This window comes from Sceloporus occidentalis, unplaced genomic scaffold (assembly GCF_023333645.1).
Source record: "Sceloporus occidentalis isolate IW3139 unplaced genomic scaffold, rSceOcc1.0.p SCAF_43, whole genome shotgun sequence".
NCBI lineage: Eukaryota > Metazoa > Chordata > Lepidosauria > Squamata > Phrynosomatidae > Sceloporus > Sceloporus occidentalis.
This window is the reverse complement of record NW_028317023.1, coordinates 4093601-4165689: the sequence shown is the minus strand read 5'-3', so window position 1 is coordinate 4165689 and position 72089 is coordinate 4093601. Positions and strand designations below refer to the sequence as shown.

The following is a 72089-nucleotide window of genomic DNA, read 5'->3' as shown; positions in this document are numbered from 1 at the left end:
AAAACCAAAAGCATTCCCAATTTGTCCTGAATTCACACCTGTAACATTTGGTTATGCAGGAATCCTTGCTAAACTAAGAGTGCACATATTCAAGATTATAAGCATGCGAGCAGGGCTCTCTCCACCTAATCTATCTGTTTGTCTCAGTCTGTCAGTTCTCGACTTGTCATACCCCTTGAATATATGTATTGTATTAAGTGCTGCGTAAATTGTTGGCGCTATATAAATAAAAGATAATAATATATTCAATATGTTCTTCACCCTGTTTGGGCAGTTCCACTGTATTGTACAATCTGAAGTCCTCTGCTTGATCATTGATGCCCAACAAGTATTAAAATCTAATACACAGATGCACATTGAATCTCTAGCTCGGTTACAGAGAAAGATAATGATTACCTTCAACATACTATTTCTAAAGAGAACTAGGTTGGTAGTCTACTGAGAGTCAATCGTGTGTTCCTCTTAAGGAAAGGTGAATGATTGGCGGGAGAACTGCTGGCTGGCATCCTGACCACAGCAATCAGCCAATTATTGTCATGAAACTGCTTATGTATGGTTATCATTGAATTTTTCTATGCAAAACCATATATATATCTGTGTGTGTTTGTTTGCCGTTCAGAGTTGGACATTCAGTTATCTAGCCATCACTGGGCTATGGCCAAAGTAGACTGCCATAAGTATTATTTGGGTTTTTGAATGCCAGGCTGGGCTGGACTTTGAGAGGGTAGTGAATATGTCACAATGCAGGCTCTGTTAGCAGTGACTCACTCCAGGTGCAAATTGTTAATGTGATTCTTTTCTTATCACTGTATTTATATATAAGAGGTACCCAGCACAATGCCCACTTTCTTTATCTTGAAGACTAGATGATAACGAGAAGGCATGACCCGAATAGGAGGTGATTCAGTCAAAGAACACTATCTAAACTGCAAAGTTTACTTATCATAAGACGTTACCATGGATTGTGAATTTACAAACGCTTCTCTTCCTGAAATCATATACACAGTTATAGATATTTTTCAGAGCTACAAATTATGCTTAAATGGAACCGCTGCCTTACCTGCATCTTAACAAGTACTGGTCATGGTGTAGAACCGTTTCCCCCCACCTCAAATGAAAGGTGACATCCATTTATTATGTACGTTTGTTAAAAAGCAAATATTTCAGCATCATTATCTTATCTCTACCAACCAAGCTGGCTTCCACTCCGGGAATGTTTATGTGGATGAATGTAGGGGTTGGTGTGTGGATGATCCATCTGGCAAGGATGTAGACCAGCTGGTTGCTCTTAATTTACATGTACTGGGCAAAGGCCCAACACAACTAACCAGGGCCTACTAGTCTGGCAGTGAAAAATCACTGGAATGTGGCCACCTGCTGGATACAAGTGGCCACACACTAGAGGAGTGCAATGACTTGAGTTTGAGGCTCTGTCAGGCACCAGCCCATGGGGCTAATGCTCGGTGTACGAAGGCATGGCTCAAAATGTCCTGTAACTGATGTACTTTTCCATTTTTTATTTATCTAAGTGTTGCTGAACAAACACATACTGTAGAAATCCAGGCATCAGTCATATTAACTGAGCCTTTGCCCAGCCATGCTGTCTGATTTTACGAAGCACCAGCAAGTTTGACAGATGTTCAAGATCCTTCAGCAACTACACTTTACTGTGTTCTGGGCTTACGTCAACATATGGTCATCTGGCTGAAATTATTAAATCCATTAAAAACACAGTGTGCAATAAGTGAATGTCAGTGAATCTAAAACAAATATAGAAAATATAGTATAACTGCATGCTATCTGTTATTGACGGTGTGGAAATATTATGTTTATGCATTTTATTAGATATTTGCAACACATACCTGAAGTAGAAGCTACAGCTGTGCAGATGCCCTCATCCTCCACTGGAGTCCCCTTATTGACTCTCAGTGCTGGAGCTGACTGGCACCATGCAAGAAGATGTGTTCCTGCATAGAAAAGTCTTCAGAATCCCTCTAACCATTTGCAAATGGGACACAATGGGAATTTAAAGGGGCCTGAAAAACAACTCCGCCAAAAAGAGACCAAAGAGCACAGAATTATTAAGTTATAGGTAGCTAGTCACCAACCTGTGGAAGTTTTTGAAGAATTCAAAGGGTCTCGCTAGGAGTATAAAAGCTAGCCCAGGCACGGGCTTCATTGTTCACCGTGTGGATAAGGCTACTTTACTGAAAAGGTCCATGGTGACCAAAATGAACATCTGGGGTTCATGATTCCACTGTAAGGGGTTTGTTTTTTAAATTTATTTAAAAAAAAATATCAGATGTGTCTGATATGCAGATATTATGTAATGGTTAAAGTGAGCAAAAGATGAATGCACTCTCAAACATTAACTCACTATAACTATGTTTAAAATTATAAATACAATGATCAGACATACAACAAATATGGACAATATTTTTTAAAGTTTATGTCACCAGAGGGCACTGGTTCGCATTCTATACTATGCACAGAACATACACTTTATGGACTAAAGTATTGGAATACCAACTTTTATGACATCACATTCTAAATACATATTGGGGACAATGCTATGCTTCCAACTTTGTGGGAACACTTTGGGGAATGCCTTTTTTCTATTCCAGGATGACTGTGCCCCAGCACACAAAGCAAAGTCCATAAAGACATGTTTGGATGAGTTTGGTGTGGAAGAACTTGACCGGTCCACACAGAGGCCTGATCTCAACCCCATCAAACACCTTTGTGATGAACTGGAACGGAGATTGTGAACCAGGCCTTCTTGTCCTACATCCAGTGGCGTCGCTACAGGGGGGCAATTGCCCCCCCAGGATATTCCTTGCCCCCCCGCCGAATTTGGAGCCACCCAGGACAGTCCCCTTGACTGCTAACAACGGCATGGTGCCGTCGCTAGCAGTCCAAGTCGGGTGCTAACGACGGCACCATGCCGTCGCTAGCACTATCTTACCTGAAGGGCATCACCGGGGCCGGCCGGTGACGGCACGCGCAATGACGCGATGACGTCACCGCGCAACTTTATTAATAACAATTGTCAGTTAAAGCGGTATGGGGGCATGCTGCTTAGATGCCTGTATCTCAGCTACAGACCTCCAACATATACCGTTGGAAAGGTAATTATCTCACCTTTCCAACGGTATATAGCTTGTAAAAAAATTTAAAAAAATTACGTTAAAAAAAATGTAAAAAAAATGATTTAAACATAAAGTAGTTAAACCTTAAAAAAAATAAAAAAGTTTAAGTATTCTAGCTAAATGATCACCGTGGTAGCCAATGTTACCACAGCGATCATATAGCTATAAAAAGTCACATTCCCTTTTTAAAAATGGCCGATACTAATTTTTAATCCCATGATCCCTTTGATCATGGAGTTAAATTAAGCCAACGGTAGAGGGAGGCAATTTTTGAAATCCTGAGGAACTGCAAATATTATTAAAATCAGCCATTTAGCCCGTGCGGTACGTGAGTAACCATCTCATCCCTGGAGCGCCTTGCATTTTTACTGCAAAACTTATTTTTGCTGTTAAAGGTATTTTTTTATTTTTTTTTTCTCCCTTTACCATCATTTCTTTGGGATTGTAAGGGGAAAGAATGGTGTGTGTGCTTCTGTGAGTGAATGTATGGAAAGTATGGTGTGTGCTTCTGCGAGTGAATGGAGATATGAAAGGCGTGTGAATGATCAGTAATTAGGGTTGAAGCCTTGACGTGGCATTACTGCTCATGTAGGAAGTTAAATTATGGCACAAATTATGGCACAATGTTTATTGTGTATTGTGTATGTGTTTCTAGTACAAACCTGGAGTGCGCTAGACACAAATGAACATGTCGCTATGGATAGAAAAAACATATTTTCTAGCCAAAGCGACATATTCCATCATTATTTGTGCACTCAACTTTTGTCCTAGAAATACATGTAGCCCCTCATTTGAAGCTCCAAGGGGCGTAGTTTCTTAAAATGGGTGAATTGTCTGAATGAGGTAGAGCATGAGTTAATATGTGGATGAATTGTCTGAATGAGGGAGAGCATGAGTTAATATGTGGATGAATTGTCTGAATGAGGGAGAGCATGAGTTAATATGTGGATGAATTGTCTGAATGAGGGAGAGCATGAGTTAATGTGTTTGTGTGTATCATAGATGTATAATTGTGGAAGGGCAAAGATGGCACTAGCAGGATGTTTGAGCCTTGGGGACCGAGATGGCACAGGCCGGGTGTATATGGGACAAAAATGGCAAATCGTATGTGTGTTATCTGGGTGCTGGCCAGGTTCTATGTGGACAGTGTGGCTGCCAGGGCTTGCTTTCGGGTGTGCAACCTGTGATCTATCCCTGTAATTTAGGGGGTTTTAAATATACCTTTAATGCCGTGTTTTTATGTGAATTCCAATTGATCTGTACCTGCAAAGCTGGGTTTTTGTGTTATTCTGTAGATCCATATCTGCTATGCTATGTTTCCATACATTATTTATGTATACCTGCAAATACAGGGTTTGTATGTCTTGTTCAGTTGATTAATACCTGCAGTGCTGTTTCAATGTATTTATTTGATCTATACCTGCGATGCTATGTTTCATATATTATTATTGTATACCTGCAAATACAGGATTTGTATGTCTGATTCTGTTTATTTGATATATACCTTCAGTGCTGAGATCACAAGTGAATTTAAATTGATCTATACATGCAAAGCTGGGTTTGTGTGTTAATGTGTTGATCTATACCTGCTATCGACAGCAGGGTCTAATATTTATATATATATATATTTATATATATATATATCGTCAGCAGGGACTAATATTAATATATATCGGCAACTGGGGCTAATATTAATATATATGGGCAGCAGGGGCTAATATATATATATATATCAGCAGCAGGATCTAATATTAGGCCCTGAAATCATTTAGTGCAAAAGTTAAGGTATTGTGTTGTTTAAAGGATTTCAAGGATTAGTCGTACTAAATTGTGGCTTCAGGCTTCCCATGTTGAATGTACAAGTATTGTATTGGCCAATAACAAAAGTATCATTCCATAGCACATTACTTTTGGCAATATATATATATATATATATATATATATATATATATATATATATATAATGTGTGTGTGTTTTCAGTGGTATGATTTAATGGTGGAAATTATTAATGCCCCCCCAGTTTGACTGTGGTATCTTGTGTGCCCCCCCTATATATTGTTTCTAGAGTCGCCACTGCCTATATCAGTGCCGGATCTCACAAATGCTCTACTAGAAGAGTGGAAGCTGTTATAGCTGCAAAGGGGGACCAACTGCATATTACTGCCTATGTAGTAAGAATGCGATGTCATACAAGTCCCTGTTGGTGTAATGGTTAGAGGTACATCAATAGGCAGAATACCAACATCCAGACATAGGAAATTACTACACATTTTCCTGGTATATGGAAGAACATCTGCGGAAACTTACTAATAAACTAGTGTTTTCATATGCAGTACTTTAACAAACAGGATCAGTGCCAAAAACTCAGACAGGGCATACGTTTACCACTAAACCCAGATGCAATGGGGAGAAACAGCTGGGTAATTTGGTTTCACATCAAAACAGGAAGGCAAACATGAAGCATCTTTTGCTGTTCACTTTCGTAGGCCTCTGTTATCGTTTTCACAGGAATCTGTCTGCTTTGTCTCTATTTTGCAATTATCATTTACAGGAGGCTCGTTCCTTACTATTCCCATAACAGCAAGAAACAGTAAAGTAAATTATGTGCAAACAGGGCCGGCCCAATGCAAAATGCCGCCTGGGGCGAATTTTAAAATGCTGCCCCCCCCCTATCTACCCTTCCTCTCCCTCCGTCCCTGCCGCCCCCCCCCCATTATCTACCCTTCCTCTCCCTCCATCCCCCCCCCCCTTGTACTTACCTTTCAGCAGTCCTGCGGCGAGTCTCCCTGTTCGGCACTCAGCATTACAAGCCGGCACCGAGACCGCAGAGGAGAGAGAGAGGGGCGCCGAGTGGGTACTGACAGCTTGGTAAGCGAAAACCACTTGGCGCCCCTTTCTCTCTTTCGCTTTTTTTCGCTTCAAAAGTGCCGCCTGGAGCGGTTGCCCCACTTGGCTCCATTGTCGGGCCGGCCCTGTGTGCAAAGATCATATAGTACCCTGATGAAAAGTGAATCAAGACTTTCTTTGAAAATATCTGTTGTTCATAGTTCAACCACAAGATTTCTGAGCAAAATAACAACAGATTAAATTATTCAACAACTCCTATCATAGTTGGGTTATCATTAACATACCTGGGAACTCCAGGTCTATGTTGTTGGGTCACGCCCCACTCCCCGCCCACTTTCCTTCCAAAAATGGTATGTGTCCCGTGGCGCCAGCGTGTTCACCCCCCAATGTTGATCGACGTCAGTGAGACCTCCTACGCGCATCCCGCAATGTGGCTCTGGGAAGCCGGAGCAGTGGGTTACAGTGGGTTACAATCATTAAAGATGTCTGGAACCAAGGAGCGCTACAAAAATGTCATTTTAATTGCCCCCCCCCACATGTATGCACTCACTTATTTGGGAGTGCTTTCCTGGCTGTTCAAAATACTTTTATATGCATTATTAGTTGATGGGGGTGCTTTGTTGGACAACGCGCGCAAAAACAGAACTAAATAGATTCTGAGAAATGAGAAAAAATGTAAGATCTGAGAAAAATGATCTATACATTTTAATATAAGGTTTATTTGTGATGGGGTTTTACCATCTCTTTAAATGCTCTTCCTCTACAAAGTTCACAGCGCAACCGAAAGGTATCATTACTAACGACAAGCAATGATTTCTTCTGCAATGAATCATACCTCAACCAGTACTTTGCACTACATAGTAATTATGTTGTATTAACTATAAAGCAATGTTTGTACTTGGTAGAAATCAAATATAACATTTATGTTTACAAAAATTAGGCATGACTGGAAATGAAGAAAACATTTCAAGAAAAGTAATTAGATTATAGGCAATGTCTGACCTATGTTTATGTTTTGAATGTTTGGTGTCTCGTAGCTTCAAATGGATACGGGGACTTCCATACCTGGGAACTTCCCAGTGCTGACTGCAAGAACTCTCCTGCTCCATTTAGAGGGCAGGAAAGGGGTGACTATGGCACGAGACAAGAGCAAGCCACACGTGGAAACATGGGGAGTGGGAGAACCTTCACAAAGTGGGGACACATGGGTAGTGCGCATGAACAAACACTGCTTCCCACCCAAGAGACTGAAGAGATTGGGAATTTGTAATCTGTATCCAGAAGAGGATCCAACTTGAATTCCAGAGGGCAAATACCCTCTTAAATGTCCCAGTAATACAGACACCCGTTGAAGCAGACACTATACTCTTCATATAGAAGGTCGATTTAGTGACATCAAAGGATAGGGTTATAGGTGAGGATAGCCATGGGACAGAGGTGGACTGACATCTAAAGCCCACTTCCCAGGCCCTGTCCTCACTAGGCACCATGCCCACTATCTAAAGAATGTCCACAATAAACATAAATATTGCCTCTCAGTGATGTTGGTCTCTAGTGATGTCCAGATGACCTTCAACGCTTGGCTAAGTCAGACCCATCATTGGCCCAACTATTCAAGAAAATTGGCATGATATGGTGCAGTCACTGTGTTGATCCTGATTGGTAGTTTATGTAATAAGACCACTTGTTAATTTACAACGTACTTTAATATGCATTCACTGTTCGGGAGGCTGCCTGGTACACCGGAGCGTCCATTTAAACTTTGCACCACAATCACTTTTTATAGATAACACCCATAGTTCTGAGTTTGAGATTAGCCAATGTCACACGTGGCCTAGGCCTTACTTTAAACACTCCGCAAAGCTACATGTGCTCAAGAAACATCAGTTAAACCATAATCTCCGGTTTAAAGTCCCAAGCTAAAACAAGATAAGGACAGCTAATTGTAGAAGATTGTGCGTGATGATAAGGGACCAAACACGTTTCTGAGGAGTAATACAAAAAAAAAGGAAATGAAAGTTCAACTAGAGCTGTACCTGCAACAGCAAGATAATTTAATGAGACATATCGGTAAGAATAGTAATAAAAATAAAAGGTGGTAGAAGTCTGAATGCAAACGGAAATATCACCAGCTACGTATTTATACCACTGCCCTAACGCTGACCTAGGGCAGCGTCCACAGCCACCCACTCCTTGGTCGGTGTCTAAACCACATTAACAGCCGTGCCTTTAAGACGCTCTGTGTTTTAAAGGCTGCACACCTTCTAATCCAGTCTATGGTGGCTGTGCTACCTCCATAGGGTAAATGGGCAGGTGGAGGAAATTAAATCGCCTCTGTAACTGGCCCATTGAGCGGCAGGACACCAGGGGTCATGATCTCCTAAAAGGGCCATCTGCCCCTCGGTTTTGCAGCAACAGAACTGTATACATCACTGATTACCATAGCAAGTATTTTAGACACATTTTTTGGAATTCAAGCTGTGAATTGTAGGCTTGAGTTGTGATTTGATTTGGATGTTAGTCACAGAGCCCACAGCGTCAGAAAAAAGCAATTTTTGTATGAAACATGTTCAAGCCAACGCACAAATCTCTTGGTCCTTTGCTATACATCAATATGACTGTTTATTGTGGCTTTATTGGAGGGCACAGTGAAAAATATGGAATTCCCAACTAATCTATCTTTGCCTTTATTATGGTTTTTTTTATTTCATAGTTTCCTTTGTACCGCTATAAAATCCAGGGCATCACGCCTGCACTGAGATGCTCGTTCATAAATTGCCAAGCCACATTAACAAGGTAGCCTGAAACCAGTCTGGATCCTAAACTCATTAAGCAAAATAAAAAATAAAAAAACTTCTGCCAATATGGGCATGACTGAGATTGACATGGACACAAAAGCACAAGGTATTTCACAGATTTGGAGCTCTGCATGTGGTTGGACATGCATGAGCTGGAGTGTTTCACCTACATTTTTTAGGCTTTTTATTAAATATATTGATTTCAAAAATAAAATAACACCACCAGTACATTCTGTTTGTGAAGTCAGACGTAGATTAGTAAGTACAGGCCAATTTTTGTACAAATCCCAAACATTGTAAAATAAAGTTACAGTTGCCATTGTATTCCCAGACAAATAACTTAATGCCTGGTTGGTACACTGGGTCCAAGGTATTCCTAAAGATTGACAGCACTGTTTCACCCATACTTTCCTAGTACTGCCTGAGCTCTTCCTAAAAATAATTCTTTAATCATCTAAAATTTTGCCTCATTCATAATCTTTTCCAGGCAGATTTAATTATCATGTGACACACAAACCGGCAGTGATAGGTTGTTGCCATATAGACTGAAAAAAAGCTTCACAAGAGCCTCCCTTTCCTTTCTTTTTTTGTGAGTTATCCTTTTTGTGAAGGAATAAAATGGCGGAACTGGTAAAGTTTTGTAAGCTTGATATACTATAGCGTTCTCAAACTGTTTTGTCTTGGTCGCCACGATCTGCTTATCTGGATTTCAGTTCAGGAAGGCTTTTATTGCAGATCACTCGGAAATGTGGAACAGGACGTGAATGAAATACTCCTTTACTTCCCGTTAGGTGAATGATGAAACGGGACAACCTTAAGATGCACAATGCTCAAGCATTAGCTAGTATGTTCGTAACGTCTCCAACTATTGATGTTCATGTCCGCTGTTTCAATCGTCCGATATTAATAAATATAAGGGTAGTAAAAGTAAGGTAAAACAGACATTTTGCTTTCAAAGCAGATAACAGCTACAATGGCATAACAGCTATTAGAAAAAGCAAATAAACCGACTAATCTCTTTGGTGATAACATTGTTTGTAATACATTGTTAAGTGATATAAATTACTTTCCAATTTATGGATCACTTTGCAATCATTGATGCCTATTTTTTTTACTACAAAGTGACTGTTCCTGGAGAGTAACAACATTTTGGTATTTTTTGCCAGACAAATAAGGTGTTGTTGGCAGAATCATAGAATTTGACAGCAGATAAGCTCATCTAGTCGTTCCGTTTATCCAGATGTAAGGACTCAGAGCTTAATCAATCCCATGCATGTTTAAATTCTTATGACAGTTGAATAATAACATAATCAAAAATGGGTTGTAAAACACATGAAATGCATATTGCAATGAGAAAAAATATATGGATCTCTTTGAAGCCATGTATGATTTTTGACCCTCTCGGAGATTAAACTGGACACGATCTATAAATCTGTATACAAATCTATATATCTTGGAAGCCATGAAAGATCTTTGCCCCTTCTGGAGAAAAAACTGAAAATGGTGTCAATATATGTTTTTTTTTATTTTAAGCCTCCTTACCCTAAATAACTATAGGTAAATTAATAAATAAAAAAAAAATACATGACCACCGGCCTAATATTGTGTAGTTGCTTCTTTTGCCACCAAAACAGCCCTGACCCGTTGAAGCATGGACTCCGCTAGACCTCTGAAGGTGTGCTGTGGTACCTGACACCAAGACATTAGCAGCTGATACTTTAAGTTTTGTAAGTTGCAAGGTGGGGCCACCATGGAAGCCTCCTGGAGCCGTGTGTTCTCCAGGTAAGCAATGGACACGCACACAGACACCCACAAAGAAAATGTGATTCATCAGACCAGGCCACCTTCTTCCATTCCTCTGTGGTCCAGTGGACAGGGGTCAGCATGGGCACCCTGACTGGTCTGCGGCTACAGTGCCTCATACGCAACAAACTACGATGCACTGTGTTTTCTGAGACTTTTCTATCAGAACCAGCATTAACTTTTCCAGCAATTTGATCTACAGTAGCCCATCAGTTGGATTTGACCACATGGGCCAGCCTTCACCCCCCACATGCATCAACGAGCCTTGGCCGCTCATAACCTGGTCGACAGCTCACCCCTTTTTCTTCCTTGGACCACTCTTGACAGGTACTGACCACTTCAGACTGGATACACCCCACAACAGCGGCAGTTTTATAGATGTTTTGACCCAGTCATCTAGCCATCACAATTTGGCCCTTGTCAAAGTCACTCAGATCCTTACGCTTGCCCGTTTTTCCACATTGAGGAAGAAATGTTCCTTTTCTGCCTAATATATCCCTCCCACTGACAGGCGCCATGATAACACGATTATCTATGGTTTTCACTTTACCTGTCAGGGGTCACAATGTTATGGCTGATGTGGTGGGCTCATCTTATGCCATCTCACCCCCTCTAATTGAGTGCTGTTTCTAGGATCTTTTGCTGAGATCAAGTGTTGTGTCTGGATGGCCATAGTACTATATCAGCTTGATGCAAGGTGCCACCTAAGCTCCCTAGTGGTTCAACTAGGTAGGTTGAATTGGGTGTCCATAGTTTGGGTTCATGATTTCACCTGGGTGATCTACACAACATATCTGCATGGATGCACTATATACCCTTTAAATACTACATTTTGTACCTGCCCTGACCTTTTTCTTAATAGGCGGTACCTAATGTGTATGCACATTAAGAATGTTTCCCTACGCACTAAAACTTCTAAAGTTGTCACATATTTTGGATTATTTTAATCAATACAAGCTTGCTTGTTTTGTATGGATCCACTCAAAAAAAAGCAGTAGATATTACATTGTAATTTAGGTGGAAAAAGACCAACAAGTTCATCCCTACTGTTGTGGTTTATTTGGAGAAAGACAGAGGTGAAGAAGGGTGCTCATATTGGAATGGTCATCTTCTCTTGAAGTTTGCACAATAACAAGCAGAAAAGAGGAAGGTAGTAGTTTTGTATTCCTACAGGAAGAAGCACTTCTTATCTCCATCTTATGCTGTCACGTTACAAGGCATCAAGGTTTTAACTTCCTTCTTTTAAAAATAAAAACTTAGTGACTCTATAACCCTAACAATATCAACCAAATTACGCTTAAATTCAAAATACTCTTAACAAAAAAAACTGAAACAATGTAACTGGTAGACAGATCCAAATGCATCTGTTTTTTAATCAAATAGTGATGTAGAACCCCCAAATAATTTGATCAACTTAAAAAAAAAAGAAAAGAAAGCAATAAAAATGTTTTAAAATCTCTTGACATGGGTTATGGGAAAAAGTCCATCAATGTATGGGTGAAACAGGGTTTAATATACACTTAAAACTGTTTCTCCTTACATTCTATGTATTTATGCCTTGAAGCCCAGTGTATGTTTGTAAAACATATTACATACAACCAGAGATTTATCACTGAAGCAATACAGAAAACAATCATTTTGTAGGATTTAGGTTGGAGACCACATAGAACACACCTTTTAAAAATGGGAGAGGTTTAAAAAGCAAAACTGATCATCAAATACCACCCTGTATGTCTACCATAAGCTTCTCAAAGTTATTTTACTTATGCCTACTCTCCTTCTTAAAGGGGAGCTTCTACCTTTTTCTTTTTTATTTTTAATATCAGATAAAAAAATTTTTTTCAAAAATATTGTTTTCTAAAAATCTCCTAGTTTTTGCATATTGTTTTCAAACAGCTGCATATTAGTCATTGTTTTTGTTCTAGCGCTATTAGCCAAATCAAGACAAAAAATCTTCACCAAAAAGGGTGCAAACACATAAAAAAACAAAGTGTATATTTTGTTCTATGCACTCACAAAAGTCCAGAAAATCCACCATTTAATATCTTGTTTCTAAAAACAAATAAAAGAACTCCAATGACACGGTATCACATTTAATATGATAATCTCTAGAGAGATTCACCCTCAAATAGAGATGGACTGTAATCCTCAACGCGTTTCACTGGACTTGCGTCCTCAAATAGCGAATAGTCAAAGAAGATGAGGATTTTATGAGTGGAAAAAAATCCTCTTTAAACATTCAATAGATCTTGTGAGGCTCATTATAGAGTTCCAACAGTCGAGAAGATGAAAGAAATCTACTAGACACTCTGACCCTTTATCACACTGCCTACGTTAAACAACGGAATGGCTCAGCTTTAATCACACTGTCAGATTTTCTGACTAATAGAAGTCCGTGGAGAAACGGACTTCATAAGCATTGCTAGAAATAGCGTGGTCACATTGCTGAAAAGCCACCCTCCAGGTCTGCAGATGGGGGAATTTGTTGGAACAAAATTAGATAAAACTGAGATTTTGTGAATGTTATCCTACGGCACTGGATGTCATGCCCAATGAAAAACATTTTGAATGAAGTGCTCTCCTAGACCCAGAGCAATCTGTTGCTACACGTTCTCAGTTGAAGCTGGCCCTTACAAAAGGTGTTACACTTTCTTCACACAGCAAAATCCAGAGGGGCTTTTCTCTTCTCTCAAGCGTCTTGATCTGCATTTGACCATGCCCTTCTCTCCCAGGTTTTACATTCTCTCAGCATCCACGGTCTGGCTCACTCATGGTCTCTCTCCTCCCTTTCACAGCTATTCTTCTGTATGCCAGCACCTCAACTGCATCTCACTTTTCAATTCATGCTCTTTCCCTGGTCAATTTTTTTTAAATGATTTTGCTTTATCTGCCACATCTAAGTAAATGACACTCAATCTATCAACACCCTCACTTTCAGAAGGCTACAGCTTGCCTAAGAGCCGCATCTTCATGGATAGCCCAATAACGATTAAAACTTACTGCGTCAAAGACTGAGCTACTTAGCTTTCCACCTAAATCCATCCCAGCACCTCACTTCAATCTTATCGTGGACCGTTTCTGTTTATGATGTAACTTCATTTATTTCTTTAGTGGCTCACATTAAAGAACTAAAATTTGACACTTTTTCTGGGAAATGTCACTAAAATCCAAACCTCTACAACCAAAACACTTATTCGTGCATTCATGTCTCCATCTAGACTGCTGTAACTCCTAGCTTACTGATCAGGCTTCACATATTTCACACCTCTATAATCCGTTCTCAACTCAGAATAATCATAAATGCTCTGGAGAAAAGAAAGAGTAAGCGTGAAGCTGTATTTGTATATGATGCTTTGAACTTTCCAATAAACTTTATTACCCCCTGGGCATGCATTGCCATGATCTTTTTTCTGTTCATGTGTTCATTCCCTACAGCCCCCATTCTCCATTATATTGTGCAGTTTAGTGGTGAGCAACCATATATTTTTACACACTTTTGAAAGTGTTACCATGGGTTTTTGTTATGTTTATATCAAATCGAGGAAAAAAACACTAACCAAACATTACATTCTACTATTGCCTATATGTTTAAAAGAAAAGAATATAAATGGGAATATCAATATTTCTCTATTGAGAAACAGATACAATATGACTATAGAATCTCAAAATAACCACCGTGTGTTTCGATAAATAATCAACAAGACTCAAATCCATAGGAAAATTGATTTCATTGGTTCTTCAACGAACAGCAAAAATATAAATATAATACTTTTACAAATATACAAAAGTTTTTTTTTTTTCTTTCTTTACAAAGTTATGTACAAGGCAGAATTGAGGCACAAGAGCATACAATCAAATTTTAGTATGTGAGGCACAGGAAGATAAAGTGAAGTTTTGTAGTCTCAAACACATGACTTGGATTCACATGCCACGACTGACAGCACCAGCGTATGGTAGAGGCTTCTAATGTATAGCCACAATGGCACCAGAAAAGGTTCAGATTTTTTGACATATTCATATTTTCATTTTTGTGGTACCTCTGACAACCCTTAGTCTGACCATTGGCACCTGATCATAGGGTCATTGTTATAAAACATAGGCAACGAGTGTTGAACCTGTCTAAACATGTAATAGCATGTCAAAAATAAGACATTTGGTCAGTAAGGTGTGCATTATTTTTTTAAAACTAATCCAACTACATGTATTGCAGCTACATAAATATAAAGGGTGGTTATACATTCGGAGAGGAGATGCAGGTGTGGTTGAGGGGTAGGTGGAGCAACTGCTTATTTTGAACTTGCAGTTCTACCTTTGGCCACAGGTGGCATCGGAAAACAGTACTCTAACATGTAAAGGATTGGGCCTTTATAGTAAAGTCTGGGTGAGCCCAATAATTATTATATATTTTTTTTTTTTTTTAAGGCTACCTCACCAGGTTACCTTGCTAAGTGAGATCAATATTTAGCACAGGGCTCATTAGGTTTCTTGGCAATTTAGGTTAGTCCTGCATAAAATGTAATATCTTGTCAGTCACTTGAGTCCACCACTGTTGCAGTGGGGATACCTATGGAATGTTTCACAGAAGGGTTATTAACACCTTCACAAATCAGAGTTCTCCACAGGGCTGAAGTTTTCATGAAAACAAGTCTTCTACGGCTACATGACAAAATGTCTTCTGACTGATGTTTCTATGGATGGTTCAGGGGGTCAGTGGATAGATGCCGGCAGGTATTCCACTGGATTTCAGATGATGCAGCCGATGAGACGTTACTTGGTTCAGACAGAATGTGCTGAAGCATTAGGTCCAATTGCAAAAAGGCATCCTGAGGACAAGCAGAGAACTGGTCAGAGTGTAAAACATTTAACTTAAATATACTTAGGCAAGGTGTATGACAAGACTAGAATTGACAGACTAAGACAAACCAATACATTAGGTGGAGAGAACACTGCCTACAAGCTTACAATCTTCAGGGAATATGGTGTAGAAAGACAAAAGGTATAGAGAACAGTAGTGTGATGGTTGTATCAGTGACCTGGAAGTTCTAGCTACAGACATTGTGCGGCTTCTCTGAACAAGTGGGATATGAGATGTTTCTTGAATGTTGGGAGTGGGTGAAAGCTGGAGGTTGGCTGGAAGTAGGTTTCAGAGATATGAGGCAGCATGAGGTATGGGGTAGATGGGGAAAAAGAAGAGGTGATAAGTGTGGAGGAGAGCCTTAGCCCAAGAAGGTAAAGACCGAGCAGGAGAGAATTTTTTTTTTTTTTATAAAGGCAGAAATGTATGTAGGAGCAGCGTTATGGAGGGCCTTATATGTCAGTACAAGGATTTGAAATTGAATTCTGCTATTAGGCAAACCAATATATTCATATTAATAGGTCTCTGATGATACATATTTCTAAGCGTCTCTGACTTTATCTAACAACTATGTTCTAACGCCAGACTTACATGCCAGAGCTTTGCACAGATGTTCTGGGCCTTTTAGCAGCTGCACAGTCTCTGCCTGGGAATGGACTGGGTGTAACATGACCTCAGGGGCTAAAGAAGGAGCTGAAAGTTTGGGAAAAAGGCGAAATATGCAGGCGGGATTCAAAGCCCCGGTTACTACAGCCTGTAACTGTTCGGTGATGCCAAATGCGTTCACATTTCCTGCAGTTACACGGCATGCTCACACACGGCTTCAATCTCATCAGCATTACCTGCAACATGACACAGGACAGGGTGTTAAACCGCAAAACGATTTTAGACAATATCAAGAACAAAAAGACATTTAAAAGCAACAACATTGACCTTTCACAGAAATTAATGACAATCTTATAAGCAGTACATCTTAAAACCACATTGTACAAAACAATGATGTTCAGCTGGTAGCCCGAGTACCAGGGACTTCTTGGTCATCTCTGCTAGGAGGCCAGGTATTCAGCTGCTAACAATGTGCCCACATAGCATACTCACCAGAAAGATCCAATTAATTTCAATATGAGCATTTCCTGCCAGTGATTGGCTGCATTATGAAGAATGCATAGGAAAGTACTCACATATTACTTTATTATCAAATAGCATGAACACTAGATTTGCCAGACTGACAAACTGATATATGAAGTAAGGAGCTTGCAAGCTTACTTTGATAAACATTCTTTGTCAGTGAGGTTAAATGGGACACTAAAGTGCTTTAAAGAACTGGTGTTAAGTTGCTGTTTCACACTCAGAAATCATTTGCCATCAACTACAATGTTATGTGAAGCTGAAGGCTGTAGATCTGAACTTCTAGCAGTTCTCACAGAAACATGACCTTAACCGAGTCGTTGTCGTCATCACTACCATGTCCTCACAATAATATTACAGAATTGGAAGGCTCTAGCATAATGTAGTTGGGTGAACAGAAGAATATTTTATACCAGCAATGGAAAACTAATGAAAACTATTGTAACAGCCACCTTATTTTGACCGTTGTACTGTCAAACTGTATTCAAAAGCTTAATTGAACAGTCTGTGAGACTTATCTGGTTTCTTTAAGAATGAGTTATTACATACCCTGGTTGTGATGTGGTGGGTGATATAGGTGTATCATTGCTGTGTTTTCACGATGAGTGTTGACCCTTGGATGTACAAGTCTGACCTCATCTGCCAAACCTGGCTGCGATCTTTCACACAACTGGACACCAGGGGTTGGGCAACACTGGCGTGGATGATATAATGGAGGAAGCTGCCCAGGTGCAGCAGACCTTTTCTTTCGATGACTCCTGATTGGAGGTTCAGTCCTAGGTCCCCTTAATGGACAGGATCCTTCAGGCTCATTTGGATCCTGTACTGATGGAGATAATGGTGTGGGCTGGCTGTGCCTTACTTCCTCTCTATTTGTCCGGTGATCAAGAGATGTTCTTGAATATGGAGTCCTGGGATCTCTGTGAGTCAGAAGTGCCCTTGATTCTCCAGCATTTCTTAACATAACTCGGTGCTCCCTGTTATATCCTGGATCAGGCCTAGACTCCCCCCTAGGAGGCCTTGGCCTCTGCTTGGCTCGGTGAGGGTTACTGCGGGAAACATTGGGATGAGGCCGTTTGTAGTAATGATGACGGTGTTGGTGAAAGTGAATATGGCTGGCATAAGAACTTTGGGACAGGGCAGGGTTAAAACCTGGCAGATCTGTCTGAGGTAGAAAAAGTGAGGGAAGTGCTGGCGAGGATGACTCCCCCTGGTTGCTCTGGGAGCTGTGGCAAGAAGACGAGGAAGAACCCTGCAAACAGCGCAGACTAATGTCTGTACAGTTCTCACTGGAGGAGCATTGTCCTGAGCTACTGTCACTGCCAGTGTCATCTGGCAAGTACCCGCTGGATATCTGGCACTGTGGAGTAATGCCCACATCTCTCACTGCTTCAGGGGCACGCCGGTTAGAGCGAGGTATTGGCAATTCCCATGGATTTCCTGGGCCCAAATAATAAGGAGATCGAGAGAAGAATATACCATTGTTCTGGTGAGGGTATATGAGTGGCGTTCCAAGAGGAGGAGGAGGATGCTGGAAGTGTGCTCTGCCTGGGTAACGGCCCCACAAATGTGGCTGTGTACTGGGTGTGATGGCTGAGGGACGAGATTGGGTGTCATTCTCTACAATAAATAAAAAGAAAAGGTCAGAAAGATAGATCCATGTCTCTTTCAATCTTTTCGAACTATTATTTCGAAAAGGTCTTTAGGATTCTATAGGTGGGTATTATTACCCTCCAAGTATACGGGCCTCTCCACAATGATGTATGGGTGAGCTATGTGAATCCTGCTTAACTCAAACACCATCTGGCTACTTAAGGAGAGAAATAACATACATGGCTGCAGAACTGCCCACAAGGTACGTCATACCGCCAATGTTTTAGCCTAAGATATAACACCCTGCATCAGGTTAAGGTCCAAAAATGCATCATATGCCTAAGCTAAGCACTTTCACTTAGTATTATTCCCATTACTCTTCCATCTCTTCTATTAATTGAGGTTTGTTCACCAAAAGTGTCCCCCCCAAAAAAAAAATCTGTCCTCACACTACTGTAAATCCAGTTTTAGTCTTTAAGCATATATGAACATGTGAGTGAAAGTCATACTCTGATGCACATACAAACCGAAATCATCATTGACAGCCGATTTATATGTAGAACATCCTGAACAATGTCCTTCATGTGTAAGTTGCTCTCTTGACATCTTACTTTAGGACATATCATACATTTTCAAAACTTTCACTGCCTAACCCTGAACAAAACATTAGCTCACTTACCTAGGATATCGTACATGCAGAGTGGGCAGGTGCGATTCTGCCTCAGCCAAGGATCTACACAAGCCAGATGATACTCGTGGCAGCAAGGCAAAATCCGCAAGTCCTAAACACAGCAAAGAGCGAACGCCAAAGAAATATCAGTATAAAGTAGCATACAGATTGCATAACAAGCCATGTGTGAATGCTGACTGTAGAAACCTGGACTACCCATCAGAAGAATACTGGGTATTCACAGCTCATGCACAAGGATACTGCTACTCATTACTTGCTAGCAACCAACTTTGGGGTCTCATTTCAGCGGAGACACTGTACAAGAGCTCCATACTAATTTGGTGTTTACCTGGCCCTCGGAAAATTCTTCCAGACACACAGCACACACAGGCACTGAACTACTGGTGCTGGCCGTTTCCAGTTTGCCACCTCTTGCAGTCTTCACTCGACGTTCCCTTGATACCCGTGACTGGTACTTTCTAGTACCTAAACGGCTAATGGCCAATAGAGTCTGTTGCTGCACGGAGTCCTGTACAGAGATAGATAAGAGGTGAGTAATAAAGTAAATGTCTGTCCGTCTGTTGCAATACGATTTATAGCGATTGTCGGGGTAAACCACTCTAAGCTTGATTGAACAGGTGGACACTACCATACTTAAGTAAAGTTTGCTCACTACAACAGGAGTTTGCATGTGAGGTACAGGTTTAACATCTTGAGTTCACTTTGCATTCTGCAAGTCAAAACCCCAGTGAGCTTTATGTAGCTCAGTCTGATCGGTGACTTTGCGCTCCTAATTATGCATTATACTGGGGTAACCAAGCTAAGAAGCTCACTAGGATTGTCCTCTTGCAAAGACTTGTTACATTGAAGTAACAGTTGAGACTACAAGTGTACACTCCAACTTTAGGGAATAGCCTCCAATAATTTTGATTCAATGCATTAGCCTGTTGACTCTTCCTTTGCTTAGCTGGCATTAATAGAAGGTCTACTGTGGAGAACACAAAGAAGGTCTACTGTGGAGAACACAAAGAAGGTCTACTGTGGAGAACACACACAGTATGAGACATCCCTTAATCCTTGAAGGATTTCCACTACATTTTTTTCCAGTAATTTGGCAAAACTGGCAGATAACGGCACAAAACAAGGGTTTTGTAATAAAACATTAAAATATCCTAGTTTATAATACTGTAGTATTATATAGTTTATGATACTGGTACTTTTTAGCTTTTTTTTCTTGGTTGGAATGTAATATTTTCCATAAAAGGTTGACACTGTGACAAATAAATTTTCAACAGGTGACAGCTACCTGTGGGGGGCTCGGTTTGCAGCGCAGTCGTATCACTGAACACAAGACGATGATCGACACAGTGCCCACCATGGTCAGCAGAATCCAGATGTCTTGATCTGGCTGTATAGGAGAAAGGAAAGAAGGGCATCAGTTTTCGGTCTCAAATGATGGAAGCTAAACAGAAATGTCTAGCACAATCACTGCCCGGTGGCAGACATTGCATTTACACGCTTAACCCACAGCTCCCCGCTCCCTCCAGCAGATGTACAAGATGCAAACCCTGCCTCACCCACTTGGGCTGCTCCTGCACCTCAATCTTCACAAGTGCCTCCCTGTTTTTGTTCACAACATCCATCAGCCTCTCTGCGTCTGGTCCCCAGATCAGTACAACAGGTTGATTCAAGCCAGCTGGCTGCTTTAACTGGAATAGAGAGAAGGACATCTGATTTAATATGTCTGCCTACCATGAGCAGTGAACAATACCAATAAGGTCAGAGCAATCTATCGATTAAAGAGGGAAAGCTTGTAGTGATACCAGTAATAATCTCACGTAAAATCTAAGAACACAAATACATTAAGCTAGGTTAAGGATTCATTTTGACAAAAGTCACACAAGACAACAAGGGGACAATTTATACGGCTTTCAAACACTTGAAAATCCATGCAGTCCTCACTTTGGTGACCTTGGCGCTAAAGAAACCCAGATGGGTACATTTAGTGGGGAAAGGGCAAAACATAGAAAAAAAATAAAGCTTCTAAATTTATTTATACATTACCAAAGGGCAGAAAAAAGAATAATTGTATTGCAGTCAAGCAATAATGCTTGCGCAAGTAAGTTTTCAGGAAGTATATTGAACAGCTTGGGGTCTCAATGGACAATACTATTCGGAAACTAAATTCCTTTATCTGGAAACGTTCTAGAACTGTGTATTATTTGGTTAGAAGACTTCTGGATATTAATACCCGATTCGCTGCTTCCTGATCATTACTAATATCAAACAGTATCGCACGAGCACCTCTCTCCCCTGCCAATCGAGCCTAAAAACAAAACAAAAAAAAACAACACATTAAAGCAACAATCAACACTATGAGGGTACAAACATCACAACATTTTATATGGAAATCCCAAACGGCAATTGCTTACATTTTAGACTTTTGTCTATAACTTATTATAAAAAATGTTTTTGCATTTCTTTGGCAGCAACCAAGTCACCTATTTCACCCAAGTATTCATTTTTCTGGATCAAAAAGGTCATTTCAATTGGCACGGCTACTCCTCAATAGAGGAACAGAATCTTCAGAGAATCTTCAGCTCAATCAACAATGTTCCACATAAAATGTATTAAATACAGGAGTTCTGTTATCTTTGTTTTCATAATCATTGTCTATATACAAGATAAAATGCCGTGTCCTCTTAGAGGAAGCCTGGTTGGACAGTTGGACTACATGAGCTTTGGTAAAAGGGAAGACGCCAAAGAGGCTTTCAGAGAAGACAAAGAAGGTTATTAAACCGTACAAGGCAACGGCATAAGTAATACAGAAGAGTTTTTAAACGCCTTCTATGAAGTCGATCATGTTATCAAATACGCACTCAATACATTCACTGGATAAGATGAAAGGTAACGTGGGAGGTAAGGCTGAGAATCTCCCACTGTAATATTTACATGTTACACTATACATGGTTTTCACTTTACATATATTAATATTTATAGGCGACAGACGCACAGCTGACAGAAGGGGAAACAGATGGCTTCCACTGCCACCCCTCAATCACATTCCAATGCTTCAGGTGCAAGGTCAGAGGTCAGCTGCCAGCTGCGAGATTAAAGCAACATGGAGAGCATCCACTAAAGTCACAGAGAGCCAAGAACAAAGACAATAATATCGCAGAGCAGATAATTAGCATATAATGGTTGGGTATATTTTACAAGCTGAAAGAAACAAGCCAATTTGTGTTTCTCTTGCACGGCTGTCTCATCCAGACACAGATCCGTGTGTTTTTCTTTTTTTGTAGGTTTTGGCACATGCTCAGACACAACATAGAGTGGGAAAAAAGGCAAATCTAATTAAAGCCACTGGTTTGTTTATAATAATTCCATTAGGTAATTAGCAGCACTGCTGGGCCTGATTTTACCTTATTGGCCAGGGATAAGCATGGTTGGGGGTCACGTTCCGGTGCTTCCAGTTTGACAATTGAGATGAAACCAGGTTTTGCTTGATCATCCTCGCTGGTGTTACATAAAGACAACGGGTGAAACTGCAAGGTGAAGGGGAAAAAATATTAATTTGCCGTTTTAGAGAAATGTCTATTCAGTGGTTTAGCAATGCTGTTTACCAACAAGGTTTACTATATACATTTGCATAAAAATGCATGGCAGGCCTTGCTAGCCACACGAGTTCACACGTCAATGCACTGAATTTACTAAATCTACCAAATCCCCAACTGTACACCCATATACATACACAGTAATGCAAAAAGTGCAAAAGTTTTAGGCAGTTGTAAAAAAAAAAAAAAAAAAAAAAAAAAAAAAGGTGTATGATTAAACAGGTGCTAATAATCAATGTACTATGTAGGTTGAAACCCAAAAAGGTCTCTGAAATGCTGAGAAGTACATGCAGAAACTTATCCACCATGGAATAGTATCAGGGAGGCATCTGATTGGCCCCAAATTTATTCCGCAGCATGATAACGATCCCAAAACATACAGCCAAAGAAACGGAGGCTGCCTAATCCACAGAACTGGCGATAGTTCTTCAAGATGTTTGGAACAAGCTCCATTCAGAGTTCCTTAAAACATGGTGTGCAGCTGTGCCTAGATGAATCGATGCGGTTTTGAAGGCAATGGGTGGTCACAACAAATAGGAGTTAATTTATATTTTCCTTCTGTTCACACACTTTTGTAAAATGATAAAAATGAACTATTAACATGTATTTTTGAAAGCATTTTTTCCACACCTGCACAGTACTATATATTATATATATTATATATAAACTAGCAGTCAATGAGAAAAACAAACATATCACACACACACCATCTTAAGATGTTTGTTAACTTTACCATCTGCTAACATGGATTGTTCGATCAACTAAACTGATACGACTAGGTTTGCCCACACCCTCTGCCGTTCTCTAAATTACTTATTTTTTAAAGTTTTTATTTGAGTATGTCATTGCAACAAATTTAGATATTTTTGTGTAACATGTTTGCTAAATTATGTTTCTGCACGCGTCAAATATTCGCATAGAAATGAAGGAAAATAATGTTGCAGTTTAAAATGTAAAGTCTCAGTAACCTAACGGGCATGTGCAGAGGTCTCCGAAAGGTTAGTTTAACATTGCTTAATGTAACCTTTGAATTAAGACAGAACAGCAACCAACCATGAACTGCAGAGCTGCTGGAGTGAAAGAAAATGAAGCGCTAAAACTTTTCAAATAAAAATGCAATAGCAGAATATTTTTTTTTGTCAGGTACTTGTTCTAACACCAGTGACATCTCATCACGTTGGACGAGGCACCACAGAGTATGTGCTAAACCAATACCTTCCAACAATCCCATTTTAAGACAGGCAGTCCAAATTTTGTGGCACTGTCCTGCTGAGCGTCTCGGTTGCCTCACTTTGTAGTGTAAAGATGGTGGACTCGCTGTGCCGGAGAAAATCCCAACAGGTGAGATTTGCAGGTTTGCAGCGAAGACCTCAATCAGATCTCTTACCAGGCCAACTTGCAACCTATTAGAAACGTGCCCCCATAACCAGTAGGATGCAGATGCTGGAGGGGCTGTAAAGATGGGTACTGAGAATGGAGGTATCCTTTTCAGCTTTTTATAAAGTCCCATAACCCCAAAGTAAAAGTCCCTGTTTGCCCATTGGAATGCCAAGGGGGGCAGGAGGAACTCTAGGTATAAAGGCAGTCCTGAACCATTCAATGCAGAATTAACCCAGAAACAAAACCGGAGATGCCAGCAGAAAAGGCTTTTACGCCGACGGGATACATCCAGCTGCAGGTCTATCTGAGGTTCAGGAAGCACTAAATGCTAGGTGGACATGAAAGGTTATATTAAAGAATGGCAGCTACCTAATTAAGATTACCCGAGAAGTGCTCGGGGAGATTATGTGCAGCCAACGGCGCGCAGGGTCATTATTTTAATAAGCCGTAATCAAGCCAGTTTATTAAAACGCAGTGTGATGTAATTCTGTTTAATGTAGATGCCAATTTTGTTCTGTTTCATGCAAACTTTAAAGTAAACGCGAGTGAATGAAATCTAGATAATGCATTTCCTTTAGGCTAATATACTGCTGTGCCAAAAACCAACATCAAACCCACCCAGCAATATAAAACCTGTGCTTTAGTGCATTTCACTTAACATCCATCATGCATTTATATGCTTCCCTACAGTCCCGTTTTTTTGTGGGCAGCCCTGATTTTTGGGCATTGTCCTGCTGTCCAGCGGCAGTGGGGAACATGGGCAAGATCCTCTGATCTTCTCTGACCGGCCCCGGATGGAATAAAAGGCAATGGAGGTTTGTTCTGATGCCTATTTGGGACATCTGAGCATGTATTTAGACACAAATATAAAATGGGCCACCTATGTTTTTCCTATTCCATTAACCGTGAGGATACTTCTTAATGGATTAAAGCAACATTGTCTTTTCCCAAATCTTACATTTTACAGCCCAAGAAGCTAAATAAACCTATGTAATGGTGTTTAAAGAATTACACAACATCAATGCATTGAAACTTTATTTTGTGTGTATAATATGACAGATGTCTTAACTTTGTGTTTAAGGTCTGTATTGTTCTTCTCCATTAAGTTGCTAAATATCTCCAAATCAATTGCCAAGGCTTGTGCTTTGTAATAAATTGAATTCAGTTGGGTTAAAAGGTGCATATTCACTTAGCATGGGTTAATATGCGGAATGTTAATTATTTGGAGACATCAGAATGTCTGGCTATAGAAAGTTAACCCCACTCCTCAAGTTACCTCTGAGCCGCACACTGAAATCCTGCGGGGCAGGTAGTAATTTTAATTAAACGCCACCTTCACTTTAACCCACATGCAGCGGAGCCAATCTCTTCCCGTGATAAGTGACGAGAGATATTATTAAAGAGAGTTTGCATTAAAAATACCCAGATTGCTAGAGGTTTCTCGCTACTTTGATATCGCTTAGAGATTGGAGCGAAGGCTACAACCTCATTCATTTTTGTTGTTGATCCATACGCTGTCTTTGTTTTCCTCTGGAAGAAGCAAGGGTCAGAGATGCAAATCACCGATTTCAGAGCCCCGGGCTGACTCCTAGCTCACAAAACAAAACTAGGCCACTTCACATAAACTACAAGAACATAAAACAAACGCTGAATGTCCAGGACGCTCGAGGCAATGCAACATATTAAAGACGATAAACAATCGCCAACAAAACAAAGAATAATCAAACCAAGTAAAAAACAACAAAAAAAACACAGAGGAACTGGGACTCTGTGATATAGAGAAGCAATAAACAGTGCTGAGATTTTAGCTGCCCTTCTCTCTCTCATTGACCGACCTCCTCTACTTTTCCATCTTGTACTAACTGTCGGCCCCTTTAGTGCTGTTTGAACTCCACGCAGAGCAGAGTTAACGATTACAGGCACTGTGTGTCTTGGCCAGAAGCCCAAATTCTTACACACCCGTGGCACATTCTCACAGAAGCCAACATACTGATAAAAGGAGGATCATGGGCAGCCGCAGATCGAAAGCACAGGCAGGATCCTCGCCATGTCAGCTCTTCCAAAACCTGCGTTTAACTCTTTTATGAGGACCTTTAAAAAAAAAAAATGTATTGCCACGCTAGGCATGGTGGGCAAAGGCGGAAAATAAAGGAAAGAAAGCTGTGCTGTCTTAGCTTCAACTAATCCTGTTAACTGGAGGGGTGGGGGATTCCGATCACATTTAGTTTTATGCCGAGGACTTTCACCCACTAACCCCCGCCATAGAAGGACTAAATGGGGGTTAGAAACATTACTTATTTCAAGGATATGTTGGCTGCAGAATAGCAATAGAGGTATAAAGATTGACATTTCTTATATTTTTATTTATTTATTTATTTATTTTTACGGCAAAATGTAATTTTCCACATTGTAAAAAGTCATAGATAACCAATGTTTCTTTTGTAAATTAGCCCACTGGAAACCAAGTGCAGAGAGCGCGGCACATATATATATATATATATATTGTGCTTAAAGCACTCAATGAGTTAAACTTATTGCAAGTGAATCAGCAGCCAAGGGCTTGCTGTAAAGGGAACAGCCGGCCACATTGTGGCTTTCCAAATGGAGAGAAGATTAGGTCTAAAATATGAGCAAGACCTTAAAAAACCTTACATGCTACAACAAATTCCAAACACACAAAGATCACTAGACTGGTTCTCTGCAAACCACTTGTTTTATTAAGATAACCACAAATAGATATGTTTTAAAGAGCCATGTCACAGTAATACAGCCATAACCTCATAGAGTCCCGTCTGCTGATAAAAGTAATAAGGCATCTTGCATCATTTCCATTTGACGTGAGTAACTGCTTGAAAGTGCGAAGCTAGAGTCTGTCTAGTGACACAAAATAATAATAATTGGAGTTGGAGGCCCAGATTTGAAGATATCAGATCCAGAGAAGCCTAAATCCTTACTCAGATTACAAAGCGTAGGCAGAACGTAGTGTAGAAATTTCTATTTCTAATAATTCAGACACCATGGGTTCTAGTAACTGTGGGTAAGCAATGAAAACTCGTCATCTTGTGCTGTTCACTATAATGTTTGATGGGCAAAGTCAGCCCTTTCCCTAAGCCATGTTCCCAAGTTTATTCCCTTCATGACAAACGTCAACTGAACACAGAGACAAAAAAAAATAATAATCTAAGTAGCTACGCTTTGCAAAGACCTATCATAATTGTCATCTTAACTAAATGTTGCAGCGATTCTAAAAAAAATTTCCATAAAAGGTACAGTAAATTTGTATAACACCCAATAAGCTGCCTTAAACGTAACAAAACACAGCTACATTGTGTTGACATTGGCACTAATATGGAATGGCGCGGGGAAAAAAACACTCAGGATGTTTGAACCTTTTCCTCACCTGGCATATTCGAGATTTCCTTATTTTACACTAATAAATTATTCCTTCCACTTGGTTAAACAGGCCAAGTTTCTGGGCTTAAGGTTAGGTCCTATAAGACGGAACACATCAAACTCTTCCGTTGGGACATGGCTTAATGTTCATGAGATGTTGCATCATAATAACCATTGTCTTGACCTAGCATAAAGATATTAACTTGTCAAAGCTGAGCGTATCTGATACGAGTTTACTTTTTTCAGGTATTGCTGCTTTTCTTACAATATAAATGCTGAATTTTCTTCGCTACATTTTTACTAACTGCTTTTAGCATCTTCTAAACAGGTGCATCTCACATTACCAAATATATGGAATACATCCAAAATGCGGCTTTGAAGTTTGACTTTTCACAAAGCTATTTATTATTGACATTTCAAGGACAATTTCATTCTTCGCAGAACCTTTAGACGTACTTTAGTCATTAGCATAGCTGGCATTGTGGTACATGCAAGGTATGAGCATGCGTGACAGCTGCTTGAATAGACCACTGATGTAGAAGTGGCTCACGGCAGGGCTTCTGTAACAACCCCAGTAAAAACTAATAAAGTTAGGATCTTTAACTGGGAAAACCAAAGCATGATTAATATATCTTGCATCCATTAAAATATGACAAGAACCAAGAAACTGTCATAAAAAGAATGGTACCATCTTTGTCATTGAGTCTTTCGAGATAACTGCAGCAATTCACACAGCCATTTTCTAGACAAAAGGCTCTTATAAATCTTAAACCAAATAGCGCCGTCATTTTGCCCCTTAAAATGCATCACTAAGAAACATCAACAATTCCACAGAAGTAGTGGTTCTACAACTGATGGCTAGCTACCGGTTGGCTTAGCCTTTTCTGGAGCCTTAATGGTCATACCCTTGTTGCTACCCAGAGCACTACTTCTTCGGGCTGAGGTGCCCTGTGATGAGATTGCCCTAAACAATCTTTAGTGGCTCGGAGGAAAATGGGCAGTAGTCAAGCACAACTTCCATTAGGAAGTAGAAAAACTCAGGGCTCTGGGTCAGTCCCAGAGAGTTCCCAGGTATTAGTATATAGTATGTAATGTAAGTGGAGTAAATCCTGCCTATAAGATCACGAATTTCAACTGCAGAAAGCAACAATCCAAAGCATTTTCATGCTTGTAATATGGTAATGACTTCAATTAACATTTAAATAAGCGAGACTTTTGGACAGGAACATCACCGACTATGGATTATTCGGGGACAGCTTATCCCTTATGTTAGAGAGACACTGAAAAGAGCTTGTGTACTAGTATCACAAGATGTAAAGCCGTTATGTTTAGGTCAGCGACTGATCAGCAGCTTCTCAAACTATCCGCAAACACTGAAAACAAAATTTGCTCTGAATATCGAATATCAGGGTTTGTTGCATGGAGAAGACAGTCTAATATGGTTGGTTGCTTGCTACCATCTCATTAGATCTATTGTTAGTTGGCTTAGAATGCAGGGATCAGAGATTGTGACATGCCAAAGACCTGTCCCCCATCGAATTCCCTCCGCCATATAAATAATAATTATAATAGTAATAAAAAAACCCACAAACAGATAAGCAATTATAAAAGCTTTAGTGGACTACATCTAACACTTTACAACATCTAACACCTTCAGCTAGGCTGATAAGGCAGGTACACCAGTGGTGAAAAAGGGTATCATTCTCATTGTTTTCTTTTCGTATATTGCTAAATGCCCACCTTTTTTGTATATCACGGAAAAGTATCTTAACTTGCAGTTCTCAAGAGCTGCATGATTACCCCCTCCACTATTGTTAAATTGCTGAGTGGTTCAAGAAGCCTTTTGAAAGTGGGTGATTAGAAGGGTAATAACTTCATGACAGGAAAAGCAAACATTATGGGTAGTTTTAACTGAAAATGTAGCTGTATAAAAGCCGCGACAGCTCCCCTTTAAGAATACCCGGTCAGTGGAAATTTCCAGCCATGTTTATATAGACAGATTACATCTATTACATATACAAGGCTAGAAAAATATCCAAGGTAATAAAAGAGGGTCAGAGGATTAGATGTAATGCAGTGGTGCAACTACAGGGGTCGCAACTGACGGGCCTATCACCTCTAGGGGACCCAGGTCGACCCCTGCAACCTATTATATATATGTGAGAGAGTATGTGTGTTAGAATGAGTACGTATGTGTGTTATGAATAAGTATGTGCAAGCATGTGTAAATTTGTGTTTACATGTGTGTGCCAGAGCGTATGTTGGAGAGGGTGGGGGGGGGGGGGGAGAAGAGGCAAAGAAGCCACAGACAAGCAGTTTTTTGGGGCAATGATGGCAGAGGCAAGATAAGCTGTTTGGGGGTACAGACAAGCATGAGGCAAAGATGCCACAGGAAGGCTCTTTGGGGGTTAGGACGGCACTCACAAGCTCTTTGGAGGCAAAGGTGCCACTGTGGGACATGCTGCTTGGTGAAGTTGAGAGGCCAGGGGCAATTGTCTCACTGGGGCTCTGTGGTTTCTAGTTACGCCTTTGATATAATGTAAGAAAGTTTTACTTTACTCAGCCGCTCATCAGAAGTAGTTAACAGAGTAATGGAATTTAAACATACACGATATAGGCATATGGCCATCATGAGTCTAAGACAAGACCAAGGACCGAGTCTTCAAAGCAGAGTCAAATTCTTTCAATGCTTCCAGCGCCCCAACACAGACTAATGGAGGCTGTCTATATGATATATCTATCCACAGAAAATTCCATGCAGCTTGCATATCCTAACTTGCCTTCCCATGGCCCAGCACCGAGCTCTCTAACACAGATCAGTATTTCTTCACCTTGGAACACAGTTCATTGGATAAAGCTCTGCAGGTTCCTGCTGTGGATTGAGATTTATCTGAAGTCTCCTTTACTCCCCCCCCCCATTCCACAAACTCCCTTTTATCACTCCTGCCAGCAGCTGCACGTAGCACGGTTATAAAACCATTTCTTTTGTTCCACTAGTAATAAAAAAAAATAAAAAAAAGTTCTTCCCAGGGTGTGTTTTGAAGGCAAATTGAGCGGTGCCTGTGAAGTATATTATCCTTCCCTTCTTTATACCAGGAGGGCGATAAAGCACAGAAAGGTCATGTACTGCCTTGCAGCTTCTTGCTGTATCTCAATTACTAGGGTTTTGCCAAAAATGCACAGGGGAGAGAAAAAAAAAAAAAAAAAAAAGGAAAAAAGCGTCGAGAAGAAATCTCTTTGGAAGAGATGAATGGAATACTCCTCTTCTAAAGATATCACTGCACTTAAGTTAATATCCTTCAAGGTTATAATAACCAAAACAACTGTATAACTAGCCTCCCTTGGGTGCTGTAAAGATTATATTATCTTTTATTTATATAGCGCCAACAATTTACTCAACGCTTCTTACAATACATATATTTAAGGCGAGAATTGACAGACTAAGACAAACTGATACATTAGGTGGAGAGAGCCTGGATCGCAAGCTTACAATGTTTACAGATTTATATTAATAAACTTACAAGCCTTTTCCCAAAGTAGCACCCAACCCAACGCCTTTAATCCTAGTTCTGTACCCAACAATATCTTCTACAAAACTGGACTGTACAGCAGCCATCTATATCCCATGTATTCCGCTTGCCGCCACCAGCACCCCCTTCATGCCAGACTGTAGGCTTGGCGATGGTGGAATATCAACACGTCATTTTTTGGCCATTGTCGTAAATATTGCAGTGATATCTGAAATCCTTTACAAAAGACGTGGATAAAAAAGCAGCAGTGTGTTTCTCGCTCCGCAAGTACTTTGTGGATTAAATAGAGCCTTTGTGGCCTTCGGTGAGAGACACAGTGCTGGTACGGGCCTGTCGTGTCGTCTTCTCAGACGGATACCACCGCAGGGCTTCTGATTAACACGAAGTACTACAGCAACACCCCGCCACTCAAATGTTTTATCGTGCACATTACATTAAGGTGCCTGATAGGAACACAACAAAACTGCTATTTTTCCTTTCTGATCACACATTCTCAGCCCTTTAAAAATTAAAGGTGCTGTTCCACCTATTCTGCTTAATTTAAACACTTTTGTAACTAAATGCAGCATTTAAAAGATTATTGTTGGTAATGCCCAAATCTTCCCCGAAAGAACTCTTGTAATTTGCCCCACTTATAATTTTTGCCGTGTGAAACAGAAGACGACTGATATGTTGTTGCATTCTAAAGGTTTATGTGTTTTCCAACTAAAATAATACATTGGTTTTGTTTTACTTGCTTAACACACTAAAGAGCCAATAGATTGTAAGCTCTCAAGAACAGGACCCTCTTCTCCTTATGTCTTAGCCACATGCCTACCCCATTAAAGTTTAAATTCCCAGATTATGTTAACCGCTAGCACTACTGCAGGGAGGCTGATCCAGTTATCTACCATCGTCTCTGTAAAGTCTTATTGCTGTCGAATTGTATTTCATCAGTTTGCATGTTGATAATTTTAAGGGTTAAATGTAATGAAATGAATGTTTAGTTCCAGCAGGCCAACACCTTTAAAGGGGAGGTCTCAGTCGAAATCCAAACTGTTGGAATCAATATTCAGGCACTGCTCCTATACAGATCCATGGCACGGCGTTTATGGTTATTACCAAGACAAGCACGCAAACAATGCTGTCCCAGACATCTGCAAAACGACGTTCTTTATTGCAGAAGCAAAGGTTGAATGTAAAGTCTTTTCATGAACACGTAACGAGATTGTCCTGAACGTCTGGGTCACACACTTTACATGTACAGGCTTGAAATGATTGTTAATAAGCGGTACGTGTAACGTATGTAGAGGAGAAGGCATTAGCACAATACAGGCAGTGCTCTTCCATGTATAACAAATAGGCAAGTTAGTAATCACGCTGGGCAAGTTGTTTCTGAGAATTATGTCAGACGATGCTATGAATACGGTATATTTAATTAGACTTTGTATTAGAACAATAATTAAAATATTTTATGAAGTTTGGCATTGCGGGTGTGATGAGATTTTAGCTTTAGGAAAATTGTTAGAAAAAGCTATAGGAAGAACGATATTAAGTTGTTTGGGCTGCTCCTCCGGGGCATTTTGCGGTGACGAGTGATTTAGCGGTATAGTTGTGCGTTTTAGCTGTATGCCGGGGAGAATCGTTAAATCCCAATCAGCAGAAGTAAATAGAAACGTTAGATGGAAACGGCATGGCTTGTGGCTCTACCCAAACACACTACAGGCTACAGCAATCTCTTCCAGTCGCTGGCATTTACTACCGACGAACCAGATGAAAAAGGAACATCAACACTTGTGTGCATAGAACACAGCGAGAGTGCTCATTTATTGCCCTCTAATAAGACGGTGCTAATTGGTACATTAAATCACAGCAAACCATTAAAGCGGCATGGTTTTTACATCTAACGAGCTCCCATTATTTTGCAAGCCCTAAAGACTACAAATTGAACTCATGTACGGTTCTTTGTCCCCCAACATCGAGAGCAAACGTTCAAAGAAAGATGGAATTAGCGTATTAGATGGGTTTGCTACCTTCAATTAGAACCATTACTACATAGAAGTGTCATAAGATAATTTTTAGAACCAGAATGAAAATGTGAGCATTGCGTATGGCTAGGGTCCGCATAAATAGCCTTCTTCATTCATACACACACACACTCCACAAAGTGTTGTACTCTTTTATGCCAAAGCAAGTAAACGCTTTTACCGTACTTAGGTTAGAATAACAATCCTAGAAATGGAAATTTGGAAGCACAGCACTGCTGGGCTAGGAAGAATCATGTGTACCAGTGCCCCAGTTAATCTGCATGCATGTGCATACATGTTCTAGACTGTATGCTCTAGCGAGCATGGCCCCAACCCCCTTCTGTACCTGCACGGTTACATTTCCGCTGTTTCTAATGGAGTGATATAAAAAAACAATTATACTACACCATACCCTCAACCACATGTAATAATAGCTCTGTAGTAAAGTATAAAGTTAGGAGAAGCTTTACAATAGCCAACATATTTACATTTAGGCACCATTGCATGCTGTGTAGTTGGTGAGAGTAGGCGGAGTATCTTGTGTATCAGCCATGCCCATGTTTTATAATGTAGAATGCTGGATACATTGATGATATACCGTATTTGCTCGATTATAAGACGAGGTTTTTTTCAGAGCAAATGCTCTGAAAAATACCCCTCGTCTTCTAATCGGGGTCGTCTTCTAATCAGACCTCAAATAGAGGTCTGATTAGGAGACTAAGATCCAGATCCCCCCACCGCTGCAGGGGACCTGGATCCTCCTGTCTCACCCCCCCCCCCCCATCATACACACACTTACCGGTGCTTCCTGCTGTACTGCCGGGGCAGCGGGTTGACGTCTACGCGATTCGCGTAGACAACGTCCGCTGCAGCCGGAAGGAGGTGTGGCTAGCAGCGGGGGTTGTCTGCGTCCGTCGCGTAGACCTTCCCCGACTGTCAGAGATCAGAGTTCCCCGCACCGGAACCGCACCGGTGCGGGGAACTCTGATCTCTGACAGCCGGGGAAAGTATACGCGACGGACGCATACAAACCCCCCCTGCCAACTCCACCTCCTTCCGGCTGCAGCGGAAGGCGACGTCAACATGCTGCCCCGGCTGGAAGCACCGGTAAGAGAGGGCTGAGAGGGGAGAGAGGGGTGAGAGGGGGGGGAGAGAGTGTGTGTGTGTGTGTGTGTTAGTTAAATGGGGGTATAGGGTGTGTGTGTGTGTGTGTTAAATGGGGGCATAGGGCATTTCTGGAGTGGCGTTAAGGGGGCATTTAATAGAGCACTCTGCCTCCTGAAATGCCTTATACCTCCCTATATGCCACTCTGCCCCATAATATGCCTTTTAACCCCCTAAATGCCAGAGTGGCATATAGGGGTATAAGGCATTTCTGGAGGCAGAGTGCTCTATACAATGCCTTTTAACTCCCTTAATGCCACTCTGCCTCCTGGAATGCCTTATACCTCCCTATATGCCACTCTGCCCCATAATATGCATTTTAACCCCCTAAATGCCAGAATGGGATATAGGGGTATAAGGCATTTCTGGAGGCAGAGTGGCACATAGGGGGTCAAAAGGCATACCATGGGGCACAGTGGCATATAGAGGGTTAAAAGGCATATCATGGGCCACAGTGCCATATTGGTGTGGCAAGCCTGGGGGCAGATGTGCGTAACTGGGGGACAGGTTGGAAAATACAAGGAAATAAAAACAAAAAAAATATTTTTCTCAATCATAGCTTTTATTTAAAAAAATAGTTTACATGAATTAACATTTACTGGTAAAACTTTTTTCCTTTAGGGTCGTCTTATATTCAGGCTTTTTCTTTTTTTCCTAAGTTAATATTCAGATTTTGGGGGGTCGTCTTATAATCAGGGTCGTCTTATAATCGAGCAAATACTGTAATCCATTGGAACCTAAGTCTTCTCCGTCATACTGGGATTTAAATACAAAAACTGTGAATAGTTTTCCGGTGGACCACAATGTTAGATAATCTAGGTAGATTTCCATTAATGGAACACTTTCATTTAAAATGAGCATCTAGTAAAGGTCCAGCAGGGCCGTGTCTCTACATCCAAAAATACGCCAACATACGTTGATGCATTGGGCCAAAAACAATACATACCAAGGAGTCCACGGCAGAGAGACCTCCCTGTAAAATCTCTATACGTTTGCTAGATGTAGCGATGTTTACACAGCATCGTACCGTTAATTAGACCCCATGAAAGTCAAGGCAGTAGCTTGTCTTGGCTCAGAAGGATACCATTTCAAAACACAAACCAAAGGGCATGTAAACTGTTACATCCAGTAAAAGCCTGTATGCTACAGATCTAAGTCAGTTTCCTTTAAATGGTATTTCCAGCTTCCGGCATTCACACCACCTGTCAGTTGAGCCCCCACTGACTTTTCAGAAGCTAAGCTAGGGAGAAAAACAAGTGGTTCTTCGACACTTGGAAGAGCAGGGCCGCGTCTCCGATATAATAATCTGTTATTGTCAATGTTTCGGAATTTCTTTGATCTGGTTGCTGGGCTCTTGCTGACCTTTGTGTGATTATACACATGTATATACTGTGCCAGTATCTATGAATGAGAATACTGCACCATTGGTTTTATTTATCTTCTAGAATCGTTTGGCTGGATGTTTTATCTGAATTAAATATTTTTGTGAGCCCATCTGCATATTGTCATATATTGATCCGTGCCCTAACCATATTACACTGTATGTTTTCTTATGTTCTTTTTCTTTATTTATTTGCGTCTCATTTTGGCGAGAAGTGGTTCCAAATGCACGTATCAAACGGCCACAAACTTGATCCTGTTGTAGACTATGTATAAAAATCAAACTGGGCCATTATTAGATCACTTTAGTACACTACAATCTATCATTCCTTCAATAAATTGTAATCTAACAATTGCCCCACTGTTCTCTTGTATAAATAGTATTTATTAAACAGGGAAAATTGTATTTAGCCCCCCCCCAAGGTAATTCTTGCTTCATCATACCTAATCAAAACAAAGCATGATCTCATTTCTTGTAAACACTGTTTTACCGTAAACATTATGTTAACATAATATTCTGTAGCAATATTTAAACAAGATATTGTTCCAATAATGAAAAAAATATATAGTTCTAATATATAAGAATGTTTAGAATTATTTGGATTTAACATTATACAATCCTAACTATAACAGAATAAAAAACATTTATTTTAGGGAGCTTAATCTGATGCTTCTCTATCACATCCCTTTAAACAAAAACAAGCTAGCGCAGTAATTCTAACAGATGTAATAATGCTGTTCCTTTAAAGAAGGGTGCCAGCTGCTTACGCACTTTCAAATCCTTGAGGGGAAAAAAAATACTATCACAACCTTGGTAATTACTATTATTGGTTGTAAAACTGTATGAACCGCTGTATAGATTAACCAGTATGCACTATGCCTCTCGCTACAGGACATTTAACTACGTGGACTCACAGACGATGTACCGCAAGACGACTAAACAGAGCCAAGCATCATATTGCTCAGCTAGGCTTTCAGTAAGATTCTGTCACTGGAAGGGTTATACCACAATAATTTTCAGTGGTTTTGTCCAAGAATTTGATTAAAAGTGGTGTGGATTCAATATTCTACCCAGGAGATAATGACTGAGAACAGAGGGAATGGTTGGTTAGAAAATCTGTTTGCAGGGTGATCTATAGCACATTCCCCAAGCCATGTCATGTTCAACAAAAGGGAAAAATCTCAGAATTTTTTTCTTAACGTGTGTCACGTGAAGGCCATGCCAAGAATGCCTTCTTCAGGGAACCTTAAATATTAGAGACTTAACTGGGCCGCTGACAGGACACCATATTACCGTCCTCTCCCACCCGTCCAAGGACATGGAGTCACACACATCAGGATACCTAGAATTTTCATAGGGTATATTGTAGGATGGCTAGTGGTTTATAAGAGTCCAGTGCCTCGAAGTCTGCACCTTAGCCCTTGGGTTTACACGGACAGACCCTATCTTATACCTCCCTACAATGATATCCCAAATGGCCCAAGGAAACACTGACTACTTCCTCCAAGCATGCATGCAGAAGGGACTTGTTGCCTATCTGATCTTAATCTTAAAAATATAGTTAGTATCGGTAACACAGACTCAAAAAGGGAACATAACTTTATTTTCCTAAGATCTGCCAACTGTGGTTGGACACCGAGTATTTTCCGGCGCCATCACTTTATATAGCGCTCTGACGCTAATTTTATTTCCCGTTACCAAGGTCCCCTAAGGAAGCTTTGCTCTGGGTCTGCAGAGTGCTGTTTCTTCTTATCAGCTCTGGCAAATATACCATTTATAAAAAAAAAATAAGCCAAAGTTCCCATAGCAAGACAAAAAGGTCATCAAATCAGTTAAGACATCCATACGGCCAACTATCCCCTTCTGGTCGGAGCAACAATGGAGGTTACGTATAAAAAGCCATTCTGGAGCATGGATCGACTGTAATTGGCTATTGAATGGACCAATCTGTTAAAGTATTTTATTGATTGCTATGGTGATAGAACCCTCCTCAACATGGCCAGCCATACATAAAGCACTGCTAGTATGGCGAGGTCAGAATGTTTATCTCAACGCAACTCAACCGCAACTGCCATTACAGCGTATGTTTGGGGGGGTTTTCTTTTAGATTCTAATCTCAGTTGATGTCATAACGTCTGAGCTGTGGTTTGAAGAATGTTAAAACCCATTTACCAGCACGGAGACAACAAAAGAAAAAAAATAACCGGCGGCGGAGAGGATGCATCACGTTGATGTTGGGTTGTTTCTCAAGATGGTTTAGGAACATTATACAAAATATGATAAAAAAAAAAATAATGGAAAAATTCCCAGTCACGAATTAGGTTTTCCCCAATAAATGATTTTTTTCTTCTTTCAAATAAATAAGAAAAATAGCCATTGTACTTTAAAATCCAGCTTTAGTCCCTTCTTAAGCGCTAAAGCTTTGAATGGATTTTAGGTTCACGACGGCTTAACATACTGATGTGAGAACAGACCTCAAAAGAGGGCCTAGAGCCGTAAGAGTCCCATGGACACCCGCTTCCAGAGTCATCCCCCACATCTGCTTTCCTGAACACACATGGAATAGAAAGTCAAACAACAGCACAAACTTCTCAGCAATAAGGTTTGCCCCAAAAATAGGCCATATTGTTACACTACGCGTGTGGCAAAGTCAAAAAAAAAAAAAAAGCTGGGCTATGAGCCTTATGACAGGAACTATAGGCACCTGGGCTACACAAAAAATAAAATGACAAAGCTATATATTGCATTTAAAAAAGTGAAATATATATAATATATATATTATAGGTTCCGTAGGGCTCTTACAGAAGAAAACCAAAAACCAGTTCAACGCTCTAGATGTGGTCCATCTCATTCTGTAAGGAAACCTATGGTTGGCCCTGCATTATGTATAGTTAAATAAGCGCAATTTATTGAAAGTCTCCTTACCCGCTGGGCCATCTTAGCCCTTCTTGCTCAAAAAATTTACCAGAAATGGCCCTCCTTAACACATTTTATGAGAGCGAGAACTCTCCTGCACTATCTTTAACGAACGTCAACGTTTCAGCCACGTTACAGAAGCCTAGCGAGGGCTCCTGCAAACCCCTCACAACGTGTGCAAAATATTACAGGATTTTTTTTTCTTTTTTTTTTGGAGAAAAAAAAATGCATTAAGCAGGCGCCAGGTGCTTCACACCTCTTTGGAAATTCTTAGAAACTTCTTAGAAAGATTCTTAGTTTAAAGAGCCCTTAATTCACAAGTGATTAGCGGCAGACATTTCATAAACGCTCTCCTGCGGCTGATACGCCAACCACGCGCGTCATACTTCATGAAGCAAACAGAATTCTTCAGACCTGATGTTAGCGTCAACCCATCTACCAAAGCGTGACTGACATCGCAGCAATGTCCCGCAATCACCATCGTAGCATCAATGGGATTACATTATATCCTAGTCCATGAGGCTGCCCCCAATGCTGGATTTAACCCGTTATAATGTCCCGTTAGTGGGGTTTCCGGCGTGTTGTGGCACCACGATCCACGTGCTGCTCAGTAAGATTAAAGGACTGGCCATCTGGCTCGCTTGGAAAAATGCCCGGTGGACCACTGGCCAAAAGCACCACACGCTCACTCAATCATTCAGCCACTCCGGCATAAAAATCTAGCGCCCGGACTTAAATCATCAAACGTCCCGCCAGCCTTACAGTATAAGGTATAGGTGTGCAGACGGTTGGCTGAGCATTATGGGCTTTGATGTCAGCAGAGAACCCAGAGGGGTTAAGTATAAAACGGTGATTATGGTGCAGAATGAATGGCGGCAGCAGCAGTTTATATACGTATGCCCCCTATAGAGGTTTGGGAGTTTGCAATGGGCAATCGGATAAGGGGCCCAAAACTAAATTTTACACAAGTATACTGTCCGCACCTGTAGCGAGAGAGATTATCCCCCCTCCCCCCATATAGAGTACACATCTTGTATGAAGTTACCAAAAAACAGCATTATTTATCATACCACAGCCTAAAAGCCTCGTTATTTCTTAATAGTCTACGGGAATGTAGCTTCACTTAAAGCATTAGAGATATCCTTAAATCCTATAGTGACGTATATAATGTATAGACACAATGTATACTAATATATATGTAGTATTTAAGCAATGGCAAGAATGTAATAATTCGCACATCAAGTATCAATAATTACAACACGTAACAGGCCATGTAATGTGTTTTTTCAAACGTGTTTTGGGCTTAAGGTAGAAATTCCTGCAAGATTCAAAAGATCCGGTCGACAGAATCCAGTGTATTTGATTATCTTTGGGAAAAAAGCGCTGCGGGAAACGATCGCTGGCTATAACTCTACACGCAGCCCAACAGTTTCACACAGGACATTACTCGACCAACGCCGTTAATGATTGTTTCGACTCCAAAACAAAGGAGTAAAAATTTAAAATATGCCTCGCTTTGGGTAATTTACCTTCACCTAAGCCACTAGGAGGTCAGAAAGGGTTAAGCGAAAGTTGACGGCGCATTCCTCGGGCACATAAAGGGTTAAAAGACGGGGAACCCGAATGAGAAGCACTTAGGCCACTTGTGCCTTGCGACTGATAACACCTGCGATTTCACCTTAACTAGCCCCTCACAAACAGTCCCGTCCTGGGCACGGCTGCCAAACCCCGGTTAAAATTATTAAAATTAATTTAAAATAATTGAAAGGTGGATTAAAATGTCTTTGGTGTTAAAATATTAACCAAAATTCACATTCTTCTGACCCATAATATCTGGCAGCAGGACAGACCACCCAGAGCCCCCCCCCCCGTGCCAGCTGGTGCCCGCCCCCCACAGGTGAGGCACGGGTGGCACAGGTCCCATGCAGGTGCACGCACTCACCTGGAGCAGTCTGCCCTCGGCAGGGTTAACGTCAGCCACCCTGGCGAATACCCCCTCCAGGGTGAGGTTTCCGTGGCCTCCATTGTCCATCTTTAGAGGAATCACCCTGATGAGCGCCTTCGGGTTCCCTTCTCGCTCCGAGTCGTCCATAGCTGAGTGGGCCAGCCTCGCCCGCAGAGTCACCATGAGCAGCAGCCAGAGGGATACCAGCTGCAGCCGGGCTCTACTCATACTGCAGCCAGCAGCAGGCACCCATAGCGCAGCCTGCTAGTCCCTGAAAGCCCCTGCGTGCCAGCACTGCCCTACCCCCAGGGCAGGGGACCGCAGGCACCCCCTCCCATGACAGCAGGGCCTCTGATCTCTCGGGATTGTCCCCTGACTCCTCTGCACTGTGTAGATGCTGCCGCTGGGGAGTCACAATTCACTCAGCGCCCCTTCCCATTCATCAGGTGCCCTCCTAGTGCCAGGGCGGCTCGGGGAAAGCCTCGCAGCCCTCCATCCTAAGGTGGACCAGCGGAAGCCCCGCACTCGCGGCTGGGTTCGGAGCCTCGCTGCGCTCCCTGCCCTCTCAGCCAAGTGCCCCAGACGGCAGCCGGGTGTAAGGAAGGCACGCCTCGCGTGGATGGCACTCTCCCACGCAGGGAGGTTAATGCGAGGCGGCGGGGCTCGTATGGGTGCTGCTGAACATGCACAGGTACATGAGGCCGGGTGTAGCCAGGCTGCTCAGCCAATCCCTCCCCGTGATCCACACCGCAGGCCCTTGTGGCTTCTCTCCCATCCAGCACACGGCAAACACAAGTGGGATACCCGGGTGCGGGCTGCCCTCCTCCTCCGCCAGCTGCCGTGGGAACGCAGGACAGGATCCCCCCGCAGCCCGAGCGCGTCGGAAGTCTTTGTGAAAGTTCCTGCGGGATTAGCCGTAGTGTCGGTACTGACTGTTCCCCGGACACTGAGCCCTCCTTCCCCTGGGACTTGCTGCGCCTCTACCTGCTGACACAAAGTGAGGGTGGAGCAGCTGCAGGCAAATCCCCTCCCCCCTCCTCTCACATCGGAGAATGCGGCCCTGCTGGCTCCCAGACTCCCTCTGCAGCCTGGCCGACAGATGGCAGCTACCCCTGCCCGCTGCCCCTGTTTGATCTCTGCATGTGGCTTTCACACAGCCAGCAGCAGCAGACACTGGGGCTTATTCACTAAAGGGAGAGCTGTTGGTCCCAGCTCACGAACTTCACTATACAGTTTGAAGGGCCAACGCTGGCAGGTTTCTCCAGCTTGAAGGGCTGAGCTGGCCCTGTATAATGTATTACTTAATGGGGAGGAGATAGAAAGCTCAGCGATTTAACTATACACTATACGGGGCCAGCCAAGTGCTTCCTGCAGCACAAGCTGACTAGAGTTCTGAACCCAATTGGCTAAAACTCGGCTGTCCTGTCAGCTCTCCCTTTTAGTGAATAGAGCCGAAGGAGCAAAACACAGCTGTCGCTTTAGGGAGTAGACCCCGGTACATGTATTTATTATTTCTTTGTACGTCCCGCCGTGTCTGTGTATACTAGATCCCGCTGTACAATTGCTGGGTATGAGAACTCCCACCCCTCCCCATGTAGTTTTCTTTTCTTGGTGTCACCTGAGGTCAGTCCGTCGCTTTTACTTCAAAGGTTTAACACCTTTGTTGCCAGAGGGGACTACTATTATTTCCTGTGCAAATGCACTGCAAGCCCATCTGGCAGTCACAGAGGTTACCATTATAGCCATAGGGCACTAGGGCTACCAATTGTAAAGGGTTTCTAAGGTGACAGATAATATCATTAACTCTTTCATCTGGGTTTAGTGTTGAAAGAACGAGGACCTATTAAAATGCAAATGCGTGGATGTTTATGCACTTTCATTAGACAACACCAAAGGCTCGGCACCCTCCCTCCCTTGAAGGCTGAATAGACATACAATTGCGCTAGTTATTTACAAGACCCAAAAATGCTGTTAGAGCAAGTTAAAAAAAATAAAGATATGTTTTCCACATGCAACAGGGTGACCAGATCTCTCCTTTCAACTTCAAATGCCTATAGAATATCTATGCATGTATATTTTTCTTTACCGAGCACCAACAGATTTACTTGGCGCTTATATTTTTCTTTACCGAGCACCAACAGATTTACTTGGCGCTTATATTTTTCTTTACCGAGCACCAACAGATTTACTAAGCAATTTACCATTTACAGTATAATAAAGGGGGAGATACAATCAGTGCCGTCATATAATAAGTACACTAGTCTACAGACCCTTTGACTTGGGTATAATAGGTATGAAGACATTAGAAAGAAGGTCCCTGGAGCTTACAATCTAAATGGAATATTTAAATTCCTTTTGATGATGGAATTGACAATAAAGTATACATTTTTGTCTAATTTCCAATGTCTACTTTTGTTATGTGTACTGTAGCAATTTTGTTACCCATATGACCCGTGTAGTAAGGATGTAGGAAAATGTACCTTTCCATCTTTTATCTCTTTGCTGACACAGAAAGTTGGCAAAGAGCTAAAGACTACAATTCTGGCACCGTAGGGATGTAGGGGGCATGGGGAAAAATGGACATTACTGCCCATTTCACGTTTCTTGTTTATTCTGCTGAAATGATGTTATCTAACTAGGCAGACCACATCGAGCCATTTTTCTAGAACAGAAGTACATTTCAAATGTGCCATTGTACAGTGTGGAATGTGTGAATAATAAGCTCACAGAAGGGAATCAATTGCTGTTATCCACCCCACTTGCTGCAGGGCATCGCTTTACACAGGATTGTTGCTGCAGGGCATCGCTTTACACAGGATTGTTGCTGCAGGGCATCGCTTTACACATGATGGTTGCTGCAGGGCATCGCTTTACACATGATGGTTGCTGCAGGGCATCGCTTTACACATGATGGTTGCTGCAGGGCATCGCTTTACACAGGATTGTTGCTGCAGGGCATCGCTTTACACGTGATGTTTGAGTCCTGGAAGAAATGGTTGATGTAATAATCATGTTCATAACATTCAGCTTACCCCTGCCTTATTGGCTGCTTGACCCTGTAAATCTCTCTCACATGCCTTACATCTTATGGAGACAACCAAATGAAATTAGTGCCATTCTGCCTAAACGTAATTTGGTTTACCCACCAAAATGGTTATTTTTTTGGTGAATGGGCCACTTTAATGATTTACATGAGTGCATGGCATGTGATGGGGAAGGTTGCATGTTTTGATGATACTTAAGTCTCATTATAGTTTCCTTGAATGGGTTTCTCATCACCTTCTAATCAGGGTTTCTCATACACTAGTTTATCAAGCAGGTCTATATCATCTGTGAAGTACCCTGCTAGTCAGCCCTTGTTAAAGACAATGACATATCGGTCACAGATTCTAACAAAATCACCTTGGTATTATCATATAGTGAAAATTTGTTCTTCTGACAATTTTAGCATTTATAAGGTCAAAGTGCAACGCTTCCTTTGAAAATGTGGGCTGAGGTCCCTTGCCACACACCTGTGCCAAAAAATGGCCATGGTGGACCACTGACTTCCCAGGCCTTCATCTTCAAGTTCGTCTTTCCTCAAGAGAATCTTCAGCATCATTATTTTTCTCCCTTTCCTTCTTCATATAGGAGGACAGAATCTTCTTGGTTCTTTCCCAAAGATGGGAAACCCTCATGTGTTCAAAAAGAGTGGGCTGGCAGCTAGACAGCCAACAACCACATCTTCCACCAAAAAGCCAAGTCTTTGGTGACCCATTTCATCATGACATTTTCAGAGTATTAACCGAACATACTTCTAATGAACTGAAGGAAAAAACTTTCATGGGAAATAATACTATAATATATATGAATGGTATAGTGCATTTACCATTTCAATAATCAGGGTAGCCAGAGTACCTTCACCAAATTCCTATTGTGATGCACCTCACTAACGTGTCATAGTGCCGATATTCAAAACAGTAAAGACACGTCCATTCAATTTCCAAAGAGATATTAATCTATGTAAATAGGTTATGGGATATAATAATTTAAAAATGACGAAACGCCGTATCAATCATATAAGAGTAACATTACTGGTAATTATACCAGCCCCAGATCCATGCAGCCGTCCCTCTTCCAGGTACCGCCCTTCAAAAAGTCTTTCGACTGATATCTGCGAGGTAGGACTTGATGTTGAACCTTCTTTTTGTCCACTGGCACAATGTACAGTTTTCTTGTTTGAATAATTTATCTATGCTGATCAATTCATATTACTGTCTTTATAAGCGCGCTCGTTGGTTACAAGTAGAATTTCAAGACCAGTAAAATGGCCCAAGGTTACACTCACCATGGAGAAGGACCAACAATTTAGCCCCAAGCAGAATGGAAATGCATAGAAAGGTCAAACTACGAATCCAACCACGTTGAAATAATAATAAATCTAAAATCTTTCAAAGTATTCTACAATCCCACAGTGGACAAATGTGTTGTATGTCAAGATTACAAAGTCTGCAACGTATTCATACCGCAAATCTCCCAACATGTTAAACCGCTAAAGAGGGAAATCTTTCTTTGGGGGGGGGGGGGTTAGAGGCAAAGTTTTAACTGCAACATATTATATTCTTATAGGGATTCATTATGAAAAGCCACTGACCCTGTATAAGGCATAGTTAATGTGGTGAGATGCCTTGGAAGTTATCTCTCTGACTTAAATAGGCTTTACACGTATACACCTCAACCCTTCTTGTGGGTCAGTCCTTCATAATCCATAAGGAAATTTGCTAAACGCACGGCTTAGTGAATACACCCCTTTACGTGCTTAACTAATAGCTGTTTATCTACTTATGTACAGATTTAGAGAAGACAATGTATTTCAGGTACACAATTTATTTTAGGTACACAAGTTAATGCTGAAACTGGTGGTTTTTTTTGCTGTTTCTGTACACATTATTGTGGGTTTTCAAGACTATGGTACGCTCATAAAAATCTTTGAAAGGTATATTATACCTTATGCTCCCTCCTGGTAGGGTTACCATATTGGCCATTTTTTCCTAGACTACTTTTTACATGTTGCTGGCAACCACCTAAAAACTTAATTAAGGGATCAAATGCCTACAGTGTGTTCATACATCTCACATACTGCAGCCAGCATTATAGGTGGAGATCATGCCCTCCAGAATGAGATTTCACCCGTGCTGTAACCCTTCGGTGGAATTCCCTCTCAAAAGCTCACTAAAAAACGTACAACCTTTCTTCCTAACACTCTCAGCCAGCATCATAATCAAGCCACGATCAAGAACTTCAACAGATCACCCGGACCCGATTATCTCATCCCCATCCAAGCCGTCCTCGCCTACTGTCAGGGCCGGCCCGACAATGGAGCCGAGTGGGGCAACCGCTCCAGGCGGCACTTTTGAAGGGGCTCCACTTTGCCGCCCCAAGCCCCTTTTTTTTTTTTTTTTTTTTAAAGCGAAAGAGAGAGAAAGGGGCGCCGAGTGGTTTTCGCTTACCAAGCTGTCAGTACCCGCTCGGCGCCCCTCTCTCTCTCCTCTGCGACGAGTCTCTCTGTTCGGTCTCGGTACCGGCTTGTAATGCTGAGTGCCGGAAGATTTCCTCATAGCCGGCACCGAGACCGAACAGGGAGACTCGCCGCAGGACTGCTGAAAGGTAAGTACAAGGGGGGGGGGTAAGGGTAGATAATAGGGAGGGAGGGAGAGGAAGGGTAGATAATGGGGGGGGGCGGCAGGGACGGAGGGAAGGGAAGGATAGATAAGGGGAGGGGCGTCAGGGACGGAGGGAGAGGAAGGGTAGATAAGGGGGGGGCGGCATTTTAAAATCCGCCCCAGGCGGCATTTTGCCTTGGGCCGGCCCTGCCTACTGTTTCACTTCCCCCTCAACCATCCACTAGATTGTAAGCTCTCAAGAGCAGGACCCTCTTCTCTGTTTGTAATGTAATGTATGTAATGTCTGTTGTGGATCTGCATGCTTGTGTCTCATTCTGTATGTATCCAATTAGAACTTAGTTCTGTGTATTATATATTATTACAATTATTTACTGTATTGTATAGCGCCATCCGATTCCGCAGCGCTGTACAAAAGGTAGACAGGACATAACAGTTAATATATAGCACGATGACATACAGAAACAACAGGTGAGCTTACAATCTATCTCAACATATAGAAAATATCAATATTATTTGTTTAATACATTTATTTAGCATTTCACTGAACTACAGGCCAGTGCAATATGGATAAAAGCTACAAAACCTCATACACATTGTCACGGTAGATTCCTTTTAAAAGCAAGGGAGCCTTTTAAAGTCAAAAGTATTTGTTTTTCCAGGCTAATAGTGCCTAAAAGAGCCCGGTACAATAAAAGCATTATGCATGATGGACGTGTCTGTGTGCGGGCCGTTCCTTGGATTTAAAATAATAACATAACATTCTTATGTATAGCTGATTTCAAAAATAATACTATGTTACGGTATTTATTGTAAGGTTTTGTTTTATTTTCAGATTTGTCTGGCCTTTTCCATCACTGTTGTGAAAAAATGCAATGAAATTGTGGAAATTCATCAGCATATAAAAGATAAAAAAAAAATAACAAAATAGCTAATGAAAATTCCCCAGCTGGGAATATTAACATACGGTAACTTTACCCTGCAGGCTGGATGAGCTTATCCTGGCAGTTTTCATTTTTTTATATCTTTCTTACATATCCTTTTCGATCATCCTTTCACTTATTTTAGGGTGGTATATAAATGAAATAGCCTCCCAGCAGAAGCGGTAGAGGCTAATCCTGAATCTAAGACAAAAATTAGGACTGATTAAGCTAGGAGTCTCTACATCGGGAAAAATGGGCAGACTAGATGGACCAATTTGTTATTATCTGCCACAATGGAGTGGATTCATGTTTATTGTTGTTTCTTGCATGAGGAACAGGCAGATTCTGGAGATGTTTTTCAGTTGAAGGCAGTATTATGACCACATTTGACTTTGTTCTTGTGGATCCCCATATCAAACACCCACAATTAGATTTGTGTATCGTGTAACTGCTGTTGGAAAAATGTACTTTTTATTTTATAGAGGCCAATCACCTATAAATGCTGTAAGCATGAATCACAGTCCATATAATAATCACCGAAGAACCTGGCGCTGGTTTCTCTGGAATTGCTTTGCCTCTTGACATATACTGTGTGCACCTCTGATTTATGGCATTGTAGATTTCCCGAAGCAAAGGCTTGCTAAGTGATTGCCGTGTCTCATGGTAGTTATGAGTAACTTTTTACCATAATACACCGGTACTTGTAATCCTGTAAAACAACTTCAAAGCTAAACTGCAACACTTCCATGCATAAGAGAATTCATACTTCATTGCCAGAATGAAGTCCTTAAGTCAAAGAGGCATTCATCAGTAAAATGCTTCATGCCCACCAGAATAGAATCTTCTTAAGTTTTAAAGTAAATTATGTTTCAAAAGCAAGTAGATGTTCTTGGTTTTCCTTTTAAGATATGTAGCAGACAAAAAAATTGTTTCTATTAGTTTGTGGAACCGGTAGCTCAGTGTAGAGGTTGGGCTTACAATAGAAATAAATAAACAAATAAATAACTGCATGCTGGCTGCTGATCATTAGATAGAGTGGCTTGTCAGCCTGCAGGAATAATATGCCTGCAAAACACCCACAATAAATAAAATGTATAGAAACTTAAAGTTATAGCAACACATTTTTTTTTTTAATAAAAGAATTGGCATCGGTGCTTTTGCGTACAATAACCCGCAAAGGTTGTGGAATTTTATGCCTTGATTGAGATTCTTTCTTATAATTATGGCATTTACCCCTATGTGATGTCTGCCTACTTTACCCTTAGAACAAGTGATGTGATGCGCGGTTTCCCTTAAAACAGGCATTTATGAATTCCAAAAATCAAAATATAGGTTTCTCTTTGTTAAAGTGTAAGCTGTGGGGTTGCCTCCTAAATAAAACAATAGCAAAATTACAAAAATTGAGCTGGCCTCCAGGGACCATGAAACTGAAAAATACCCAGGACTCTAAGGGTTAAAGGGCTTCAAAGGAAGAACAATCTTTAGCGAAAATCTGGCAACCATGGTCGCTCAATGCGCCCATTCCTGAGGGCTTGTCATCAGACCCTTTAATTATGACATGTCTGTAGTATTACCGGCCCCATATAACCCTCATTCCAAATCAAAATGAAGGCAAAAAAAGATAGATTGGGACAATAAAATAAATAGAAAATAATATCACGGGAAAAAAGTTATTATGAAATATTTCCTGGTTCATGTTTTTCTTAGAAACATAGAATTTTGAATTCTATGAAATGTTCACTGAAGGCCATGTTCACTTTAATGCAATATTTAATCAGCTGTGACATCATAGTTCTTTTACTCCCTTTGTGATGGCACTCACAGATTGTTATATCATGGCGAGTTGCTTTTGCATGTCAGTAAAAATCATTCTAAACTGAGATAGGTGGTGAGTAATGTTGGTATACGGCCTTTCTATAGCTACAGGCGACCACAGAAAAATGTAAAGAAAACAACGTAAAGGGCCTTGCATGTTGGCAGATAAACTATAAATAGATCCGCTTGTAAGCTTACAGATAAAATCATCTCATATGAGCTTACATGGGGGATCAGAATCTGTGAGTGAACAAAAAACACACCAAAAATATAACGAAGAGACACACATAAAATTACATAAATGTGCATATAAATAAATGTAAATATGTAAGCATATATTTATTTAAAAAATAGCTATGTGGGCACATCGTATATAACTCCTAAGCCATTATAATGGGTATGATGGCCAGGTATTAAAAGGCATATCACTCCAAAGACCCTTAGCCAGAATCATGAGCGTCTTGGAGTCATAAACCTAAAAGACACCGGAACTAGAAGTGCATAAAGGGTGTCATATGTGTATAAATGTATATTTTATACATGGTGATTGGTATAATTATGTTGTATAACCCCCTATTATGTATGTCTACCCTGAGCTATATTGTGTACTGTACTCTATAAGGGGTTTGTGTGCCACCTACATGCATGTGTAATCTCCTTTACTTCAAAAATGTACTAGGCTTTTTAGAAACATATTTAGGTTTCTTTACTTTGCTGAACTGGCATATAATGGGAAATAATTGGGAAAATATTTTATTATTGTTATTATTATTATTATTATTATTATAAAAAGAACAATAATTTAAATAAGAAAAAAGTAGAGAACCAAGATGCACAATAGATACTCTGCCATTTTAAAACACCATTTTTTTTTTATTTCATAGATTTTTACATCCTTTTGTTATTTACATATGGATGTCCAGTACAGTAAGTGATACGTATGTAATGTAATGTTTGTTGCAAAAAGTCACATAAATATTAAATTCACCACTTATTTCTATATTTTACATCATTACTCACGTCTTCATTATCATATTTTTCAGAAGCTAGTTCTAGCGAGCTGAAAGCGTCTCCAGAAGCTAGTACAGGGTACTGATGCAGGGTGCAATGTAATCAAATAAATATTGATGGTGCAAATGTTGCCCTTTGTAAGCCATTTATTGACAGATCTCTGGCTTCACATGCCCCACTTTTGACATCCGCTGAGGCTAGTCAGTGGGGTATTTATCTTGACCCACAACAGAGCCACCAGCCGCCCCATCGACATAGGCCTCCATAGTGTTGGGGAGATCGGTGATTCCCACCTTTAACCAGCTTGTCGAGCAGTGGCTCTGTAGGGAGCCCAATATAGTGAATGGCTCCCTGTTATTCAATGAAGGACCTGCTGCCCTAGACCTGAATATGTCACTGAGGCTAGTATCTCCCTTTGTCTGATGTCAGGCTAAAAAAGAAGACTCACAACTATAGCAAACACTGCATTTACTGCAGTTTAAACAAGCTGTTACTAATGACAGCCATCCAAAACTTTACGCAAGCTTTCCTGCTCTTCTGCTTCAACAAAAACTTAACACACATTGCCAGGTAGCCTGCTGCTAACATAAATACGCCTCATACAGGGAAAAATAATAAGCCTTTCCTTTCGACGAGAATATATAATCTTAAATTCTATAATTTGTCGCACACAGGGCTTTTTCATGTCGATCTCATTATTTTCCTGATTTTTTAATTTGGCTTGAATAAAGAATAATGTAATCATACGTTTACGTATAATTCTCTAAATAAATGTTCCCGTAAGTCAATGAATACATCAATATTATACATTTAACACCTGTTTACATTTTGCATTCCAGAACGCCAGTTTAGGACTCATAAATCATTGATTTGTCGTTAATGTTTTGTGCGATATGGCTTTTCACTACCATCATAATCAAAGTATATATCACTACATAAAATGCTCTATAACTAAATATTAATCACAACAAGGCCATTCCAAATCACAGACAGATAATGCCCCAGTGAGAATAACACTGTAATTATTCCTTCAGTTCAGTTGAACAGCTGATGGGTTGTCTGGCAGCCTCAGTTTATACTGTATAAATATAAGGTTATGCATTTTAGGTTAAGCAGCCTCTGATGCTTTACATTTTCTGTAATTTGTGCTTTCCCGTGCTTTCATAAAGGTTGGGACAACGGCTATCTCTGGTTTCCCCATTTCATCCGTAATCAGCACAGAGATCAAGCTGATGTCAGGGGTTAGGAATTCAGAAGCTCTCCTTCTTTTGACATTATTTGGATGATAGAGCTTAAGCTTTGCTTGTGACCTCTGACCTCACAGTAAGCTTGCGGAGGTCAGTGGTGTTTGTCTTTCTTAACCCAAGAAGCTGCCAGTTTCACTAGGAAGCTGTCCCTTTTAACTTAAATAAATAAAGGTAGTCCGTTGCTTCACGGTGGGGGTTGTAAGGAGCTTGTCTTTAACTAAAATGGCAAAAGTGGGGCAAACCAATAGTAACCAATGCAATTTTACTATTGATAGTACCATATAACTTGCACCAGAACAGCAATTCCTAATGTTTTGTGATAAATGTGAAACAAAATGACAAAGTAGGAGCACTAACGTCTACACCGGTGGGTAGACAACCCTATGGGTTCCTTGCTCAGGTCCCGATACATTGATTATCATACATTCCTTACGTGCAGCAGGTGCAAATCAACGGGGCTCTGTGACAGCCATTGTCATTAGTAATCAAATATTCCATATTCTTGAAATTCCTAACAATAGAATCCGACAGAATTAGTAGTTAAGTGGCGTGTGTGCGAAACGCCTCGACACGTTGGATCTTTGCTAGTGGCATATCTTGGCTGGGTCCTGACCACGGGCAGAACCCCTGCCTACCCCCGTCGCTTACCGCTGTAATTCAGTCCACTTCTTTTCAAAGATGTCTGCAGTGGAGTACGATCATTATGAAGCCTGTCTTGGCTAGATATAGTAGTCAGCCTAGGACAGAATCCTTACGCACATAACGCCAACATATTTTGATGTATAAACAGAACCAAGGCTGCGCGTCCTTCATGTATTTGCTTCGGGCAGAATTGTGAGCAGTGCGGCTGACCTTGTTTTATGCACCCCCCTCCTCACAATGTATTTAGGTCTTTAAGAAAGATTGACAGAATGTGTAATTTACAGTATTATCAGCTTTTTACATTACCCTATTGTTTACTAAAAGAAACCGGCTCAAACTGCTGTGATCTAGAGGGTGTGGAAGCAGAGCATTGCACACTTAAACACGCTTATTCCAGGAATAGAACAATCATGCGTGTGGAACTGTATGAAACAGAAAATTATATTGTACTTGGGGCCATTTCTAAATGTAAATATCAGATCGTTCCAGTGAAATACTCTCAGTGATGGAGAGATCACAGGTTTGTAGATGATCGAAAATCTTTTTGATTGAAAAACTATTTGTGGTTTTTAATCTCGGAGCCATTGTCAGAATACAAAACATTTCACCAATATAATCTTTTTTGTTGTGTTTCTCCTAAGTATCTTGTAAAGTAATAATCATAATAACTATATATATTTATATATATATATATATATATATATACACACACACTGGTGTATATATATACAGATTGAGTATCCCTTTTCGGAAAATCCCCTATCCAATTTTTTTTCAGATAAGGGCAGTTCAGATGAGGGATGGGGACACGAAAGTCTCCTGTTGTCTGACCACTCTCGTAGAGCCTTTCTCCTCCTCCTGTTTGGCTTCTTTGCCGTGATGCTGATTGTCAGCGAGACCGGCAAGAGAGTGGTGAAACGAGGAAAATATTTCCTCGCCTACCATACTTTGACACCGGCACACCAGATTATCCCAAGCATTTTGCATGAGGGATACTCAGCCTGTACTTTCAATCCTATTGCATCTAGAGGGTCAAAAATCAACCACATCTGCAAATGATGCATTAGATCGGATCTCTGATCTATTCTTAGATTCTACATTTTACAGTTCTGTACACTAATAAACCAATACAATAGTTTTTACATAAAAAAAGACCACTATTAGGAATTATGTTGAAAGTTCATTCAAGAATGCAAAAGTCCTTGTGGTCATGGTATAGGTCATGTTGTGGCCAAATGAATATGAGCCATAAGGGAGGTTATGGTGACACAAAGACCATATGAACCACCTTCTCCATGATTCAAATACTGTATATTTTATAGACGAGAAGGTCTGGCTCACAATCTCTATTCCAGTTCATCCCAAAGGTGTTCGATGGGGTTGAGGTCAGGGCTCTGTGCGACCACTCAAGTTCTCCCAAAACAAACTTATTGAACCATGTCTTAATGGACCTTGCTATCTGCACTGGGGCACAGTCATGCTGGAATAGAAATGGGCCTTCACCAAAGTTAGAAGCATAGCATTGCCCAAAATATCTTGGCATGTCCCCGGTTGACCCAGTACACCACCCCAACAGCACAATCTGCAGCGACCGTCCTCACTGCAGAGGTCGTCTGCCAGAATATTTCACTGCGCTACAGCATAGGTTGCTCCTAGAAGTAAATATATTGGGCAAAGACCAATTTATCTTAAACTATCTGCCTGAGGAGTGTGAAATATATCAACATTTTGAGAGCTACTAAGTATTGATCTTGCAGGTAATGATGTTTTGACAGTGGAAACATATCGAGCAATTTCAAAGCAGGTCTCGGAGGAATGTTAAGGTTCCTTCAAGATTTAACAGTCAAAGTTTCTACAATAGGATCACTATATCTCAGGAGGCTGCACTAGTGCAAATAAAATATAGGCAAGTGCAGACTAGAAACGGCTTCTGAATTTGTTTTCTTTTTACATTCTGTTTCGTCAAGACATTCCTTATGTAAACAGCATCACTGTTTCATCAAATTCTGGGCAAATTCACATACCTGTTAAACGTTAAATACACAAATGTATTTATTTTTGTGGGAGTGGTCTTTAAGACACTGAGATGTCCTTTTCAACAAAACTCTTTGCTTTTGTTCTCTAAAAACAGTAAAGATTAACAATCACATTTTTTTTTAAAAAACTGTCCCAGTTTGATGTCCAAAGGGGTTATTCCGTAACACATAATAAACTTTACCCCTGGAGTGCAAAGCTGCATATGTCCCATATAGCGGGCAAATTGGGCCTCAACGGCCAGCTACGTAGCACATACGTAGCAACACTTTTCACCCTCCCCAGCCCCATTAGTGGCATTTAGCCACTTCAAACATTGCTCTGCAATGAGGAAAGTTTTTTTCATGTAAAAAAGCTGCACGATCGCTACTTTAAGAGCGTTTGTGCAGCATTAACCTTGCGATCATCAGGTCTACCGGTGATCGAGTCCCTGCTGGCATAGGCAGCTTCAGGAATGGGATTGAGGGTTTCTTCTACCGTCAATTGCAGCATTAAAGAGGTTAACGCTGCACAATCGCTCTCATGGGGGCAAAGTGAAATCAATGCTGTGCTCCTATGGATATATAGTTAAAAAAAAAGATATAGTTAAAAAGAATGACCTGGAAGTCAAAGGTGCTGCAGAACTGCAGAATCAGGAGTGGGCTGATGATGATCTGCCACTTGATGACCTCTCCCCTCCTATCATTGACAGCTGTCATAGAGAGGGATCATCCAGATCGTACAGGTTAAAAAAAACCACGCACACATTTATAAATAAAAATAAATACTTAATGATTTTTTACATTATTACATTAGATTTTTCATTTTTATTATCTGATCACTGATAAGTGCTGACTATAGGTCACTGACTGATAGGTCACTGACTATTGTCTCACTGACAAATGTTGGTGGCATAAACCTGTCACAAGTGATCTGGAATACGGATATTTTATTGTAAAATATTAATTTTGATTTCTAACAAATCACTAAAAATTGTCCTGTCTTACTGATCAATAGTTATTAGTAATAGTAATTTAGTCTAATCATCCTTTGAGACACCAAAAAACAATGAAAATTTGTCCCCTAACCCATTGAAAGAACTTCAGCAAAAACCATGCCACATGTGCAAAGACTCCAGCGTGCACAAAATGTGAAAACTGTGTTCCGGTTAGCTCTGTGTATGCAGTGGTCCACCAAGAAAGGTGAATGGGGTGTCAAAGATTTTCAGGTGGTGAGTTTTCAGGGAATGTATCGTTTGTGGGGGGTTATTTTGGTGTTTAGGGGTGGTTTTACCCCCCGAATGCAAGTGGTGTACCTTCCTGGTTCAACTGTCAAAAAATACAATAAAACCATTCTGCATTCTACACTGATTTTAGCGTCTCTTGTGTTATTTATGTGCTCAGGAGAAGTGGGATATACTTTTTTGAGTCTTCTTTCTTGTTCCAGCTAGCCAAACATGTAGAATCCACCTCAAAATGTGCCTAACATGTGAAAAGGCAGAGCAAATAAACACTTTAAATTCTGTTCCCGTTAGATTTGTGTTTATTGTTGGCTACTTTGAAAGGTGGTGCCCTCCCTCAGAATTCCCAATTTAAAGCCACGTATGCACTTTCGATTTGCAAGTTTCGAGATTGCTGTAGACGACCAAGAAAAGTGGGGTGTTTTTGAAATTGTCAAGAGGTGTACTTTTAGGGGTTATTTTGGTGTTTAGGGGTAGTTATCCCCTCCAAATCATAATGCTTTTTTGTTTCAACCGTGACAATTTCTCTGCGCATGCATGATTGCATTTGTTTACAAAAAGTATAGTTAAATCTAAAGATACTCAAATACATACATACATACATACATACTCATGGGATGTAGTTAAAAAAAACCCATCAAATGTCTTTTTTTTTCTCAAGTACTTAAGCATTAATATCTTGTTTCACGATGCAAAATTTGCCTCAAGTCAGCTACCAATCAATAGCAAAACCTCTGCTGAAAAATCGCAGTTAAACAGAAAGGATGTGAAAATTGTTGAAAATGTCTTGGCCTCCCAGGGGGAAGTAATTTTCCAGATCTCTGCTCCTAAAAGGCTTAAACATATTAATTGATACTTTTGAATGTTTTAATATGTTTTATTGTAAAAGTTGGGTAGAAGCTGCAGCTCCACAGCTGCAGCTCCCTGCCTTCTCCATAGTTTCTTAATTGCTTGAAGAATCTAATCAGAGGCAAGAAAGCTGGACATATTTATTGCGGGGGGGGGGGTGTCTTTATACCCCTATGATGGTCGCTGAGACAGCACAGGCGCTGACAGTAAGTGTATCACATACCAGGAGATGTGCTTGGCTGATCACATCTCGTGCATGGAAAATTGTTGGGGGCGGACAAAGGGATGAATGCATATGATTGCTTCCATAGGCATAAAGAGCCCACGGCTGCCCAGGGGGTACAAAGCTGCCCATCTTAAAAGGGAAATGCTGGTAAGGGGGACAAGGGGTTCATTTCTATGTGGGCTGCTCTGATTTGAAGTTTTACTAGAAAGACCAGAACTTACAGAGTATTAAGAATTTAAAGCACTGTTCACCTAAGCTAGATCTTTTCTGTGCTCCCTTAAAACATTTTCCATGCAGTCCATTGTTCCCTGATGGCGAACGTGTGTTGGACAGACTTGAATAGTGCTGACTGAGTGTGTTTTATGGTAAATATGTTTTGGGACACTTTATTACTAGGCCATTTGGCAGGCTTTGCCCCAGGGCTGACAGTCTTCAGCACTCCCTGCCTATTTGCCCACTGACTGTCATGGATTAATGGATATGCTTAGAAAAAATAATGGGTCTTAGTTAACATTTAAAAGCACTTTACGCTGGGACATGATACGGGTGCAAAGAAAAGGGGACTTTATACCCAAATTAAGCATTAAAAACTTTACTTCTAATGATGATGAATGCCCAAACCCTACCCAGTCTACTTTGAATTTTCAAAGGAAATGTTTATGTTGCAGCAGTGATAGATTAAAAGTATATATTGCATAGGAACAGTGATATTTAAAGCGTAATTATGTAACACAGTATAATATATGTTAATTATTCACATAATCTCTGTGGGAAAATGAGATTTGAATATGACAGACATTAAAACCTCACATTACTAAATGTAACTGCCGATATAATATATTGCAATCCTTAGAATTTAATTCTAAGGATTGCAATACAGAACATGAATTATGATACGACCGAACGAACAGGAACTGTGATGTGGCTGAGAACAAAGCTACTCGCCGATGATGAAAGAGAGGGAAGTTAAGATTGTGTAAAAAAAAATCAAAAAAAAAATCTTCAAAGCACTTGGTCACCATGGATAACGCAAACAAAACATGGTTGTTGTTGTATCGCTGGTCCCTCTGGCCTGGTTATAGAAAATAAGAAAATTACCCGATTATGCAGTTACACCATGGCATTTTTTTTTGTTTGTGCCTATTTTTGTGGAAGTGCAGTACTTCCTGTATTATGGAAGTGTTGCTAACAGTAAGCATGTTTCTTTGGTTGCCATGGCAATTGCACCACTCATACTACATAGTAGCAGAACTGCCCTTTATACGTAATCCTCACTGTGTTTTTTAAAGAAACAGAAGGTGTTAGTGCACAATTTATTGTATATACCTCTTTATAAATATATAAATAATACATTAGATTAAAAACACAGCAACAAACATTTCGAATATCAGCAGAGTTAGGATAAAACTGAAACACACAAAAACAGCGGTCACCCAACTGTAATGAAAACGTACATCCGCTTTATATATGTAAGAGAAATGCAACTGTATAACACACTTTGGACATACTGACAAGCATAAGGCTGGCAAGCAATAGCCTTCAAGCTGTTGATGGCTACAATTCAAAAGATGCTCAAGCACAACAGTGACCAGGAGGCGGCTGGCATGCAAACGCAAGCAGGAGCTTACAAACAGGTTGTACACAATGTATATATTATACACACACACACACACACATACATATATATATATATATATATAGATATATATATATATTTATGTGTATATATACATACATACGCACACAACTATACAGATACACACATATAGTTGTAATATATTATACATATAATACTAAAAGATATTTTCTAATACACTGAAATAAATGCTGTATACATACTAAATTTAAAAACTATTTAGCAAATGTTATAACAAATTAAACAAAAAAAGTCTCTTATTCTAGATAAATAAATACTATGTGTTTGTTTTCATTTGAGCCGATACGTAGAAACCATTTTGCACATTTTTGAAAGAAAAATCATTATATAAAATTATTATATATATATATATATATATATATATATATACACACACACACACACACACACACTGCTCAATGGCATATAACGCTGACTGCGTTAGTGCTTGCTCCTTAGGAAAATGCTCCTGTTTGCACGTTGCTTCCATTAAATGATTGTCTGTGGGAGGAGAAGAAAAAAAGAAAAAGGTTGAATTCTGTTTGTCAGACAAGTCCAAGACATTGTTTGCATAAAAAAAATTCATTTTTGGTTAGTAATCACCTACTTTATATAGAAAATAATGATTTATGGGGGGGGGTGGGGATTTTAGTCTGGAATAGAATACTATAACTTTAAGGGTCCATTCCCACCCTGTGTTCATGTTACATGCACATTTTTCCTGCTTACAAATCGGTGCAGGCATTCTTTAGTTATTGGACTTAGAAAATAACACTTCTGTCTCCTCGAATTTAAACATCATATGGTTGGTCATTTAAGGCCTAGTTAATGAGATTCAATATGTATTATATATATATATACTCTTTAGGTGCAACCTTAGGCAACTACACACTATAATCATAGAGAGGGCCTCATTGAGTCAAAATGCTAGAAAGTCTGGCTTAGTTGGGATAAAACTTGATTGCTGGTTCTGTGGTAAATCATCACCCGAGACATTCCTGAGGGCGACCTACCTTAGGACAACATATTAAAAGGTAAACTAGATGTTATTTTTTATACAATTTTTCACAAAAGATTAAAAAAAAAACCTTACTTGTACACAAACAATTAAATCAAGGTTTAGGGCTATAAATAGAATTAATATTTTAGCTCTTCTTGATCCAAGGAGAAATCCGATTGCCTTTTGGAGTCAAGAAGGAATTTTTTCCCCTGATGGCAGAATTCGAAGTAGCTTAATGAGGGTTTTTTTTCCTTCTTTTGGATCAAGAGTAGGAAGGTTAGGTAGAAGGGTTGAACTTGATGGACCTAGGTTTTTTCAACCTTATGTCCAATTAACTATGTATGTATGTATGCAGAATTGTTTTTGAGTAAAATACTGAGTAATAAACTGTACTGGTTTTTTTTTTTTAGTAAACGCATTATCATGCTAGTCTCAAACTTGTTTGTGTTTTGCTACGGGTAATCCAGACATGGACCCTTTGAGATAATAAACACATGGCAGGTGTGTTTCATATTATGAATGACCCCCCACTCTTCTTTTGTGAAGATGACTTCACATAAAATATTTGGGACATACAATATTAAAAGTTTAAAAAAAATGTTACTTGAGAATAGGAATAAAGTTACTAATTATAAAAAAAATAACGAATAAGATGTCACTGATGTATTGTTCAATGTCAATACTAAATACCAATCTTGTGACACACCAGTCCCTAACCCATTAAATGATTCATTTTCAAATGTAGGTGGTTTGGGATCAAACAACACAACTCTGCCATCCTGACTCTTCTTGAAGATAGCAAAGTTAAACTACAAGAAAACAAAAAACACAGCCACTGTAAATGTATCAATTTGTTATTTTGCTAAAATCCTTGCTAATTTACCTGGTGACTTAAATTCAATTGATCTTTTTAGTCTCTCCCTTAGCCAAGTTTGTTTCAGAAGATATGTATTGGGTTGATTTCATAGGTGGGGTATTGGCATCCTTCAACTCTACCTACAAAATAAATGCATAAATTAGGATATATATATATATATATATATATATATATATATATATATATATATATATATATATATATATATATATATACATACATACATACACACACACATAAAACCAGGATAATCCCCCTGAAGGATGAAAGCAAGATACAAACATTCCTAACTCCCATATATTCCAGGAAACAGTTTCAAATGCCATCAAGTTCAAAGGCCACATAAGTGTATCCCTCTGTGGCTGGAAGTGATATCATTTCTCCATCATCAATCCACTCCATTAGTAACTGAGATCACCAAAGTATGTTTATAGTATGTAAGGTGATAAGTTGTATCATCTAGGTGCATTCTTGGGCTGAACAGTCAATTTCTGCAAGATTCATTATTAGGAACAACAGGCTCAATTTAATGGCCATCCAAAATCAAGACTAGGGTAAACATAAAACTTTAAAACCACACTTACCTGCAACCAATGTATTTCCCACACAGGGCACACGGTAAACTGACAAGTGCTATCTACTCAACCACACATTTAGTGCATGTAATGTTGAGACGTTTCAGAACGAACACTATTTTCAATCTAAAATCTCAACCTCTCTAGGAAGATCAAAGCAAACCTCTCTCCGGTCAGCCATTTCAGAAAAAAGTAATTGAAAAATAAGGTCCTACAGCAATGGGACAATGTATCCAACACATTCCAGATGTCCACATAACAGGCTTGGGTGCCAATGACTACAAAATGTTAGGGTTTTTCTTATAAAATAGCACAATACAGTTACCTGCAGAGGGTCGACATGTAATTCTGGTTCATTTTGCTCTGCTGAGATCTCTGCTGTTTGATCCTCATCCTTTTCCAGTTTTACAGAAATGTTTGGATCCAGTACATTAAACGGTGAGGGGAAGACTCTAGGGTTTGCCTCTTTTTGAAGTCCCTGGTGGGGGTTACTATTAGCAGTAGGCTGTGACAATGGGAAGCGAATAGACTGCTCAGCTGCTACATATGATGGAATATTAGCATTTTCAGGTGTTAAGAACAGCTGATTTGTTTGACTGCAAGAATCCCTCGTATTCAATTCATTGGGATGTTTTATAGGTAGAGAAGATGGCCTATCCTGAGTTTCCTGTGTGTCCATCTTCACCGTATCTACTTTGGGAGATGAGGGTAGCTCATCCACAGTCTGGAACACAGCATCTAGATTTACATCATCTTTCTTTAACACATTGGAATCACCAGCTGGCCAAAACGGAGGCAAGAAGTCCATTGGGTATGACGACTGCATACGTGGAGACTGCAGCAAGACATTTGTCAATATCATTTATGGATACTGTCACATGCAAATAGGCTTTTTAGTGTGAAATAGTGGAAACTATCTCCTAACAAGTATCTTCTATTCATATCTATAATGATTTTTTTTTATGGATAACAGAATTTAGAATTTTCTAAAACTATCAAGTTCAACATCTAAAACACACAAAGCAAAGTGTCCAACTTTTTAGTACTAACCTGAAAATAGCTGCAGTGTTGGTAAGAGGAGACAGCAGTGCTGGAACAGCCAGCGAGATGCTCCAAATGAGCAGCTGAGGAGCAGTATTGGAGAAAAGCTGAGGACAGAATAAACAGGAAAGAGATACTAAGCATTACAAGCATTATTGATTAGACACAAACATATTCTTAAAATGGCAGGACGGTTTCAAGCACTTATGCAAAAATGATTGCCAACTGATCTACTTTACCTACACATTTAAAGCCCAATGTTCTTTGGGTCTACTGTGTCCCCTATAATATCAAACGGAAGTGGGTTATTATTTATGGTTTTATATAGCGCGCTCATATTCTGCTGTGCTGTACAATGGGTAAAAAGGACATATCAAGTAGTATATAACATAAGAATTCAACTAAAAAAAAAAAAAAAAAGAAAAGGTAAGGAGGGCTCTGGTCAAACAAACTTCGCCTTTGCCGCAGCTGAAGCTCATTACAGCCAGCGCCATAAGTAATCTATATATATATGCTAAAGCTTCTTGTGATGTCTACTTATGCTTGTCTAAAATTAATAAATTTGGTTTGCTTTTGCAGCTAATAGATATCCACAGATTTGATGCTAAATGAACAATATGTACCAAATGTGAAAGTGAAAATCTGTAATTCAATAAGGACATTTCTATGTAGGTAACTGTGAATGTGGTGTGGTAATAATAAGTATAAGTCCTAACTCATTGACAAATTATTACCCCAGAAGTGTTGTCTCTTATTCTTTATGCCCAGTAACATGTCATGGGACTGAAAGGGTTAAATCTTTATGGGTATAATGTCTTTCGGCTCGTCTGCACATTTCATCATTGCATTAAAATCGATCAAACATGTCTTGTGAATTGTAGACAAAAGTAGTTTATAGTAAAGAATGTATGAATGTATAAAAGTATATTCACTTCATGAACGCCTTGTGAGGCCCAACTGAATAAATAGGTATAAGTTTCTATTGGTTTCAATGTACCCTTTTTAGTGTTTGTAGTATAGATGCCACAATCGTTATTTGAGGTTTGATCGGGGAGTTGTGCATATAGCGTGCATATAACGCCCCAGTTTTGATGGGTCGTCAGTAATGGGACTAAATCACGATTCATCACATACCAAGATCTAAGTGAAATTGTTATCTAGTTTAACACAAGTTTAGTTATCACTGGTAAACAAAAAAAACATTGAAATACTGAATTTCTAGTGGATAAACATTTTATCTACATGATTTCTGTTGAACTCAGAACTGGTGACTATGAAAAATCTTCAACAGAGGGCGCAACAAGGGGAGATTTGCAGGAGAAACATCAAAACATGTTATCAAAAACAACATCTGAAATTTGTGAAATAGCTTATAAAACAAATAAATAAAAATGCTAATTGTTGCATCTACTACTAAGGGTATAGAGGCAGTTTTTATAATGCTAAGAGTAGGTTTTTTTTGTCTACACAACTCATTAAAAATATGACAAAAGGCATTTTGGTGTCTTTTTCCTTGTAAAGATGTTATCAACACAACACCCTTAGTACTTCATGCAGGAAGAATTAGTGTGATCAGCCAAATTGTCACATGGTCTTTATATCCCCATTCTGAATAACAGAATAATCAAAATGCAAAAAAGTTTGACAATTGTCAATAAAACACATGGTTCATGACATCACACATGAACTAGACTTAAAGGGATTTCAAAAAGCAGATGTGGAAACAATAATCTTATCTAAAATAGATCACAGTAAAAATGTTAAAGGGTTAATTAGTATTTTTCCACCTTTGTACATTTGATATATAGATTAATCTCTTAAGGTTATTACTATAGCTGATCTTATCAAGCATTGTTTATTAACAAAGCAGGTTAAAGGAGCATAATTATAAAATAAACTCACCTGCTGGATAGTATGGCTGGGGGTATGGTGGTAAGGGGTGGCCATAACCACCATAATTTTGCACACCCCCTGGAATGTTGGCAGGACCTTGACGGACATGGACAGGAGTTGAACTTGGTTGGAGTGCGTAGGGGGCTTCATTGGCGAGCCTTTGTCGGATAGGGAACAGAATACCCTGTTCAGGGAAAGATGATGGAGACTCTACTGGTCCTGGCAGCAGACCCAAGGAGGTAGGCCATGTTCGTGAAGAAAGTGAAGTGTGGTCCATGCCAGGTAATGGGAAAGGAATATGACCTCGAGATGCAGGACCAAGATATGGATAAGGAGAGGGATTTTCTCTTTGACAAGAATGATGCATGTGACCAATAGTCACTGGGCCTGTACAATCAGAAAATAGCAAACGTTTTACAGGTTATTTCATCATTTTCATTTATATACCCATGCAATATCCTATTTGCTATTTTACCAGTTTTGAAACTCTTTACAGTCTTGAACTGACTGAGAAAATGCATGGCTACATTAGCAAAGATTACTCTAGTTACCACAGAATGATTTAGTCTGCAAAGAAAAAACATCACACTAATAGGGCTATCAGATCTTTTCACTAAGGTGTTTGCGTGTTGGCAAAATTGTTTGCAGTAGACTGATGTTCACCAGTGGTAGAAGCTTGCATTGCATCTCCACGGACTTCAAAGGGCACCATTTAAGTCTATGGAGCCCAATAAAGAGATGGAATACCGGCTTCTAAGACTGGATTCTCCTGGTGCCAGATGGAAATCACACCAAACCCCACCCCCCGTCCAGAGGACTTAAAGAAGTGAGGGTGTAGATAAGGTTTTCTGTACAAAAAATAAAATATATATATCTTTTCTTTACCAACCCCCATGGGTTATTTAATTACCCCGACAGAGCACAGGGTGGGTGAAGGGGCAATCATCTCTCACCCTTGGTCATTAAATTATAACGTTGTTGTGTGTGTTAATTTTGCAAATTACAGGCGAGAATATGCAAGTTGACACTAGGCTTGCATGCCCTTGCCTGTAACTCACTAAATTTAAAGTTGCATACATTTGCAAACAACTTGATAAGCGAAGTTGTTTTGCGAAATTCGGCATGCGACTTATACAAAATTTTACTTGGATCCAGAAGCCAGCCATGAAATGTAGAAGTGAATTTTTTTTTCTTCCCCAACAATGTTTTTATTTTCATTTACTATCCATTGGTCTGTAATTACCGTATTTGCTCGATTATAAGACGAGGTTTTTTCAGATCAAATGCTCTGAAAAATACCCCTCCTCTTATAATCGGGGTAGTCTTATAATCAGACCTCAAATAGGTCTGACTATGAGACTAAGATCCAGATCCCCCGCAGCGCTGCAGGGGACCTGGATCCTCATGTCGCCCCCCCCCCCACCACTTACCGGTGCTTCTGAGTCCCCGGTGTGCAGCCGGGGCAGTGTGTAGATGTCTACACGATTCGTGTAGACAACTTACGCTGCAGCTGGAAGGAGGTGTGGCTAGCAGCGGGGGTTGTCTGCGTCCATCGCGCAGACCTTCCCCGACTGTCAGAGAGAATTCCCCGCACCGGTGCCGCACCAGTGCGGGGAACTCTGACAGCCGGGGAAGGTCTGCGCGATGGACGCAGACAACCCCCCCGCTGCTAGACACACCTCCTTCCGGCTGCAGAGTAAGTTGTCTACGCGAATCCTGTAGACATCTACACGCTGCCCCGGCTGCATGACAGGGGAGTCAGAAGCACTGGTAAGTTTGGGGGGGGGGGCAGGGGAGTGTTAAATGGGGCATAAGGCATTTCTGGAGGCAGAGTGCTCTGTGAAATGCCTTTTAACCCCCTTAATGCCACTCTGCCTCCAGAAATGCCTTTTTAACGCTCTATACACCACTCTGCCTCCTGAAATACCTTAAACCTCCCTATATGCCACTCTGCCCCATAATATGCCTTTTAACCCCCTTAATGCCAGAGTGGCATATAGGGGTATAAGGCATTTCTGGAGGCAGAGTGGCACATAGGGGGTCAAAAGGCATATCATGGGGCACAGTGGCATATAGGGTTAAAATGCCTATCATGGGGCACAGTGGCATATAGGGAGTATAAGGCTGGAAAATAGAATGAAATAAAACCAAAATATTTTTCTCAATCATAGCTTTTATTAAAAAAAATAGTTTACATGAATTAACATTTACTGGTAAAACTTTTTTCCTATAGGGTCATCTTATATTAAGGCTTTTTTTCCCCCTCTAAATTAATATTCAGATTTGGGGGGTCGTCTTATAATCGAGCAAACACGGTAATTGACGTTTATTGGTGCAATTCGACACACACACCTTTCATCAGTGCTGCACAACTTTGTACAGTACTGCAGATAACCTTTAACATTATGTACAAATACACACCGACTCTGGTACCACAATACAAAAGACATACCGACTTCAGCGCTTTTTTCCACACCTGGAGATTCCTAAAACGTGTAATTTGGGTATTTTTTACAGCAGTAATCCTTTTGAAAGCTTTAGGATTTATCTAATTAACGTGCAAACAAACAATTAAAGGGATTCTGTTACAGATTTTGATTCTCATTCAGAAAGAAAACAATATTTATGAAACTGATAATCTTGGAGCTGAAATCACATCTGCAAAGCTCTGCTTTTTGGTCTTTCTGTATAAGGTGACTTGCCCCAAAATGTGAGGTTTTATTGGATGTTATATGGTGTTGCTGATATTACTTGAAGCAGTGTACTTTGGCTAAATAACCTAAAAAGGCCACGTTCTTAAAACCAACTTACAGAAATAAGTTATGAACATGTACAGTCATGAATTCAATTTCCCCAAAGCCTCTATGCAATGAAGAATTACACCGACCATTATTTAAATCATGTGATGGCCAAAAATTGTTACCTGACCAGCACAGTGATGATTAGAGTAGCAATCTCTATAATACAAACTTTATATTTGTTTATTTAAATAATAATAGCTTTGATTCAAGTGGGATGTTAAACCACTTAATATAAAAAATGGAACCGTACCCTTTGGTGGTCTGGGGACCAACGCCATGTTACTGTTGAACCTGTATGGCTCCATACCAGTGCTCTGCTTCTCCATTTTGCTTTGCTCCATTGAGCTGTTAAGTAGTCTTTGCAAGCGACTTGGAGGCCGGGAATTTACTTCGAGGCCAGCAGCTAACTTTGCCTTATTAGTGCTCGTCAGCCTCTTCATATTGAGCAGTAAATCTGGATGGTCCTTGCGGAAGTAGGCATTGTGGAAGTAATGGACTTGCCCATCACCAACACATGGGTTGCCTTTGGGATGACGGTGGCCAGAGTGGCCATCAACACCCATTACAACCTTTCTGAAGCCATAGAGGTTGAGCTGACGGATAAAGCTGGTGAAGTTGGTAGTCTTAAAGAGTTCACTGTTCTCATTCATTGACTTTGAGGCACTAAGGAGTTCAACTTCAAAGAGCTGCTGGTCAATGATGATCCCTTCCCCACGGGAGTCCCAGAAGATGGACAGGTAGCATGGGTTATTCACTAAACGCCAGAGCTTTGCTGGGAAATTATTGGGATTGACAGGTGTAGCCGGTATGGAGTCATCTGCATCCATCTGCTAATCATGTATTTAAGGTGATAAAGCGAAACACCTTCAGATACCTGTCTAATACAAAGGGTTGCTCTGATGTGTGAATACCACATTAAACATAGGGGGAGGATTCTCCTATGGGGTCTTTATCACAGTCCCTTATCCTGTTGCTTTTATTGGTTTTGCCTCCGAGGGCCTGTTCCCACCCCCTGGTTTACCTGCCCTGAGGGAATTCCCAATATTTATGCCCCACCGATGTCCCCCCCCCCCAAAGCTAGCCTTCAGTTCTTGTCTATCTTCGTAATGAACGGGTTCCCTTCCTCGCCTGGTTGCTAACGATCTATGGAACCGTTACTGAGCGCATCCGAACGCTCAGGTTTAAATTCCATATTAAGGCCAATCAGATTTAAGTTTTCTACTAATTCCCACGAGGTGCCGAGTAACCTCACCGCGCGCCATATAACGGCCACAAAGGTAGGCGCTTTCCCATACCATACACCCGCTGCGGGCGCTCACTGACATACTCGCTTACAAAAGGTTTCTTATACCGCGTAGCGCTTAACCCTGCCGCGCGACCCACACGTCCCCCGTCCAGCCAATCAGCGAGTGGCTATAAACGTCACTGCCACCGAGTATCGGACAAATAAAATCAGTTAGACGCTGTCACGTGACAATAGCGCGGGAATTCGGCTCACGGCTCTACTGTTCTGGTAACGAGCGTCACGTATAGGACTCTGGTGTGCTGTGCGTAGCAGGACCTGCTTCATTCGTTATTTTACCGAAACATATGTGTGAGTGGAATGTATCTCTACACCTTATTTATTATCTGTGACACATTTATTTATTACCTGTTACGGTTCATCAGAACTCGCCATGTTTTCTAGGGTTCCCAAAATACCGGAAGTTTCCTTCAGAGAAGGAAAATTTAGATGCCATTTTTTTGTTCCCATGGGCAGAGTTAGCAAATACTGGATGGTCATATACAAAACTGACTACTTGTTACCCCATTTACAAGGAATAACTGTTTTGTTTTCTAGGAGAATAAAGAGACAGACTAAAACTCTGTGAGGTGTTTATATATATATATATATATATATATATATATATATATATATACACACAGTGAGACAAAAGTTTAAAAATTGGTATTATCACCTTAGCAACCAATGAAATTGTCAACAGGGGTATTCTATGTGTTTCTATGGAAATAAAACTGCATTTCAAACCACTTTTTATAGAGAGCTTTTGTCAAATAGGCTTACAACAATCATAACTATCAAGTGACCCAGCTCAGGGTGGACAGTCCCATTTTGTGATCCGAATCTTGCTACCCTTAATTTCTTCCCCAGTGCCCCTCGTTTCTATAACTCAAAATTATTAGAGGGTAGGAGTGTATTAAAGTAAGTGTAAGTAATTTAAATGTATGTATTTACCTAGTGCAGCAGCCCTAGTCACACACACTGCCCTCATTGTTGACATAACGTGTGTGTGTGTGTGTGTGTAAATATAACATATGGTTGGTTCTTAACCCAGTACTCAATACTGCAAATATTAATTGTAAAGGTTGTTTATGAATGACGGAGGCATACGCAGCAGATTTGGCTGCAACATGTGTCTGTTTATATTGGTGCTCAAGTAAATGGAGTTTGGTGCTACAGATATAAATCAGGCTTGCACCCCAAAAAGAAACTTAAACAAAAATCAAATACATAAAGTTTTACTTAATGATAACGGTCAAAAAGGATACGGCACAAAACAAAAGTTTACATGCCCACATTTATCAAATATATTATAAAGACATAAAAGGCGCCCAGTGTGAGATCCCCCAATGTTTCGGCTAAACTCCTTTGTCAGGGGTAGGGCACCTGTTTGGACAGTTTGCAACCTCATATTTTGAAAGGGTATTATCTAGTATTTTATAAATTAAGTTTGGTGACCAAGGTTCAGGTTTGCAATACATGTAACTTTATTTAATTTATATTTGCTTATGATCCTGGGCTTCTTTTGGGCATTTTGTGAGGATATACTGATGCTCTTAGGCAGTCAAGTAAACGGAGAGAGGCAATATATTACAATGTCTTTTCACCCAACAGGAATTTCCTATCACGCTTCATTTTATTGAAGAAGGTTTAGCATTTTTGAGAATCTTGCAGTGAAACTTGTACAGCCAAAAAGCAGTCTGTGTATTGGTAAACCCCTCTCAATACAACTGGATTGGATTTCCGTAACTGCACCACAGGTTATTGACAAACCTTAAGATAATTATGTTTATATTTCATATATTGTAACTGTGCCTCATTTTTGTTGATCATTCAAAAACGCAACAAACTGGCTATTATCAGTTTGTATGGAGAGCTGCAGCAAACGCTCACATATTTCCTGTGATTGAAGTAGATCATTTTTGTCAGCACGTGGGTGTTTTTCATGCCCTGAGGGTTGGATTCTGCTTTGAGGCTCCCACTGGGTTTCCCTTATAGTTTAGAAAAGAAGCTGATGCCTAGTACTCATCTATGTTTAAACAATTTACACATTAGGCAACAATTACGTGGCTCTTTGGGAAAAAGTGGTGGAAATTACTTGTAATAGTTTTGCCTCAGGCTGTTAAATATCACAGCGGTTCATCATCAGGAAACAACTCATTCATATCTGCCATACAAAGGTGCTTCTCAAGAACCACTTCTAATTTATAAATGATATCCTCCAGTCTCTACCACTTACCCTGATCATTTAGGACTAGTTATTGTAAAGAAATGCAATTTAACTCTTCTTTACCTATATGACCAAAAGTTTGTGAACGCCCCACCTAATTATTGGTTTTTGGTGTTCCAGCCAAACCCATTGCTAACAGGTATAAAAAAAAATCATATAATAATTATAAAAGCAGCCATCTCCATGGGCAAACACTGGCAATAGAATGGATGACACTGATGACCTTTGCCACAAGTTTGTGAAATATCTGCCCTGGTCCACTGTAAGTGATATTTTTGCATCTTGGAGTAACACAAAGCTTTAGACCGCTCACAGAGCAGGGGTGCTAGTGTGCTGAGCGTATAAAAATTGCCTGTCCTCTGTATCATCACTCACTACAGTTTCAGCCGAACATCAATAAGTGTAATGCCAAGCGTCGTCTGGAGTGGTGTAAAGCACACCGCCATTGGACTCTGGAGGAGTGGAAATGTGATGTCTGGAGAATGCTAACTACCGGAATGCTAATTGTGTCTACTGTAAAGTTTGTAGAGCAGTAATGATCTGGGCTGTTTTCAGGGTTTGGGCTAGGCCCCCTTAGTTCCGGTAAAGGGTAATGTTAATGCTACAGCTCACAAACTATTTCAGACAATTGTATGCTTCCAACTCTGTGGCACCAGTTTGGAGAAGGCCCTTTCCTGTTCCAGAATTACTGTGCCCCTGTGCACAATCCAAGGTACCTAAAGACATGGCCTTATAAGTTTGGAGTGGAGGAACTTGAGGGTCCTGCACAGAGACCCTGACCTTAACCCCACGGACAGCTTTGAGATAAATTGGAACGTGGATTGCGAGCCAGGCCTTCTCGTCAAATATGAGTGCTTGTCCTGATGCATCTTGTGGAAAACCTTCCCAGAAGAGTGGAGGCTGTTATAGTCACAAAGGGAAACGGGTGGGGGGTGGAGGTGTTGCAACCACATACTAATGCCCATAGATTTGGAATGGGATGTCCAGGAAGCTCATATAGGTGTGATCCATTGGGTGTCCACATACACTTGGTCATATATTGTTCTTGGACCACAGTAATTTCCATAGGAATGTACTGGCATTGGCCCTTCATAATACAGGGTAATGTATAACTAGGACTCATCTGGGGCAGGATTGGAGGTCCTGCTCTGCACTGACAACTATTTCTGTAGGCGAAAGGGCATTGTTACCAGGCGACATAAATTTTGCAGAATCCAGCCATGTGCATTTACCCATTGCTGCACTCAGCTAAACGCATCTCCTGACATGTTATATAGTTATCGCTTCAGTTTTGGCTCGGTCAACACTCTGGGCGGGGGTCTAATGAGACCCCCATATACATGCACTGTAAGTGCCCCTCTTTATTTAAGCAGCCAATAAGTGATGAGAATTAGTGAACCACGGAGGAGAAGTGGAGCAGGTGGGGGGGGGGGATAAGCGATATATTTGTTTTTTTAACTTTTTAAAGAATGCATATTAAAATACTCAAAGTATTTTAATATGCATTCTTGTTTGGTGAAGCTGTCAGTGACTGTAAACTGCCATTGATCTACATTCTTTAAGGGGACAGTATGCTACTAAATAAACGTGGAATAGGACAAGCTATAGTAGTATGTAGGGAGCCACTTATTAAGAAATATATATTTATTTATATGATTTATTTTTCAAACTTTTACTAATTCATTGGACCGCTTGACAATTGATGGAGAAGAGAACATTTACAGACTTCAAGTAGGCCTCTTAAGTTATTGAGACCCCTTCAGCCATATGCGTCTCCAGGGCATTTGATCTTATTCATCCATCTCCATTTTGGTGACTGTATTTTCAGTAAAATACTTTTTGTTCTCCGTTATCTGTATAAATTGTTAGATTTCCTCTGGCATCTTGATCTTTCTCAATGGCTTCAAACAATGACTTGAAGTTTCCAGCTCCAAATCCCTGAAAAGTGAAGGAAAATAGTTATTGTTGAATTTTTTTTGTTCTTTTTCCTTTTTTTCTCTACTGAATTGTCCATCTCAACTTGAAAAATTGAAAAATCTCAACTAGCGTAACACAGGTACACTTTACTGGCAGCATTTCATTTTTGGTTTTAGTTTTATATTTAGCAACAACTTTAAAAAACATCAAATTTCACCCCATATCATGTGTCTTTAAATAGCATGGATAATAACTTACATAATGATTGTATCTCTGTATAACTTCCAGGAAAAGAGTGGGTCTGTCCTGCAACGGCTTTGTGAAGATCTGGAGAAGGTAGCCTTTATCATCATAATCAACCAATATTTTTAGCTCCTGTCAGCAATAGATGGCATATTTATAACCAGGGGTACATGAACTTTAAAAATAGTTTATTCATCACACCATACTGCTCTATGAACGCATACCTGTAGAATGCTAATATCTTCCTTCACCTTGATCTTGGCAGTTTTAAGATTTTTTCTCAGCTGGTCATAATAAGTGTCAGGTGTGCTCAGAAACTCTGTCCCTCTGGCTTTTAAATGTTTCACCTATGGAAATAAGATATATCACAATTATTAGTTGTCTATTTTTTATATTTATATATTAAAGAAAACCCACCATTCTACCAAAGCATTTATTTTTAATTGACAGAAATAATTAAAGGGACAGTAATATCCATTTCAGATTTCATGTTTTTTTTTTACTGTATTTGTTTTATTTTTAGGATTTATTTTTTTAAATAAAATCTAAACCTGGTAAAATCTTGTCATGTGACTCTGGAGAGATGTACATGAGTAAATAAAAAATATTAGGGCTGAAACAACTAATCAATACAATCGATAATGAAAATCGTTGTCAACGATTTTCATTATCGATTAATCGAATCGATTTTTATCAATTATAAAGAGGTTTTTTCAGAGCAAATGCTCTAGAAAAACTCCTCTCCTTATATAATCCGACCTCAAACAGAGATCGGATTATAACACGAGAATCCAG

The 72089-nt window shown here is 40.2% G+C and overlaps 3 protein-coding genes across 3 annotated transcripts in view; all 3 read right to left on the bottom strand.

Moving 5' to 3' along the window:
* Window positions 1-16251: 16251 nt before the first annotated feature.
* Window positions 16252-40401, bottom strand: LOC149289727 (E3 ubiquitin-protein ligase RNF43-like). Its single transcript, XM_089490247.1, has 9 exons — window positions 40171-40401; window positions 22267-22389; window positions 21096-21170; window positions 20422-20553; window positions 20148-20252; window positions 19194-19373; window positions 18854-18956; window positions 17131-18201; window positions 16252-16295 (listed from the first exon to the last, which is right to left on the bottom strand). Exons 1-9 carry the CDS (start codon window positions 40399-40401, stop codon window positions 16252-16254), a joined length of 2064 nt encoding a protein of 687 aa, XP_089346373.1.
* A 13470-nt stretch (window positions 40402-53871) lies between these two features.
* On the bottom strand, window positions 53872-66449 carry LOC149289726 (heat shock factor protein 5-like). The gene is made up of 6 exons (XM_089490246.1): window positions 65873-66449; window positions 62831-63208; window positions 60938-61035; window positions 60213-60722; window positions 59126-59244; window positions 53872-54058 (listed from the first exon to the last, which is right to left on the bottom strand). Exons 1-6 carry the CDS (start codon window positions 66447-66449, stop codon window positions 53872-53874), a joined length of 1869 nt encoding a protein of 622 aa, XP_089346372.1.
* Window positions 66450-70958: 4509 nt separating this feature from the next.
* The window catches only part of LOC149289725 (4-hydroxyphenylpyruvate dioxygenase), a 23277-nt gene continuing 22146 nt past the window's right edge, over window positions 70959-72089 (bottom strand). The window contains exons 13-15 of the mRNA XM_089490245.1: window positions 71519-71641; window positions 71310-71426; window positions 70959-71072 (exon numbers count right to left, since the gene is read on the bottom strand). Of these exons, the coding sequence (XP_089346371.1) occupies window positions 70959-71072; window positions 71310-71426; window positions 71519-71641 (354 nt within the window). The remainder of the gene's footprint in view (window positions 71073-71309; window positions 71427-71518; window positions 71642-72089) is intronic.

Bases quoted from the DNA above. Each gene is read 5' to 3' on its own strand.
- LOC149289726 (XM_089490246.1), bottom strand. From the start codon at position 66,449: ATGGATGCAGATGACTCCATACCGGCTACACCTGTCAATCCCAATAAT. The intron at 60,723-60,937 runs GTTAGTACTAAA...GTCTTGCTGCAG, and splicing joins AACACTGCAGCTATTTTCAG to TCTCCACGTATGCAGTCGTC. The intron at 59,245-60,212 runs GTAACTGTATTG...GTTTTCTTGTAG, and splicing joins TACATGTCGACCCTCTGCAG to TTTAACTTTGCTATCTTCAA.
- LOC149289727 (XM_089490247.1), bottom strand. From the start codon at position 40,401: ATGAGTAGAGCCCGGCTGCAGCTGGTATCCCTCTGGCTGCTGCTCATG. The intron at 21,171-22,266 runs GTAAAATCAGGC...TTTTGTTTTTAG, and splicing joins GCTTATCCCTGGCCAATAAG to GCTCGATTGGCAGGGGAGAG. The intron at 16,296-17,130 runs GTATGTAATAAC...GTCATGTTGCAG, and splicing joins CCCACCACATCACAACCAGG to GTAATGCTGATGAGATTGAA.